The sequence below is a fragment of the Gossypium raimondii genome, chromosome 3 (genome assembly GCF_025698545.1).
Source record: "Gossypium raimondii isolate GPD5lz chromosome 3, ASM2569854v1, whole genome shotgun sequence".
NCBI classification, from domain to species: domain Eukaryota; kingdom Viridiplantae; phylum Streptophyta; class Magnoliopsida; order Malvales; family Malvaceae; genus Gossypium; species Gossypium raimondii.
The window spans coordinates 24,659,949-24,732,037 of record NC_068567.1 but is presented as its reverse complement, the minus strand read 5'-3'; the positions used below and the strand labels follow the sequence as shown (position 1 = coordinate 24,732,037).

The window sequence follows — 72,089 nt, the reverse complement described above, 5'->3', positions numbered from 1 at the left end:
CTCATACACTCATTATCTACCTGATTTCATTTGATGTTCATAAATCTTTCTCTTGTTTAATTTAAAAATTGCTTCCATTTTCAATCAGTAGTAATTAAGTATTAGGAGCATGCACATAAATTATCTAATTATATATATTAACCTATCATTTAAATATATATTAAAATTAATATAGCATGATTTCACCAAAAATAAAATGTTAATATAGCATGTCAAATTTTCTACAAATTGTTATTGGTGACGAAAACTTATCAAATGTTTAGACGTAATCTTTGCAAAAGTATTCTTCGTGCATATGTGATACATCTCTTTCACAATTATGGCCAAATGCAAATAAGGAAAATTACAGTCAAAATTTCCCTTATTTTACATTAGTTATATAATTCAGCTGCTAAATTATCTATATATGTTGAAAATAAAATTTATTGACTAAATAAGTTGTTTTTGGAGAGAGAATGAAAATGCGCATCCAACTAACTGGGCAGGAAAACACGCTCAATTAGACACAATTTCCCTTTTAATTGCATTTTCTGAATTTCTTTTAATATAATTAGTTTATTTAGTTAGATAGTTAAATATTAGTAGTTTTGTCTTTAAGTCTCTTAGGTTCAATTCCTCTCCCACTCACATTTATATATATATATATATATATATATATATATCATTTTGTTTTAAGCTTTTATATTTTTAATTAATGTTTATAACAAATCAGCTTCTTTGATTGAATGGTTATATAATAATAATTCTATCCTTGAGACCCAAGTTTAGTTTCCTCTTCTAAATGCATTTGTAATTTTATTTCAAGCTTTTTTAATTAATAAATATATTGTTTTAATTTTTATTTTTAATTCATCTTTTAATTAATAAATATTTTATTCATAAAATCAAATAATTATTAAAAATATGATTATTTTAATAAACATAATTTTATATGTGTAATATTTATTTTCAATCCATATGATGAGTGTAGTAAATTTTAGTATTATATATTTTTGCACGTGTATTTAAAATATTTCACATATAAACATAATGATATTTGAAATAATTAATTGAAATATTTCACATATAAGAATATTTGAAATATCATACCCATAATGTAGATGAAAAACAATGATATTTGAAATATTTTACATATAAAATAATAATTATATTTGAAATAATTATTTCATTTTATAATATTAGAAATCACCATACCCACAATATATGTGGAGAAAATAAATATTTGACATATAAATATTGTATATAAAGAAAAATATATAAAAAAGTAGTTATGTTTATATTATATATAAAGAAGGTATTAATTTCAAATATTTTTAACATAATGATATATGTAAAATATATGTTTAGTATATAACTACATATTTATTATTTGATTTTATGAATAAAAGAGTTATTAATTAAAAGATGAATTAAAAATAAAAAAATTAAAAATAATATATTTATTAATTAAAAATAAAAAAGAACTTGAAACAACATGAAATAAAAATGTGTTTAGAAGAGAGGAATTGAACCTAGGTTTAAAGGATAAAATCATTATTATTTAACCATTTAACCAAATAAGCTAATATGTTAAAAATATTAATTAAAAATACAAAAGTTTGAAACAAAATGAAATAAAAAATATAAATATAAGTAAGAGATGAATCAAACCAGAGACTTAAGGATAAAACTACTAACATTTAATAATCTGACCAAAAAAATTGATTATTTAAAAAAGTCAGAAAATGCAACTTAAATGGATGCGCTTTCTCACACCCTCTCCAAAAACGGTTTATTTCTTTAAAATTTCAAAAATCAACTTATTTAGCCAATAAACTTTTTTAACATATATATATAGCTAATTTAGCCTAATTCAATATTTACCATTCCAATAATACAATTGCATTTTAGATATAAATAGCTATATATTCATTTTACCAAATTAAACAAATCAAACCCGATATAAGAGAATAGTAAAAGAGTAGTAATACACCACTCTACCACTCTCTTATTTTCAATTTTTTTTGTTATGTTTTCAATATTTAAATATATCGGATTTACCTTTTATTTTTGTCATCAACAACTTTCCTCTTCACTATATTTGTATTTGGTGCCAAATAAGTAAAATTCTTTTAAAAATCCAACAGTAGAGAAGAGTAAAGCTCGATTTAATTTAAAAAATAAAAAATATAATTTCAAATTATTTAAATTATTTGATTTTTGAGTCAATTTGAATAAGTAATTGAGTTTTGAATTAAGTCGATTTGAATTTTACAATTGAATAACTCGAATAATTCAAATAATGATTGATGTAAATTCCTTTGGTCCCCGTTAATTTTAAAATGAACAAATTGGTTTCTTTCCCAACAAAATATATAAAAGAATTCAAAATAATTTTTAAACTTAAAATATTTATAAAAATTTCAAAATTTATATTTTCTAAAAATTATAAAAGTTTAAAAAATTCTAAAATAATAATTTTGGGACTAAAGTAAATTAATTTGTGATTCAAGATTATCTTATTAAATTATTTTATTTTGAAATTTTTTAATATATATATGGTTTCAAATTTAAATACTTTAACATGGAATTAGTTATCTTGTAACAAAATTTTAATTTAACATGTTTAATTTTTTAATTTAACTCGAATAATTTTACTCGATTGAGCTCTATTTGAATTTCATTTCATTCCACTCAATTCGAGAAAAATTTAAATCAAAATTAGAATCATAAAATAGGATTTTCAATTCGAGTTTCACTCGATTCGATCGAACACTCGCCCGTACCTAACAAGATATAGATTTTCAATATTTATTTAATGTACTTTTTGGAAAACTTTCATAGCCAAAATTTTAATCGCTTTGTTGATTAAGGTTTAGACGAAAGTCGTAATTTTTTTTCACAATTTACAGAATATACTAATTTAGTGTTTAAAATCTAGATAGAAAAAGTATATCAAAAGATTTATGAACTTTTTTTTTCCAAAATACAGATACGTTTTTTTTTTTAAAGATGGAAAAGATGACAAAAGAATCAAAACTTCAAAAGAGAAAAGAAAATCAACATGCCGTGGTCGTTTGCGGCTTTCAAGACTTCATCCGATGAACCAGAATGGTAGAAAGCAATCGGTGATCAGAAAGAGACTATAATATGATGGCTTTGGCTTGATGAGAAGATCTTTGTTTTGAACTTGATCCCTAGATTTTAAGGTTTTGGTTCAATTTTGGGAAGCACCATCAGGAAACCAGAAAACAGAAGAGAATGTAGTGGAGAATCAAAGACGTTTCGGGCCGAAGATGACTCAGGGGGCGGCAATTCACGGTAATAGTTGGTTTTTGTGAAAGGAAAAATGGAAAGAAAAATCCAACGGAATAGAGAAACTTGAGGGGCGCAGATTGCAGCGCATACTAAAGGTTGAGTTGTCTATTTTTAAGGTAAAAAGGAAAGAAACAGAAACTAATTAATAGTGACAAAATTAAGCATATATGCCATATTTAAAACAAAATTATGGATTTAGGTAATTTTTTTTGTCAAAAATTAGGAAAAATAGGTCATTTTTGGAGAGAGAAGAAAAAAACACGCTTTCAAGTAATGTGGCACTGGGAAGGGCAAAAACATGCCTAGTAAGATGTGCTTTCAGGTAACGTAGAGGAGAGACTGAAAACATGTCCTATAGAGTGCGTTTTCGCCTCGTAGCGCTGTCTGTCCCAAGATCAGATTTAAAAAAAAAAAACTTATATGAACTGTTAGGACAAACGACTAGTTCACCAACAACCATTTTTTTCTCCAACGATCATTTTCTTTTTTTTCTTTTTTTTATATATAACCCTATCTATTTTTATCTTTTTCATTCAATCCTATTATTTTAATCCTCTCAATTATTTTAATTTTTTTATTCTCAAATTCTCTCAATTTTCTATTTTATAATTTCATTGATTTTATTTGATTTTCATGATTTTAAAATTTTAAAAATTTAAAAATTTTAAAATGTCAATGTCTCTAATTTGTTTGGATCACAAATATATTTCGGTGTCCAATTATAAATGGTAAGAAATTATTACTATATATATAATGTTTTAATTAATATAATTATTAAGTTGTTAATATATATTTTTTTAATTTTTATGTTTATATAATGAGGATGAATATCGAATTATTGAAACATATATACACAATTTAAGTGCAAGAGCATCATGTGTTATTGAACAACACTTGGAAGAGGCGGAATTCTTGCACGTGTCTCGTATGCTCGACAGGACCAAATTAGAGCCTGCACTTATCGAGCTTTTTTGGAAAGATGAAGACCCAAGACACAAACATTCTATCTTCCATGCGGTGAGTGTACGATTACATTCGAGGATGTGGCATTACAACTCGGTTTACTAGTTGATGGACTAGTCGTTACAGGGGTAGTGCGCATTGGTGATTTGAGTGCAATTTGCACCAACTATAAGGCAAGGTGCCGAACAAGTTTTGTGGTAGTCAGATAGAAATGAAATGACTAGAAGATAATTTCTCACATCTCGACAACTCTTCTAGTGCGGTTGAAAGACAACAATTCGCTTGAACATTCATACTAAGGTTGACCTGGGGGTTTCTAATGCCAAATAAATCTCGAAATCTGGTACATTTAAGGTGACTCCTACAACTAATTGACTTAAAAGAAGTCGGGTGACTCAGTTAGGGATCAGCTGTCTTGGCTACATTGTACATAGAGATGTGTCGAAGAACTAAAGCACAAAAAAATTAAATCAATGGTTGTATACTCCTTCTTCAGTCATGGGCATGGTATCACTTAACATTTTTATGACCCTGAGTGAACTTTCCTTATCAATTCCCACTTGTAATAATGTAAGATTCATTTAATAATATATTTATGATATATTATTATGTTTTTGGAATAACATATTATTTGAACAAGTGGAATAATGATATGAGTCATGTGGGTACTCCAAACGAGCTTGAAGATATTTGGTTATTGTTAAATCAACGGCTTGAAGTTGATGTTAGTTTTTGAAAATTTCAATTATATAATAATTATGAAAGGATTTGAAATTTAATATTAGGTACGTAATAACATTTATAATTTTGTACTGTAGTTTGAATGGATGTCATACTCTGATTCGAGAATTCAAGAATGTAACACCTCTAACCCGTTTCTGTCGTCAGAATAGGGTTATAGATCATTACCAAAAACTTTTAACTTAAAACATTCGATTACAACCATTTATAAAACACATTATATTCCATTCAAACACATGCATAACATCCCTTTTTCGAGCCTTCGAGGCTTTAGAAACACTTTAGAAATGATTCGGAACTAAATCAAAAACATTTAAAACTTCATGGAAAAATGGAAAAAATCATACTACAGGGGTCACACGATCGTGTGACTCACACGGCTGGGACACACACCTGTGTCTTAGACCGTATGGGCATTCGAAGTAGGGACATACAGCCGTGTCCCATCCCATGTCTGTGCCCGTGTAACTCTCTGACTAGGGTTACACGGCCAAGTCACACGCCTGTGTGTCAGACAGTGTAACTATTGAAATGAAACATTTAAAAGCCATAGGGGACACACAACCGTGTCGCGTGGTCGTGTGTCACACACAGCTGAGACACACGCCCGTGACTTAGGTCGTGTGGACAAGAAATAGGCCAAATTCAAGCTATTCCTTTCACCCAATTCAAGCATACCCTTACAAGTCATTTGCACCTATATTCAAATGTTCAAAATGTACCTAACACATGCATATTCAAGCTAGATCATCATAGTATTTAATCATTCAACCAATATGCCCAAAAGACACCTCAATCACAACAATCAAACATGATTACACAATTGCTAAGTTTAACTGCAAATCAACTAACCTTTATAACTAATTTTATGCCAACATTTACCACAATGTTCACATACCAATATCATACTCAAAAACACCAATTTGACTATTCAACACCTATCGTCACTACCTTAACAAACTTGACCATATGTTAGCACATCCAAACACACCAAACTAGCCATTTATTAACTCAATGTTCACTATCAATTTCCATACCTCAATGATCACATTCAAGCATATCAAAACAACATTTAATAGCATGCATTTTATATACCATTCCAACTCCCAACCTTTAAGTACTAACATGCCAATATATCAACCTTTAAACATCAAAGTGCCAAAAGCACACCAACCATTAAGGCATTAAATATCATGAGTTTCACAAATTCAAAGCAACATTACATGCTGATATCATTAACTAAACATTAGACAAAAGTCCACCTATACATGCCATTATAACCACGACCAAAGCATCAAAATCTACCAATAAAATCAATGGATAGTGTGATGGATCTTTGACTAGCTTCCAACCCAATCGAGCTTCCGATAATCTATAAAGTAAGAGAAAAATAACCACATAAGCAATGAATGCTTAGTAAGCTCGTATAAACTTTAAGCATAATATTTCATCTTAATAATAAACTTTATTGAATAAACATAAACCTATACCAATGTCATAATGTTCATAAATCTATATAATCATCAACCTTTTATACGATTATATACCTTTCAATTTACTTACTTTCCATTTTGTTCTCAATGCTTATCATAACCCTAAACAGCATTATCAATTTCTAATTCAGTGTATTTATCCATGAAATAGGTAGATTCATCCATAGCATAAATAGTTTGCTCACATATAAATACACCATTTAACTTATCAATTCTTTATTATCATCATACTATATCCCAGTATTACCAAGCATAGGCATAAAATCAACCATGAATACAAGCTTAGTACAAGCCTAAATATCATCAATGCACGAGTTAGTGCACAGATACATATATCACTTGAATTAAACATATGATGATCCATTTCCATGTGCACATATTTCATTTGAATCATTTAACCTTTCTATAAACATATGCATAAGGTCAAGTGAAAGCTTACCTTTTCAATGCATAAACTCAAAATAAAACATCATACAATCCAACCAACATCTTGGCACATCAATAACACATGTTAGTTCATTTAAGCATAATTCATATGAATTTAACATGAATAAGCATTATACTTGAGCATAATTCAATTGGATTTATCATCCATCTCAACATAACATATTTTCCATGTAACTCACCATTTCAAAGTCTTTCATACATACAAGTCTTGGTTCATATAGAACACTTACCATATCCTTGTAAAATTCATGCCTGTTGAATCAAATGAAATAACATCGAATAATGGAAATAATATTTTCAATACAACTTACCTGATACAATACAACTTACCTGATAGAATACATTGGCACAAAAACTGCCAGGCTCGAAGCCTGATATAACACACCAGCATAAAGCCTACTAGGCACAGAACTCGAATATCACCGGCACAAAGCCTACTAGGCAAAGAGCCCGAATATCACCGGCACAAAGCCTGCTAGGCACAGAACCCGAATATCACCGGCACAAAGTCTGCTATGAACAGAGCCCGAATATCATTGGCACAAAGCCTACTAGGCACATAGCCTGAATATCACCAGCACAAAGCCTGCTAGGCATAGAGCCCGAATAACATTACGTTTCTATTTCTTAAAACATAACTAATGACAATCAAGATTTAAACAATAACAAAATAGTATGAAATATTCAATACAATTAATAATAATTGTTTAACGAACTTACTTGGAAAAATTGTAGAAATGTCAAAGTATAGGGGCATTTTGGTAATTTTCTATTCTCCTCGATTTTTCACCCGATCTTGATCTAAATTAATAATTTCATTCAATCTATTAATTTAGACAGTAAAACAATGTACTTTATGCAATTTAGTCTTTTTGACATTTTTACAAAGTTGCCCCTAAAGTTTTACTTTTATTCAATTTAGTCCCTGAGCCTAAAACATGCAAGTTAACCATTTTTATTGAAATTTCACACTAGAAGAATATTCATAGCCTCCATTTCAGCTCATTTTTGCAACAATTTCATATCAAAACCTTGTACTTTTACTATTTCAACAATTTAGTCCCTAATTAAAAAATTTATCAAAATCACTTAACAAAATACTTTTAAATATCAACCAACATTTTAAATTCATCATTTAACATCTAAAATCACATAGATTTATCAACGGAAAAATTCACAATCTTTAACAGTTTTAAAAACGAAGATACGAGCTAGCTGGACTTAGTTGTAACGATATTAAAAACATAAAAATTACGAGAAACGAAATCAAAATGGGCGTACATGCAAGAATTAAAAATGGCTGAACCTCCCAAGTTGAGTTCTCATGGTGTTTCAGCATGGTGAAATGAAAAGATGAAGAAGAAATGACTTTTTCTTTTTTTAATTTTGTTTTAATTTCATAAAATCTACCATTTTGCCATTAAATCATATAATATTTTATAATTTTAATACATAGTGCTGTCCAATGTCAATACTAAGGACTATTTATTACATTGTTCCTTTCTAATTTATTAATCAAGCCATTAAATCACTAAAATGTTATATTTACTACATTTTGCTCAATTTACAAGTTAGTCCTTTTAATTTATTAACTATTGAAACGCTAAAATTTTTCAACGAAACTTTAATACCACCTTAATGACACTCTGTAAATATTTTTATAAATATTTATAGCTTGATTTATAGAAACTAGGTCCCGATACCTTATTTTCTAAAACCACTTGACCTTAAGATTTTACCACTTAAACTTAATAAATAGTTTAAATAAATAGTCGAGTTCTCATCATCAACTCTTACCTCAAATTCTATACTGATAGGTGTACCACCTCTTGGTTAGTATGGTTCATCATTTTCTGGTGCATTTACTAACCCCATATTTTTCACACAAGCACCACATTATCAACACCTTCTCTAGGAATATTTTGTGTACCACCTCCATCCGCATGAGCATATTACATGTCACTGCCATCAACAACACCAAGTATCCGCCATTGCCTATAATTTCAGCATTCTATGCATAATTGGGTTATTCAACACCATATACTTCTCCGTCGATAGTGTCACAAATACCCCCAAATCACTGTTTTCAAGTGGGTCATCTTTGCAACCACTTATTAATACAATTGAAGATATACGATGACAACCTAGGATGCAAATGCAGTTTAGCATGGAAGAAAAAGATAAAGATGAAGATAATGTTGGATATGAAGATCAAGATCAAAATCAAGATGGAAGTGGAGGCGGATGTGGCGGTGGAGATGAAGAGAGATTGTGATGAATATGAAGATGATGAGTCAGAACTCCAACCATGACAAAATCCTCATAATCAACACCCACTGAGTTGTGGCATACATTCGGGCCGACAATAGATATTTTTTTATTTTAAATTTTTGTCATGTACATCATCATTTAGTTTGTCAACTTTTAATTTGTATTGTATTGAATTTTTACATCCATAATCTACTTATTCACATTTTATCCAAAAATTATTTATTTTTTTATTTTATATGTTTATAAAAAATGAACAAATTGTCTTGTATTTTTACATCAATAATCTATTTATTTACAATTTACCAAAACAAATGAATAAAGATAAGGATTTCCAAAAATAATTTTAAAAGGTTTTGCATGTTTTTGAAAATCCTGAGTTTAATCCATGATTTGGTTGTCACGCTTGGTTTCCAGGAGAATGAAAGCTCTAGCATTGGGAAAGGCTAATATGATGAGGCCAGGAAGCATAAGGTGAGTTTCTGGACTCTAACCTTGATATGCTAAATATGTTGAAAGTTTGCATGGGTCTATGAGTACCCGCCATTTTAGTTCAGTAGGCATGATCCATGATGCTTCATCTATAAAATGCATATATTACATGATTATAATAGTATCGAATGAATGAGATTTATTGACGGGTTAGATGAAGTTAGGAATGGAGAAAAGAGAGTGATTTTGTTAGATACTGCCATACAGTATTGTTGAATGCAAATTGTGATGGTGAAGCTTTGGGCCTTATGAAGGGGGACACTACGATGTTTGAGCATCAAGATATAGGACGGTGAATTGAGAATGGATGGAATGCAATGAGAAAAAGTAAATAAAATATCATGGATAGGCCATGAGATCAATCGGAGGCTATACGCTTAAAATGAGTAAGACCATAGCTAAAAGACGTTGTGGCATCATGTGAAAGCATGTCAGAATGACTAAATAGGACTAAGGCCATGGCTGAAAGATGCTATTGCATCCTTTGATAGTTTGACGGGATATAAAACATGAGATAGTCTGACATGACATTAAACATGGGATATCCCGACGGGACATTAAACACTGAATAGTCCATATGGACAGTAAACACGGGGTTATATTGTGTAAGACCATAGCTGAAAGATGCTAGTTATCATAGATAGTCCAATGAGACAATAAACATGGGATAGTCCACCAGGACATTAAACTCAGAGCAACCCGCTGGGATAACAAACACTAGATCACGAGGCGTAAGATCATAGCTTGACTATGGTAACTAATGGAGTCTGCCAAGACATCAACATGGGACTAGGTAAGTAAAACCATAGCACGACTATTACAACTTGTGGAGTCCGTTTGGACACTAAAAATAGAGAAGAATGAAATATGGATAACAAATATGTCTGTCAATATTATTCCTCTTTAAGGGGAAACCATTGAGGAAGTATCAGCCAAAGGACGAGTTATGTGGGGATGTAGTAGGAAAGAGAAATTGTTAACTCAGATGGCCACACAATGACATTTGGCTAAGTACTGAAGACCATTGTGGTCTGTAGCAAAAGGGCGAGCTACACTTAAGGGTATGGTGATGCGACTAAAGCAGATTACAAAGAAGTTATCTGACCACTATTTAAACTAAGTAGGATTTTGTCCGCTAGGGTGGCATGGTACCTTGTTAAGTCATACCAATGGATGGAAGGTGAGCAAGTCATACAGGATTAAGTTAAGAAAAGAGTCCACCACAGACTAGATAGATTGGGAATGCCCACCTAGGGCCTTCAGAAGGGTAAGTCGGAAGGTCTCATTAATAAAGTATAATGGAGGGAAGAAAAAAATCCATATTGGAGATAAGTGGAAAATAATATAAGTAATATAAATGACAGAATCCACGGAGTCAGCGAGACATTCAGAGGAATTGTCAAGGCTGATCGAATGTTGGTAGAATGGCCGGAAGGAAATCACTCAATGATCTATCCGTCAAAGGATAGGACCGGGAATAGGATCAAGTCCATTATGACAAGTTTAAGAAATTTACTCTCACCAGTAGGGATTTATTTATATCTAATTATTTTCTATTTAACCTCTAGGAGACGGGGTCTATTATTGAGTAATGTAGAGAATCACTAAGTGCAATACGAACTTACAAGGGTTTAACATGTGATTGTAGGAATTAAGGGATAAGGAGCTCGAGGAAGGGACTATGCCAGATTGTGTCGTATCAAAGATGACTATCGGTTGGGAGTCATGCACACAGGGAAGGGGGTACATTTAAGAACTTCACCAAAGGGGCGATTATGTTGTATTTATTTAGATTCCTCAAAGTCTATAGTACAAATAGTAAACCTTGTTATAAAAAATTAGACTCTGTTGTAAGATTTTGTTAATAGGTAATTTAGTATGTTTTAACGTAGTGGGATCTTAGGATGAACAATAACCCGATTATGTTTTGAAGCTTGCACCCAAATCTCGTGAACGAGTCAAGTGGGGGTGTTACAAAAAAACCATTAGATAAAGAAATATTTTGGACACTTAGGAGAAAGTTAGATATTACCACCTATAACATCCCGTTTACAATGATATCAGAACAGTGGTTTTGGGACCACAATTTTGATAAGTAAATTATTATTTCATTATTATTTTAGTGTCTATGAGATTTTATTTAGGTCATATTAAAATTTCATTAATAAATTTTAATGTTAGGTAGTTAATTAAGTAAAAAGGACAAAATTATAAAATGGGTAAAAGTTGAGTTCTATTAGTGAAAGGGATCAAATGGCCTTGAAATTGTAAACTAAGGGGCTTGAATGGAAATTATTAAAATAAATAGGTTAATGGATGTTTATGGATTTGGTTTAAGTGAAATTTTGATAAATTTTTAAGGTTAAAATGGTAAATGGGTAAATAAAATGAAATTAAGTAAAGGAAATAGAAACAAAGTTGTCATCTTCCTATTTTCTTTCTTTGTTTTGCCGAAACCACTATTTTTGAAGGGAAGGGAGCTTTTTTTTGAATTCTACCTTGCATGGTACAATTTTGTGTTTCATTTTTAATGATTTTTATGTTTTCGAGATCAATTTAGCTTAGTTTAGCTAGCTCGAGGATTAATTTGTAAAACTGTTAAAAGTAGTAGGACTTTCCATGAATTTTCTTGCATGATTTTTGAATTTAAATGAAATATTATGAGTCATTGTTGTTAAATAAACAAGTTTTGTAAAGTAATTTTGATGAAAATGTCATTTAGGGACTTATCTGTAAAAGTAGTAAAAGTTCACGGTAAATTTGTGAAATGTTGATTTGTATGGATTGATATAGGTCCCTAGAGAAATTTACTAGTTTTAGAAAAGGATGAAAATGCTTAGATTTCAATTTATGAGTTTAAGGACTAAATTGTGAATAGTTAAAATGTTAGGGGCAAAATGATAATTTTATATAAATGAATTATGGATTAAATTAATGTTTAGAAGTACTCAATTGAATGAAATTATTGTTTTAGATCACGAACGAGTTGAATATCATGGAAAAGGGAAGATTTCAGAGTAATTCCTATGTTTCAAAATTTTCTATAATTTAGTCCTGTAAGTTTGTTATATGCTTATTTTTAGTTGCATTGAATATTTCATAATATTTCATTATTGAATAATCTTTGAATTTCCAATTAACTATTTTAAAGAAATAGAAACATGATGCTATTCGGGCTCTATGCCTAGCAGGCTTTGTGCCGGTGTTATTCGGGCTCTATGTCGGTGTTATTCAGGCTTTGTGCCTACCAGCCTTATGCTGGTGTATTGAAAGTTAACATCAAATTGAACATTTGTAGTCGATAACAAATGAATCTAGTATTGAACTTAATATGCTCTCTTGTGTTTGTTAGTTTGATTTATTTTTGTAGGACTCTTGGAATCGTTGCTTGGATTGGATCGACTCGGAAGCTCACACACTATCATTATCATCTCAGTAGTCATTTTGGTTCTTTCTATAGTTGGTTAAAGTGGCATGTATTAGGAATGGTCTTTAGTGTAATGTTATTTTTGTGAAGAGTAAATATTAAAGGTTGATATGTTTATGCTTGTTGCTAGTGAATGACATTTGAACTTATGTGCATAAATAGGTAAACCTTTTGGACCACATATATGTAGTTGATGTACAAATATTTTTGGTGTAAAGTGTTGGTGCTTTAATACTTCAAATAAGTGGTGTATAATAGCTTAGTATATGATGAAACATGATGCTTGATTGTGATAAGTTTTTGACATGTTTAGGTCATATTTGGTTGAATGAAATTGAGGTGCCTTGTAGGCATATTGGTTGAATGAATTTATGCTCTATTGAATTGATTGTTTCATGCATAAATTGAAATTTTTTGAGGTCTTGAATGAGGGAATAAAATGCTTGTAGGTACATATATGAGTTGGAGATGGAAATGGCTTGAATTTGGCCAATTTCATGTCTACACGGCCTAAGACATAGGCGTGTGTCTCAGCCGTGAGTGACACACGGCCATGTGACATGGTTATGTGTCCCCCGTAGGTTTTAAAGGCATTCAAGTTAGACAGTTATACGACCTGACAAAGAGCCCGGTATACAGAAGTGTGAGGCTATTTCGAAAGTTACACGGCCTGGCACACGGGCGTTTGGCATAGCCGTGTGACCCAGGTCAGTGATTTACACAGGCACAAACATGGGCTAGGACACGTCCGTGTGTCCTTATGTCAATTGTTACACGGCTTGAAACATGAGTGTGTGTCTCAGCCATGTGATTCGGACGACCTAGCCACATGGCAGTGTGACCCTTGCAGCTCAATTTTTCTAACTTTTTCCTCAATGTTCCTATTATTTTTTATTTGGTCTCGAATCATTCCTAAAAGTGTTTCTAAGGCCTTGAGGGATCGATTAAGGGACAATGTGTATGATTATCATTATATTATGCTATGATTATTGAAATATTTGGAAACGAATATTTTTACGTTATGTTTTTACAGTAACACTGCATAACCCTAATTCGATGATGGATACAGGTTAGGAGTGTTACATTTAGTGGTATCAAAGCTATGGTTTAGTCGGTTCTCGAATTGAACGTAGAATGTATAGAGTCTAGAAATACATGCCACTTGACTAACCGGTGATAGTGTGATAACTTTTGATTATTTTTGAAATGTTCTTTTATAGATAAAATATGTTGTCAGGATCCAATCGAGCAGGTTCTGATGAGGTAGAAAGTTTTATTCCACATACTGATGTGGAAAGTACGCGGAATGAACCTGGACTGCAAGGATCTAGAGAAGTAGCATCTGATGCATTTTTTCGTATGATGCATGACATGTACGGTGCGTACTTAAAGGTAAAATCTGCAATTCCACAACCTCAATCTTCTCATCCTCAAGGTTCGAGTAAGCAACGTGTTCATAGAGTGACCATAGATAAAGTTAGAAAGTGTGGAGCTGTTGAATTTTCTGGTAACGTCAGTGATGACCCAACCAAGGCTGAGTATTGGTTAGAACATAGTCAAAGGGTGCTTGACGAGATGTTGTGTTCCCCTGAAGATTGTTTATGCTGTACGGTATCGTTGTTAAAGGAGGAAGCATTCCAATGGTGGTCCACATTAACGATAGTTGTACAAAAAGAAAGAATCAACTAGGACTTCTTTAAGTCTAAATTTCGAAAGAAGTATATTAGCAAGCACTATCTGGAACGAAAAAAGAAGGAATTTCTTGAGTTGAAGCAAGGAAGTAGAACAATAGCAGAATATGAGAGATAGTTTGTTCAACTTAGCAAATATGCTCGTGAGATAGTGCCCACTAAGGAAGATATATGTGTACGTTTCGAGGATGGATTGAAATATGAGATCAGAATTTCAGTTGGAGCTTTGGAAATCCGTGAATTTATGGTTTTGTCTGATCGAGCCCAGAAAATGGAAGAGATCTAAAAAAGTAAAAGATGAAATGAAGAAAAAAAACGTGAATTCGAAAAATGCGGTGGGTCTATAGCTTTCTCGAGCTCTCCACAAAAGAAGATGAATGAATCTAGTAATAAAGTCTCTGCTCCGTCAGGGTTTTTTGGAAGGGATCAACTGAGACAGAGTAGCAAGAAAACTCCAGCTCCTTCAGTAGATAGTGTGGGTAATATGAAGAATACAAATAGAACATAGTGCAAGCAATGTGGACGGTTTCAACTTGGTGTTTGTAGAATTAACGAAGGGACGTGCTTTAATTGTAAATCTCCAAACCATTTTAAAAGAGAGTGTCCAAGTCAAAAAAAGCCTATTAAAGAGCATAATAAGAAATCGGTGAACACTCCTAATCGAAGTAGAAGACCTGGAAATAGCACATCGACTTGTGTCAATAGAGGTGGGGTTAAAGAGTTAGTGATCAAATCTAAAGCGAGGGATCCTACAAGAACATATGCCATTCGTGAGCGAGAGGAAGCCTCGGCTCCTGACGTTATTGCGTGTACATTTTCTATCTTTAATGTTAGTGTGTACGCATTAATTGACTTGGGGTCAACGCATTCATATATATATATGCACTACGTTAGTGATGAAAAAGAACTTACCTGTAGAGTCAACTGATTATGTTGTTAAAGTCACGAATCCTTTAGGCCATAGTGTTATAGTTGATATGGTCTGCAAGCAATGCCCATTGAAAATTCAGGGCTATAATTTTCCTGCGGACTTGATGTTGTTACCCTTCAATGAGTTTGATGTCATCTTGGGTATAGATTGGTTAAACATGCATGATGCTGTGGTTTGTTGTGGTCAGAAAAGAGTTGAGTTGAAAGGTTCCAATAGTGAAGTAATTTTTATTCAGTCTGCGAGATCAAATGGTATTTCAAATATTATTTTAGCAAAGAAAGCACATAAGTTAATGCGAAAAGGCTGTGAAGCGTTTTTAGCTTACATTTTGGATTCCAAGGTGTTAAAGAGGAGAGTGGATCAAGTGCCGATAGTTTGTGAATTCCTAGATGTTTTCCCTGAAAAACTACCGAGCTTACCACCGGAGCAAGAGGTCGAATTTGTCATTGAGTTAGTGCCCAGTAGTGCACCAATTTCAATTATGCCGTATCAAATGGCTCTAAATGAACTTAAAGAACTTAAAGCATAGTTTCAAGAACTGATAGATAGAGGTTTTATTAGACCAAGTGTATCGCCCTGGGGTGCACCTGTGTTATTTGTTAAAAAAAAGATGGGTCATTAAGGTTGTGCATTGATTATCGGCAATTGAACAAGATGACTATAAAGAATAAATATCTGTTACCTGGTATTGATGATCTTTTTTATTAATTTAAAGGAGCTTCGATATTTTCAAAGATTGACCTTTGATCGGGATATTATCAGCTACGAGTGAAAGATGTAGATGTACCAAAGGTAGCATTCAGAACTCGCTATGGACATTATGAGTTTCTGGTCATGCCGTTTGGATTGACAAATGCTCCGGCAACATTTATGGATTTAATGAACCAAGTTTTTCAGCCCCATCTTGATCATTTTCTTGTTGTCTTTATTGATGACATTTTAATTTATTCTAAAAGTGAAGACGAGCATGCTCTGAAGATTGTATTGCAGACTTTGCGAGAAAAGAAATTGTATGCTAAATTTAGTAAATGTGACTTTTGGCTTACTGAAGTCGGATTCCTCGGTCATATGATCTCGAGAGATTGTATAGGAGTTGATCCGAGCAAAATTTTGGCTATTTTTAATTGAAAAAACCTATGAAACGTATCTGAAGTACGAAGCTTTCTAGGGTTGGTTGGGTACTATCATCATTTTGTAAATAATTTTTTTATTATAGCTTCACCTTTGACGAAACTGTTGCAAAAAGATGTCTGCTTCGTTTGGTTAGATAACTGTCAGAAAAGTTCTGAAAGATTAAAGAGTTTATTGACAGAAGCTCCAATGTTGATGCAACCTGAATCGGGGAAGAAATTTATTATTTATAGTGATGCTTTTCTGAATGGCTTGGGGTGTGTTTTAATGCAAGAAGGAAAGGTCATCGCCTACGCCTCTCGACAATTGAAAGTTCATGAAAAGAATTATCCAATACACGATCTAAAATTAGCGGCGATTGTGTTTGCTTTAAAAATGTGGCGTCATTACTTGTATGGCGAAAAGTGTCATGTGTATACTGACCACAAGAGCTTGAAATATTTGATGACCCAAAAAGAATTGAATCTAAGACAGCGTAGATGGTTAGAATTGTTAAAGGACTACGAACTTGTGATTGATTATCATCTTGGCAAAGCAAATGTGGTTGCTGACGCTTTGAGCTGTAAATCTCTATTTTAGCTGAGCTCAAGGTTAAACCTTTGTTTTTACAAAATATACGAGAATTACAGCTTGTTGATCCGAAGTTGGTAGCCAAATGGAAGATTGTTGAGACTAGTCAGAATACTTAATTTAGCATTCACGATGATGGTAATTTGTACTTTCGAAAAAGGTTATGTGTACGTGATGATCTGAAACTTAGACAAAATTTATTAAAAGAAGCTCATAGTAGTGTGTACTCTATTCATCTAAGAAGTTCGAAGATGCATGCTGATTTGAAATATTTTTATTGATGGCCGGAAATGAAATGAGAAATTTCTAATTTTGTATCGAAATGTCTAGAGTGTCAGCAAGTAAAAGCTGAGCATCAAGTTCATTCTAGGTTATTACAATCGGTCATGATTCTAGAGTGGAAATGGGATCAAGCTACAATGGATTTTGTCACTGGATTGCTGTTAACATCGAGAAAGAAAGATGCAATTTCCGTTATTGTGGATCGACTAACAAAATCTGCACATTTCATACCGGTGCGAATGGATTCGTTGGAAAAATTAGTCGAACTCTATGTTAATGAGATTGTTAGATTACATGGTATTCCGTTATCTATCATTTTAGATATTGATCTGAGATTTACCTCAAGATTTTTGGGTAAGTTACATGAGGCGTTGAGTGCAAAATTGAAGTTTAGTACGTTTTTTCATCCTTAAACAGACGATCAAACTGAACGAGTGATTCAAATTCTAGAAGACATGTTTCAGTGTTGCATTATTGAGTTTGAAGGTAGTTGGGAGAAATATTTGTCATTAGTCGAGTTTGCTTACAATAATAATGATCAAGTGAGCATGAAAATGGCATCGTATAAAGCTTTATATGAGCATCAATGTAGAATTCCGTTATGTTGGTCGGAGTTGAGTTAACAGAAGTTGGAAGGGGTTGATTTAATTAGAGATACTGAAGACAAAGTCAGATTAATTCGGGATAACTTGAAAGCCGTGACGGATAGTCAAAAATCTTACGCAAATTTGAAGCATAAGGATATTGAGTTTGTTGTGGGCGATTGAGTGTTTTTAAAGGTTTCTCCGTGGAAAAAAATTCTATGTTTTGACAGAAAAGAGAAGTTGAGTCCAAGGTTTGTTGGGCCGTTTGAAATCATCGAAAGAGTTGGTCATGTAGCTTAAAGATTAGTCTACCCCTAAAGCTTGAAAAGATTCACAATATTTTTCATGTTTCACTGCTGAGGCGATATAGGTCTAATCCATCACATATAATTTCTCCCTTGGATGTAGAACTTCAGCCTGATCTGCCATATTCTGAAGAGCCAATAAGGATTTTAACACATGAGGTAAAGGAACTCAAGAATAAAAGAGTACCATTGGTTAAAGTTTTATGTAATCGTCATGGGGTTGAAGAGGTTACATGGGAAATAGAAGAATTGATGAAATCACAGTACCCAAATCTAGTTTCAGGTAAGATTTTCGGGGACGAAAATTCCTTTAGGGAGAGAGTTGTAACATCTCGTTTATAGTGATATTGGAACAGTGGTTTCGGGACCACAATTCTGATGAGTAAATTATTATTTCATTATTATTTCAGTGTTTATGGGATTTTATTCAGGTCATATTAAAATTTCATTAAGAAATTTTCATGTTAGGTAGTTAATTAAGTAAAAATGACTAAATCATAAAAAGAGCAAAAGTTGAGTTCTATTAGTTAAAAGGATCAAATGGCCATGAAATCGTAAACTAAGGGACTTGAATGGAAATTATTTCGATAAATAGGTTAGTGGATGTTTATGGATTTGGCTTAAGTGAAATTTTGATAAATTTTTAAGGTTAAAATGGTAAATGGGTAATTGAAATGAAATTAAGTAAAGGAAATAGAAACAAAGTTGTCATCTTCCTATTTTCTTTCTTTGTTTGGCCAAAACCACTATTGTTGAAGGGGAGGGAGCTTTGTTTTGATTTCTTCCTTGCATGATAAAATTTTTTGTTCCATTTTTAATGATTTTTATGTTTTCGATATCGTTTTAGCTTAGTTTAGCTAGCCTGGGGGTTAATTTGTAAAACTGTTAAAAGTAGTGGGACTTTCCATGAATGTTCTTGCATGAGTTTTGAAGTTTAATGTCATTTAGGGACTTGTTTGTAAAAGTAGTAAAATTTCATGGTAAATTTGTGAAAGGATGATTTGTATGGATTCATATAGGTCCCTAGAGAGATTGACTAGTTTTAGAAAAGAATGAAAATGCTTAGATTTCAATTTATGAGTTTAAGGACTAAATTGTGAATAGTTAAAATGTTAGGGGAAAAATGGTAATTTTTCATATAAATGAATTATGGATTAAATTAATGTTTAGAAGTACTCAATTGAATGAAATTATTGTTTTGGATCACGAACGAGTTGAAGATCGCGGAAAAAGGGAAGATTTCGGAGTAATTCTTGTGTTTCGTAAATTTCTATAATCTAGTCTTGTAAGTTTGTTATATGCTTACTTTTAGTTGCATTGAATATTTCATAATATTTCATTATTGAATAATCTTTTAATTTCGATTTAACTATTTTTAAAGAAATAGAAACATGATGCTATTCGGGCTATGCGCCTAGCAGGCTCTGTGCCGGTGTTATTCAGGCTTTGTGCCTAGCAAGCTTGTGCAGGTGTATTGAAAGTTAACATCAAATTGAACATTTGTAGTCGATAACAAATGAATCTATTATCAAACTTACAAAGCCCTCTTGTGCTTATTAGTTTGATTTAGTTTTGTTGGACTCTTGGAATCTTTTCTTGGATTGGATCGACTCGAAATCTCACACACTATCATCATCATCTCGGTAGTCATTTTGTAGGTCTTTAGTGCTATGTTATTTTTGTGAAGATGTAAATATTAAAATTTGATATGTTTATGCTTGTTGCTAGTGAATGGCATTTAAACTTATGTGCATAACTAGGTAAACCTTTTGGACAACATATATGTAGTTGATGTACAAATCTTTTTGGTGCAAAGTATTGGTGCTTGAATACTTCAAATATGTGGTGTATAATCGCTTAGTATATGATGAATTATGATGCTTGATTGTGATAAGTTTTTGACATGTTTAGGTAATATTTGGTTGAATGAAACTGAAGTGTCTTGTGGGCATATTGGTTGAATGAATTTATGCTCTATTGAATTGATTGTTTCATGTATAAATTGATATGTTTTGAGGTCTTGAATGAGGGAACAAAATGCTTGTAGATACATATTTGAGTTGGAGATGGAAATGGCTTGAATTTGGCCAATTTCATGTCTACATGGCTTGAGACACGGGCTTGTGTCTCATCCGTGTGTGACACACGGCCATGCGATACGGCCATGTGTCCCCTGTAGGTTTTTAAGGCATTCAAGTTAGGCAGTTATACGGCTTGGCACACGGGCATGTGAGGCCATTTCGAAAGTTACACGGCCTAGCACACAGGCGTGTGGCTTGGCCGTGTGACCCGAGTCAATAAGTTACACGAGCACGGACATGGACTGGGTCACAGCTGTGTGTCCCTATTTTGATTGTTACACGGCCTGAGACACGATCGTGTGTCTTAGCCGTGTGACCCCTACAGCTCAATTTTTCTAACTTTTTCCTCAATGTTCCTATTGTTTCCGATTTGGTCCCGAATCATTTCTAAAAGTCTTTCTAAGGCCTTGAGGGCTCGATTAAGGTACAATGTGCATGTGAATCATTTTATGCAAGGATTCAACAAGTTTTCTTTCAATTTTCATAATTTCGAAGCAATTTCGAGGTAAAATTCATTTTTTCATTTTGAATTTTTGTTGAATTTTTGTCAAATTTTTGCTTGAAAACTGTGTTTTTGGGTTTATTTGGAACATATATCTTGTATTTTCTTGCAGGAGGTTGCCTAGCCTAGCCTTAGCTAAAATCTTGAAAGTTTTCTTTAAACTCTTTGCCTACAAGGTGTTTGATAAAATTCCCCAACTAAAATTTTAAGTACAAATAATGTCTTCTCTAGTCTAGTTTGTTATAATGCCTATGAAGAAATTGTTGGGAAATGTGTCTATATTGTAGTAAACATGTAATTATTTTCTAGTTATTTGAACGATGAACAAATAAAGTTAATTCCACATTTCACTATTATGTGTTTTGTATTTCTGTCTTTCATATATTGCATGCATAGCGAAATTGTGACAAGCAAATATTAGCTCATTGATTGTCTAAGTTCAAACTGATGGTAAGTGACATTGTAAGAATATTTACTTTGCGAGAAAGACAAATTACTTTAGTAGATAATCTAAACGGTTCCGTAATCTCGTAAAAAAATCAAAGTGAGCATTTGATTCAAATACTAAGAAGGATTATTATATCGTCTACAATTCCAATTGAGGAGATGACTAGTCTTGGCAACCGGAGCAGTTGACTCCACGAGTAGAGATATAAATGTATTCAGTGGCAGAATTATACATTGGAATGAAACCAAGATGAAATAATTCTAAATCCGTTTTCAAATTAATTCACTTGTGACATCCATGGTGTGATTTACCTAAATCCTGAGTCAGTCACTGACCATGTGTATGTAACTCATGTGCTTTAATATAAGTGGAGGCTTATGCTTTAAAGATGATCGAGACGATAGCCTGTATGTGTTTGGAAATGTGTCCATATTGTAGTAAACATGTAACTGTTTTCTATTTATTTGAACAATGAATAAATAAATAAAGTTAATTTCACATTTCACTATTATGTCTTTTATATTTTTTCTTTTATATTTTGCATGCATAGCAAAATTGTGACAAGTAAATACTAGCTCATTAATTGTCTAAAGTTCAAACTGAAGATAGGTGGCATTGTAAGAACGTTTACAGTACGAGAATGATAACTTACTTCATTAGATAATCTAAATGAGTCTGTAATCCCATAAAAGAATCAAAGTGAACATTTAATTCAAATACTGAGAAGGATTATTGTATCGTCTACAATTCCAATTAGGGAGATGTCTAGTCTTGGCTATCGGAGTAGTTGACTCAACGAGTAGAGACATAGATGTATTCATTGGTAGAATGATACATTGGGCTGACCCAAGATGAATTAATTCTGAATCTATTTTTGAATTAATTCACTTGTGACATTCATGGTGTGATTTACCTAAGTCATGAGTTAGTCAATGACCATGCGTATGCAACTCATGTGCTTTGATATAAGTGGAGGCTTATACTTATGTATGGCATGGCTTTACTAGCAATAGTGGAATTCAAAGCTTAATTAAAGAGTTAATGATATCCTCTCATTGGCATTGTGTGGATTGATAAATATGGAATGTGGCCAGGGGTTGCTTGTTCTCGAACGAGCAATTTATCACAATCATTTGTTGACAGTGATCATATTAATCATTAAGAAGACACAATGGTGACAATGAGATAATTACAGTTGGATGAATTGCTTTCGTAAATATGAGGGTAACACAAACATGACGAGGTCATTGGACAAAACAGTTGGATGAATTGCTTTCGTAAATAGTATACAATAAGGAATTTTCAGTCATTGTACTTCTTGTGGACTAACCCTATGATTAAGTAATTGCGAATTATCTGAACGATGCTTCTGGATATAATTGCAATCACTAAAGCCTAATTGTATATGTTCGATTGGTCCCTCCATTAGCTTAACAAAAGATATATCGGATTGCATTTGAATCAGAAAAAAATTTCGCGACTTTGAAAATATTTAATTGAATCGATTTATTCGACATGGAGTTAAATTAGGTGGTCATGAGAATTGTTCAACTAGAGAATTTAATTAAGTAATTTTCTTAAAAATTTAATTTGTAAAGTCTAAGTGATTTTTGGAAAAATTAATTTTGATTAAGTAAAATTAAATTAATCAAATCAATTAAAATTAATATGATATTTTTGGGAGTTAATTTTCAAGTCAGACAATTGGCCCAATGAGTAATTGAACTTGAAACTTGGACCTGAGTTCGTAAATTGGGCTCGGGAGCCCAAAATTGAAACAAAGACCCAAAAAGTGGTTGAACTGGGCCCAATATGTGAAACTAGGCCGACGATCCAAGAAGTGGCTAGACCGGACAGGTAGGTCTTCATTGACCCAGACTGAACTGGATCGGGGTGTCGTAAGGGTGTTGCACCTGCATCACCAGACATAGCGGTGCTGTTGGGTGCGACGACGGCGTCCCAGTGGCTGGCGCCGATTGTCGTCGTGGTTGAGCAATGGAAGAGTTACACTCCTACTGGAACTCTACCAGAGAATTTGAATTCATATTAATTATTTCAAAAATAATAATAGTTTAATAGTTTAATATTAAACTAAATTAAATACTTATGTTAATAGTATTTTATTAACTTAATATTAAAGTGATTATCTCAAATTTAATTTAATGTTTATCTTGTAGATAGACAGTCTATTATTTTAATAAGATTTAATATTATATTTAATCTAATATTTATCTTAATAAATTTTATATTAATTTAACATTAAAGTGATTAAGTTTAATCATAGTTGAACTCTCTAAACTCTTCCTATATAAAGAAATCCTTGGGTCATTATTTACACACACCTAAATTCAAGGGAAAGTTGTAGAGAGAAAATTCTCTAAAGAGATTATTCTAGAAAATTTCTAGAGATATTTTTTTGATTTACAACTTGACCCAAAAGTTTACAGAAATTACAAAATTACCCCACTGGTAATTTTTTGAAAAATTTGGTTATTCAAAGTGAGCCCACACTTAGTAGACGTAAGCTTGAAAATAGCGGAGAAGACTACTCGGTTGAATCGCTCATCCTAGACGAATCGAAAAGGTACAATTTTGATTAAGTGTTTATTACCTTAGATATCACAACCAAAATCTTGTTTTGAAAATTTTTTTTAAAACTCTGGTTTTTCTCTAAATTTATTTTCCACTGCATTTTTCAAACTCGTTTTTTCCAACAGTATGTTACGTACATGACTTGTGTATGGAAATGAGTTAATGATATCCTCTCATTGGCATTGTATGGATTGATAAATATGGAACGTGACTACGAGTTGCTTTTTCTCGAGTGAGCAATATATCATAGCCATTTGTTGACTGTAATAGCCCGTTTTTTAGTGGTGTCGAAAACAGTTGTTTCGGGGCCACCAAATCTGACGAGAAGTTTGTAAATATTATTATTTAATATTTATGACTCAAACATGGTTTTAAAAAGGCTTTTAATATAGTGATTTTTGTTATATAAGCGATTTATTAAGTTCAAGTGGTTTGACCCTAATGTCAAGTGGTTTTAAAAAATAAGGTATCAGGACCTCGTTTCTATAAATCATGTCGTAAATATTTTTATAAATATTTACAGTGTGTCATTAAGGTGGTATTAAAGTTTCGTTAAAAAATTCAATGTTTCGATAGTTAATTAATTAAAAAGGACTAGATCGTAAAAGATGAAAAATTTGATCGCTATTTGATTTGAGTGATTAAATGGCTTAATGAATGAAAGTATATGGACTAATATGGTAAATATACCATATTATATATGAGTGGGTGGTTTGCTTTGCTCATTTTTAAAATATGTATGTTCATTAATTAAATAAAACAAATTAAAAAGGTACTAAAATAAAGTTAAAGATATCATTTTTTCCTTTTATTGTTTTGTAAAATTTGAGAAAGAAGAAAGCTGAAAGCCATTGATCATGTAAGTTCGTTTTAGCCCCGTTTCTAGTAACTTTTATGTTTTTGAGATCGTTGCAATTAGGTCTAGCTAGCCCGTACCTTTAATTTTGAAATTGTTAAAGATTTTGAATGTTTCCATTGATGAATCTTGTGATTTTTTATGTTACATGATGAATTTGGAATGTTGATTGATAATTAAAAGTATTTTGTTAAGTGATTTTTGATGAATTTATCGATTAGGGACTAATTTCTTACAATAATAAAAGTTCAAGGATTTGATGTGAAGTTGTTGCAAATGTGAGCTGATATGGGTGCCATGAATATTCTGTTGTTCAAATTTGGCATTAAAAATGGTTAATTTGCATGTTTTGGGCTCAATGATTAAATTGAATAAAAGTAAAAGTTTAGGGGCATTTTGTAAAAATTGTCAAAATGTACTAAATTGCATAAAATACATTATTTTATTGTCTAAACTAATATATTGAATGAAATTATTAATTTAGATCAAGATTGGGTGGAAAATTAACAAAATGCCCATGTAATTTGACATTTTAACAATTTAGCCTGGTAAGTTCGTATGAACTATAAACACTTAAATGTGAGTTAAATTGACTGTTTAATGTAGTATTCTATTGTACATGAATTAATATACAGATGTTATTATGCAATTTATTATGTCATGAAATGATAGAAATTCAATGACGTACGGCGACTACCGAGCCCTGTTTGAACCTTAGGAATTTGTAGGATACAAATGACATGTCATTAGGGTTTACATGATTTAGGTGCTGGTCTTGAACATCCTATCGATGGTTGAGGTCCGGCATGTGTTGCAGATACTCCATAGCATGTGTGAGAAGCATCATGTAGCTACGTTCCGACCCACAGCTCGTGTAAGCAGGACCATTTTCACAGCTCGTGTGAGAATATTTATTCATAGCTCGTGTGAGCATATATGCACAGGAATTGACAGATTATATTTATATGAGTTAGCACGGTTTGTGTTAGCTATTCTGAGTATCCCTCAGTATTCTAAACAGTTCAACGGGCATGAATTGGAAAGGAAATGGTAAATGTTCAATACTAACAAATACATGTATATATGAAATACATTGAGATGATGAGATATATGGAAAGCGTATTATGTTATGAAAGATGTTATATCCAGTTGAATCATATTCAAGTATAATGGTTATCCATGTTGAATTCATATGAAATATGTTCAAGTATGCTAACATGTGTTGTTGTTTGATGCTTAGGCATGTGCCAAGCTAATGGTTGGATTGTATTATGTTTATTTATAAGGTTATGCATTGAAATGATAAATGCCCAAATGGAGATATGCTTGTGTTCATGAAATAGTGGTAAGGTTTAAATTATGTAATTTCTTATGAAACGGTTTATCATGTGGTTAATTATAAAAGAGTTATATTTAAATGAAGTAGCTTGTGGCTATGGTTGATGATATGCTTATGACTTGTGTGTTATGCATATGAAACAGGTGTGGAAAGGTAATGAAATAGTATGTTCATACTTGAAGTGTAAAATGATGAAAAAGGGAATGATGAGTTGAATTGATGTTGTTATTTAAGTTCAAGAAAGTAAATGCAATGGAAAGTAATAAAAAGCAAATGAAAGTAAGAAGATTTGGAAAGGGTTTAAAGTTTTATAAAATCCCATAACGCTAGGGATGATATGTATATGTGATGCTATTGATTTACTCACTTTGTGAGCTGCTGAATATGGTTTCATGAATCTTGTGGTATTGGTATAAGATTATTCTTGATATGTATAAATTTCATATTTGAAATGAATTTATATGACTAAATTTTATATGAGCTTACTAAGCATTATTGCTTACGTAGTTGTTTGTCCTTTACTTTTTAGATTATCGGAAGCTCGATCGGGTCGGAAGCTCGTCAAAGATCTATCACACTATACAACAATTATATCGATAGATTTTGATGTCTTAGTTTAGGTTATAATGGCATGTATAGGTGGACTATGTCTAATGTTTAATTGATGAGCTTGGTATATATATGTCATCTTGGTTGATGATTATGGCATGAAATGTTGCCTTGGATTTGAGGTACTTAAGGTACAATTGATATCTTGTTGGTTGTGGTTAATATGGTTAAATTGGTGTATGTTTTGTAATTGCCAAAATTGGTATGGTTGTTATGTATCAATTATGTTATGTTTTGGCATGAAAAAATTTAAGTGAAAATTGTTTAAATATGCACATGTATAGGTGTTTTGGTATATATTATAGCCATTATGTTTTGGCTTGTAATTATGGTATTCTGAGTGATTGAAATGGTTGTTAGGTTGATATATGTATGTGGCCTTATGATGGTTGATTTTGTAGTCTTTATGATGCTTAAATGATGGAAGTTGAAATGGTATTTAAAATCTATGTAAGGGTATGTTCTTTGACATGGTTAAATGTGGTCATTTTGGTATATGGAATGTAGTTGACATATATGGCTAACGGTGCTAAATGTTAAATGGTCAATTTGGTAGTATGAGTGTGGATTTGATATGTGAACAAAATGGTAAGTTTTGGCTAAATTATGCATATGATTATACATGTTTAATTGTTGTGATTGAGGTGCCTCATTGGGCATATTGGTTGTATGAACATATACCTTATTGATTTAGCTTGTTGATACATTTTTTGGTGGATTTGGAATGCTTGTTTACATGTGGAAAATTTGTTGTAGGTTTGTGCATGTTTGGGTGAGAAAAATGGCTTGGAAATGACCTATTTTTCGTTCACACGGCCAGAGACACGGGCACGTGTCTCAGCCGTGTGTGACACACGACCATGCGACACGGCCGTGTGTCCCCTGTAGTTTATTAAAGGTTGCATTTCAAGAGTTAGATAGCCTGGCACACGAGCGTGTGGCTTGACTGTGTGACCCAAGTCAGAGAGTTACACAGGCACGGACACGGACACTCACAAATCAAATTACTTTACATAACACATATATTATTTCAATTATCTCATACATACTCACAAATCGATCTTTAGCACCTCGATAAAATTTTCAACCGATAACCTTTTCATCGATAACCTTTTCATCCATTTTATTATTTCGGGAGTGCCATGGTATCTTTCAACGATGGTCTTTTCCTTTTCGAGTATAATGCCATGATATATTTCAATCATAGTCTTTTCCTTTTCTCAAATTAAGAAAATCCAAACACCATTTCATAGATACATATTTAAATATATCAATTTACATCATAATTCAAACGAAATACTTTAAATGAAATACGAACTTACCTCGACTAACAAGGATGCAAAAGTAGAGCCGACGACTAATTCGAAACCTTAGCTTTACCGCGATTCAAGTCTGGCTGATTTGTTTGTTGATCTAAATAATAATTTCATTCAATTAAATTATACAAATAACTTAAAATAAGTAATTTGAGCCTATAACCCATTTTATTGTCAAATTACTAAATTACACCTAACATTTTAACTTTTGTGCAATTTTGTCCCTAAACCCGAAACTTGCAAATCACCATTTTTAAGGAAAAACTCTACTAACTGAATTTCTTAGGGGTTCATTATAGCCCATATTTTCCACCATTTCACACTATTATCACTGAATTTTACCATTTTCTCGAATAGGTCCTAAAACACAAAATCATCAAAAATTACTTAACAAAATACTTATATTTAACTACCAATTTTAACAATCTATCAACTAAATTCAAAAAAACTTAAAATATTCATGGAAAGTTCCTAAAATTTTAACATATTTAGAAATTGACCCCCGAGCTACCTAGATTAAGCTAATACGAACTCAAAAACATAAAAATCACTAAAAACAGGCATCAAACACATACCATGCATGAGACACTAAGCTTGACTGAAGCTTCGTAACCCTCAAATTGTGATTTCAATAAAAGGAAATTATGAGGGAAGAAGATGATAGCTTAGTTCTTTTGTTTAAATTAATTATTTTATCTAATTACCATTTTGCCCTTATGACTATTAACTTAATAACTAATAAAACATGTCCATAATTGTCCACTAGCCGCCTTTGTGGTTTATTTTCCATATAAGTCCATTAATTTACCTTTTCAAAGCTATTTGACCCTTTTAACTAATAGAAATTAACTTTTGTGTCTTTTACAATTTAGTCATTTTACTCAATTAACTATTTAAACAATAAAATTTCTTAACCAAATTTTAAAACGACCTAATAAATACTCATAAACATGAAATAAATATGAAAATACTTGATGCGCTCATCGAATCATAGTCTTGAAACCACTATTTTGACATCATTGAAAATAAGTTGTTACAACAAATGGGAGATTGTTGAGAAATGTGTCCATATTATAGCAAACATATAATTGTTTTCTATTTATTTTAATGAGGAATAAATAAATAATTCTAATTTTCACATTTCACTATTATATCTTTTGTATTTTTGTCTTTTAGATTTTGCATGCATAAAGAAATTGTGACAAACAAATATTAGCCCATTGATTGTCTAAGTTCAAACTGATGATATGTGGCATTGTAAGAATATTTACACTACAAGAAAGATAACTTACTTCAGTAGGTAATCTAAACGAGCCCGTAATCCCATAAAAGAATCAAAGTTAGTATTTGATTCAAATACTTGGAAGAATTATTATTTCATCTACAATTCCAATTGAGGAGATGACTAGTCTTGGCTATCGAAGTAGTTGACTCCACGGGTAGAGACATAGATGTATTCATTGGACTGGACCCAAGATGAATTAAGTCAAAATCCATTTGTGAATTAATTCATTTGTGACATTCATGGTGTGATTTACCTAAATCCTGAGTTAGTCACTGACCATGTGTATGTAACTCATGTGATTTGATATAAGTGGAGGCTGATGCTCTGAAGATAATCAAGTTGATAGCCAATATGTTGGATACATGAATTGTGTATGAAATGGTTTTACTAGCAATAGTAGAATTCATAACTCAATTAAAGAGTTAATGATATCCTCTCAATGGCATTGTGTGGATTGATAAATATGGAATGTGGTCACGGGTTGCTCGTTCTTAAACGAGCAATTTATCATTGTCATTGGTTGACAGCGATCATATTAATCATTAAGAAGACACAACAATACAATGAGATAAAATGTGATTGTATTGAGTAAACGGATTTAACTGAAAGGAATCAATGATATCTTATAAGGGTAACACACACATGACGAGGTTGTTGGACAAAGTAGTTGGATAAGTTTCTTTCGTAAAGAGTATACAATAAGAAGTTTTCAGTCATGGTACTTCTTGTAGACTAGCTACATGATTAAGTAATTTCAAATTATCGGAACAATGCTTCTAGACGTAATTGCAATTACTAAAGCCTAATTGTATATGTCTGATTAGTCCCTCCACTAGCTCAATAAAAGCTCGATTGAATTACTTTTGAATTAGAAGAAAATTCTACGACTTTGGAAATAACTTGATTGAGTCGATTTATTCAATTTGGAATTAAATTGGGCGATCGTAAGTATTGTTCAACTAAAGAATTTAATTAAAGAATTCTATTGAAAAATTAATTTGGAAAATCTAAATGTTTTTTGGGAAAATTAATTTTGATCAAGTAAAATTAAATTAACCAAATTAATTAAAATTAATATGATATTTTTGGAAATTAATTTTCGAGTCAGACAATTGGCCAAATGGGTAATTAAACTTGAAAATTGGACTTGAGATCATAAATTGGGCCTGAGAGCCCAAAACTGAGATCAAGACCCAAAAAATGATCAAATCGAGCCTAGTATGTGAAACTAGTCCGACAGTCCAACCGGTGGCTAATCAGACCGGTCGGGCCTTTACTAGCTCAAACTGAACCGACAGCAACTGAACCAGCTCGGATTGTCTGTGACTGCGATGGCAACATTCTGGTGGCCGACAAATGGTTGGCTACCTGGATCTTCGGTGGTTGAGCAGTGGAAGAATTACACTCCTACTTGGACTCTACTAGAGAATTTGATTTCATATTAACTATTCAAAAAATAATACTATTTTAATATATTTAATATTAAATTTAATCTAATATTTATCTTGATAAGTATTATATTAATTTAATATTAAAGTGATTAAGTTTAATAATAGTTGAACTCTCTAAACTTTCCTTATATAAAGAGAGCCTTGGGTAATTATTTTTCACATACTTGAATTCAAAAGAAAGTTGTAGAGAGAAAACTCTCTTAAGAAATTAGTTCAAAAAATTTCTAAAAATATTTTCTTTATTTACAACTTGGCCCAAAAGTTTAGAGAAATTATGAAATTACCCCACTGGTAATTTTTGTGAAAAATTTTTCTGATTTGAAGCGAGCCCACACTTGGCAGACGTGAGCTTGAGAATAGCAGAGTAGACTACTCGGTTGAAGCATTCATCCTAGACGAATCAAAAAGGTACAATTTTGATTAAGTGTTTATTGCTTTAGATATCACAACCAAGTTCTAGTTTTGAAAAAAAAATTAGAACTCTGGTTTTTCCTTAAAATTATTTTCTGTTGCATTTTCCAAACCCAATTTTCCAACAGAAACGTCCCCATTCTGGTCATTCGTATTCAAATATGTCTAGTGGTCAAACCATTTATTTCAACGATTCCTTTAGAAATGCAAATGATTCTTACCATTTTGACCATTATTTTTCTAAACACAAGGTTAACATTTCACTGACACTTGATTTTGATTTCTTATCCAAAATTAATTTTTGATTTCTTGAAACTTTGGCTGAATGACATTGGATTAACTTTTTTAAAATTAGGTCACCTCTCTATGCTAATCTTATTCGAGTATTTTATTTGAATGCTAGACTTGAACATTATGAAACAGGGGAGATTGTGGTTGCCATTAACTCTTTTCTTATGGAAACACCTATATGTCTCACCTTGGAAAATTTTGGAGAATTTTTAAAACTTCCTCCCAGTGGTGAATCGAATGAGAAAAACCATTACAATCCGACCTCTAATGTTCGATGCTTGTACGCATTCGAGCTAAATGTCCATGATCTTGTTTTGCACCTTATTATCACATGCATATTACGTCTGGTTTCAAAACATATCATTCTTCGATCCAGTGATTATTGGTGGATTGATTGTTTTCATAGTAATAGGCATCCTGATCTTGCTCTGATTTTGTTTTATGACATAACCAAGATCATTGGAAAGGAGTTCTCTAGCAATCTCTTCTTGCTTTTTAGAACCTACTTGTCTTATATCTTTACCCGCATAAATATCCCTACCCATGTCGATCCTCCCTTATTCATTAAACTTCAACCTATTAGTTTTGTTGGTCTTCATCATGTTGGCTTCAAATTGGATCCTTTTACTGGCAATTGCGTTAAAGATGACCAACCCAATCCCCAAGAGGTTGATGATGAAAACAATGAAGATGAGCATGACAAAATTCCTCCACCTGAGCCAGCTCCTAACCATGCCACTTCTTCTACTCCAACTCAAGAACAAACTTTTTTTAGTTGACATGCTAGCCATTCTTAGAGTGATTGGATCATTACCAGATGATTTTAGAGGCTTAGACATCAGGGTGTCTAGGATGGAAGAAATATGATGTATCTTATGTCTCAATTCCCTTCTCCACCTCCACCTCAAGAAAACTGGAGTGCATATCATTCTTTGTCATGCATTATAATAATTTTCATTGCATTTACCCATCTTTATGTGTTAGAACATTAATGCTTATTTTGGTATTTTGTTTGTAGATACTTTAAGGTTTAGTGTTACTTCTTTGCTTTCAATTTTTCAATTTCTATTCTTCGACTAACAAAGTCTCTCTCTTACGCTTTATTTGTTGAATTTTGATATAACAAAAAGGGGGAGAAGAGAAAGGTAAATTTAATTGGTATTTGGTTGATTTTTTTTTACTAATCTTTTAATGCCAACACCTAAGTGACCAAATTTTCACTCTGAAGTCTTTGTTTGTTTCAAATTAATAAAATCAAGCCATTGGTTCAAATTGAACTTTAACAAAGGGGGCAACAAATTCAAAAACATATTTACCAAAATATTTTTTTATATCGAAAAGGGGGAGATTGTTAAACTAGCTTTATTTGATAAATTGTTTTGATGTAACAAACAAAAATGTTTTTGAATAAATTTTGTTTTTGAACAAAGAAATTATAATGTTGGAAGCATAAAAATCATTTCAAGACTTCCAAACATCTTAGAAAATGTTTTGAATACTTAGAAAATTTGGACAATGTTCAAAAACGGTTTTAAACTCTTTAACTCGATTAAAACATTTTTAAATCAATTGAAAAAGTGCTTCCTACAAGAAGTATAGATCTTTTTCAAAAAGTATCGATACCCATACAATTTTTATCGATACCCTTTTCTATATCGATACCAAACTTACTTACTGACTTGAAGCAAAAATTGAACAAAATAAAAAAGTATCGACGCTTTTCAAAATATCTCGATACCTATTGTATTTCTATCGATACCATCTTTTGATATCGATATCATTTTGTATTTTGACTTGATGATTTTCAAAAATCATAAAAATATCAAAACCCTTTAAAAATATTGATGCCTTTTACCAAGTATCAACAAAATGTCTATGGTATCATTGTAAACTAACTTTAACAATCACTAAATCATACAATAAATGCGAATAGTATCGATACTCGTAAAAATGTATTGATACATTTTATTGCAGGTGAATTTAATGATCTGATATTTTTATCCTTATATTTAATTCCTCAACAACCACAATAGTTGGGAATCAATTAGAGGGTATAAATATCAACTTCCAAAGGTCCTACAACAATAAGAAAGATAATTGAAGAAAAAAGATCAATCAAATAACCTTTGCGATCAATTTTCATACTTTTCTTACATACAATTGTGAGCTTCAATGTTATTCTATCAGCTCAAGTGTTCTTCTTTGTAATTGTGCTTAATTGGCAAACTCTTTGATCTTGTAAGGATTATTTATATGTTTGCTTATTTATATTTCTTTGAAAGGGTTTTTTCCTTAAGGGAGTTTGTAAGGTTAAAACTTGTCTTCAAAGTTTGTCAAATTAGTGAATTTGGGAAAATCCTTAGTAGTGGAAAGCTAAGGTAGTAGAGTAGGCAATTGGGGCCGAACCACTCTAAATTATTGTGTTTAATTTTTCTATCTTTATTCTCTAGCATCCACAAATTTTTTAAAAAGTGAATTCACCCTCCTCCGGGCAAATTTAATTTAATCATTTGAGCTAACAATTTTGATCAAAATTTTTATATTACGGACGGAAGTTCTAGTTTCAAAAATTTTAGAATGGAACTTGATTACCAATTCGAAATAATGAGATATAAATACAAATGTGACTGTTGGGCAGTGGATTGCACTGTTTTAAATTGTTAACCTTTAAGATTTATAAACTAAATTGTAAATAAAACAAAATTAGGCTAAAATATGAAAATCGTGAAATAAATACTAGTATGAATAAGGACCATGGTTAGTCATGAAATGGAATAATGCTTTTGAAAATATTCGAAAGTTTGTGTAATATTAAATAGTGGACTAGAATGAAAGAAGTGTAAAAGTGTAATGAAATCGTGAAAATTTTGAAATAAATTATTCAAGATATTGTTGTAAATCCAGTACCGTGGAATGCCAATATATACTAGCATTAAACTCCATTGATATATTTGGCATGCTATAGGAACCCAAGCACTCCCATGTTAAATGTGATATTATCGTGACATTCATTATATGAGCACTTCAGTGGTAGTGATTTGCACTTTGGTGCATCTCATGTTTATAGTGATATCGTTCCGTGTATCTATCTAGCTCAATCGAGTCTAGCATGGGCTAAACAATCGTGGTCAGTGAATTTCATTAATAATACATGTTAAATAATGAAGTGGTAGAGTAGTGAATTGGAAATCTTCTAAATTTGTTTAAATTCTTGTGTAATATGTTATATTCATGAATTTATGATAATAATAATATTGATAATGCTAATGTATTTAAAGTAATGGCAAGAATTGAATTCTAGGGTACTTGCTAAGCTATATTGATGCTTAACACGTTGTTTAATACGTAGGTGAAAGATTGGATTGACACTTTTGATTGAAGTCACAACCTTAAGACATCTCATCACATCACTAAGGCTTGAAAGAGGGTATAAAATTGAACTTTTGGTATAGATTATGGCATGTAAATAGGTCTATTTAAGGTGTATATGTATAGAAATGCTAGCAAAGTACTTAGTGAAGCTTAATTGTTAAAATGGTATAGTGATTTTGGTGGAGCTATACATGAGACATATGATAGAATACATGAAAATTTTGAGCTGAAATATGGTTTCAAATGATTGGAATATGTTTAGGAATATATGGTTTTGATCTTGGCACAAATGAGAGTGTTTTGATTTGTTTTGGCAGATATGATGGCATTGTCACAACAACACAACTTGTGGTTTTGACAATGATGGTACTACACCACTTCTCCCAAACAGTGAGGTCGTGGTAATGACACAGCCTTTTAGTGGTCGCGACAAGGACCCTTCTAGTACTGCCTTTATTCATTTTTACTTCCAATCGTAGCCAAGTAGTACTGGATGCCCGAAAATGGTTTAAAATACCTTAAATGAGTTTAATATGATTGAAAAGAAGTGCAAATAATAAAATTAAAGATTTAGTGATTGAGTGCCCAAATGTGACCTCCATTGCTCGGTTATCGGTTTAATCTATATAAGGTGTATTACACTTACTTCTCCTATAATAATATGTTTAACTAATGAAATTGTATAATAAATGTGAGAATGTGTAACAACCCATTTTTTAGTGGTTTCGATACCGCAATTTTGACAAGAGAGTCCATAGATATTTTTAATTAATATTTATGAGTTAAATATAGTATAGTAGAGAATCATGATTTAATAAATTTTATTAATTGGTCACTTAGTCAAGGTACAAGTGGTGCGTACCGAAAGTCAATGGTTTTAAAAAATTAGGTATTGAGACCTCATTTTCATAACCCGAGCTAAAAAATATTGTTATTGAATATTTTTGGAGCTATTATATAGCTGAATTGACGTTTGGTCTGATAATTTTGAGGAATTGTTAGTTAATTAAAAAAATGGCTAAATCATAAAAGATGTAAAACTTTATCACTATTGATTATTATTAGCCAAAATGCATGATTAATGTTTTTTTAAGGATATAAATGGTAATTAGACCCTATTGTATAGTAGTGGACGAGAAGTTCTTTATTTTAAGTGATAATATGTTAAAATAATTATAACTAGTTTATAATATAATAGAATTAAAATAAAACAAAAACCATTATCATTTTATTTTCTTCATCTTCCACCAAAAGTTCAATGGAAAAGAATCAAAGCACCATTGTTAAAGCTTTGAGGATTGACAAAACTTTGGTGCTTGCATATCAAGGATTGAATCGTACAGAGAAAAAATTGGGGAAAAAAGAAAAATTATAGAATAGTCCCTATGAACAAATTTGTTTGCTGGTTGCATTAGGTAAGTTCATACAATATAAATATGTTTAAATTACTGTTGAGTTTCAACTGTATGTTCATTAATGTTTTATTGGAATCTTGAATTGGCTATGACTTAGTACCTAAATTGATAATTGAATTAGATTGAAACTGATTGTTGCGGTATGGTATAATGTGAGATTAAACCCCGATGAAATTAATAAAAGTATGTATACAAGTTTATGGGTTATTGCTCGCAGGTTTCGAGCTTCAGCATGTGTTGCGAATTCGAGAATACAGGTATACTAAGCCCTGGCCAGGCTATTTGTTATGTAGGTTCAACCCTAACGGGTGACCAGGCACTATTATCCTATTCGTGTAGGTTCAACCCTAACGAGTGACTAGGCATTATTATCTGATTCGTGTAGGTTCAACCCTAACGGATGACCATTCAGTATTATCTGATTCGTATAAGTTCAACCCTAATGGGTGACCAGGCATTGTCATTCGATTCATGTAGGTTTAACCCTAACGGGTAACCAGGCACTATGATTCATTGTTTGTGTAGGTTTAACCCAAATGGGTAACCAAACACTATTACTTTCACCTGTGTATGGAGTTCTTTTATGAAGTTTCATCGGGTAGAATTATGAAATGAAAATGTGATGATACGCCATTGGATGTTAGCTAAAGAAAGTTCATGATATAGATGGTTAATACAAGTTGGTTATGATGGATATGTGAACTATGAGATTATATGTATGAAAGAACTATGAGATTATATGTATGAAACACTCATTTTGTAAATGTAATATGTGGTGATAGAGTTGTATGTTTAAAAGAAATGGTAAATGATTGTGAATATGAATATGAATTGTCATGATCAATTGGGTTAATGTGATTCATATGTTGGATCTTTCCTATTGATTGATACAGAAGTATGTTGTACTAAATAATTGAGAGATTATACAATCACTACGTGAAATGTTCACCTTGTTGTTGTAAATGTCTTGATAGGAAATCGTATTAAATTAGTTATATCAGTTTACTTAATTGTAAACTAAGGTAAGAGTCTTGTTTATGTACTTATGAACTTACTAAGCTATATAAGCTTACTTTGTTTCACTTACTGTTTTCTGTAGTTGACGTTTCACGGAACTAGGCAGTCGGATCAACTTCAAGCTCACACTATCAAGCTTCAATCTCGGTAGATTTTGACTTATTTATTTTGGTTTTGTGGAATGTATATAGGCTATTTTGAGTTAATAGTTTAAAGTTCTAAATTGAAGTTGTAATATGTTATAATAGTTGTCATGTATAAGGTTGAATTTAATGATGTCCTATGGTATGCATTTGGTAAATGATGATAACATGTTTGGAAATGGTATGCTTGATCTTAGTTTGTGATATGATTGGGAAATGTCTAAACTTGGATGAAATGATTGGTATATGTGTTAGTTGATACTTGTAGTATATGCAATTATGGTACCAAGTTGTTTCATGGATTTGGGAAGTTGTGAATATGTACCAAAGTAATGATATGATTGACATTTGTGTATGATTTACTTTGTTAAAATTTAAGGCATGATTTAGGTTGTTAGAAAGGTAAGGTTGGAAAGTATTATGGTAAAATGCACATTGGTGTTCATATATGCTTGTATAAATGGTTAAGTTGTATGTTTGAATTGTTTGTGATGTTTTCAAATGGCATATTGGTTAGGCACTTAGGAATGATATTTTAATTGATGTTTTGGCATGTTTTGGTACATTTTAATATGGTTTAAGGATATGAAAGTTTATGGTTTGTGACTTGTCTTGTAGGATACATATAAGTGAACACAGTTTTACACACAGTCGTGTACCACACATGGGCATGTGGCAAGGGCGTGTGCTCTAAATGAATTATGTACAAGTTTTTTGACATGGCTACATTTAGTTACACGTCCTGGCGACAAGGCCATGTGACCCCTAATTTGCATTTTTACCACACTTTTCTGAAATGTTTCAAATTAGTCTCTATTTTGTTCTGAATTATTTTAGAGCTTTCAGAAGCTCGATTTAACCCCAATATTGTATGAATGACATGTTTTTGATTATATGATTGATGATTAAAGATCTTTTAGAGAAATTTGAATTAATATAGCATGATTCTGTTATGTTATGTACTGTAACATCCCGTAACCCTAATCCGGTGACGAAGACGAGTGAGGGTGTTACACAATATTTGAATTAAATTGTACATTAAATGTAGGTCCTCAAATTCCTTGTTGTCTGAATTTATAATTAAGATAATTTTGAAAGGCAGATTTGTAGCTTGGTTAAATCGTAACACTTGATACTCGGTCTCGACGATCGGGTTGGGTTAAGGTGTTACAAAATGGCTATGTAATGGATGTATGTAAGTTTCATTGCTTGAAAGTTTTTAAAATAGTAATTAACAAGTTGTGGTAATATGCTTGGTTATGAGATGCCATCTTAACTAATAGTGTGACATGAAATTTGGTCCTATTGAATGATTAATAAGTATAATTTAAAACATGTGAAAAATTATGAAATATGGAATCAATGTGGAAAATGTGTTAATATGTTACCATGGCAAACTTAATGATGAATTTGTTAATTTACAAGTTGTCCATAAAATTGTCATATTGTTGAAAATGTGAATTTAATAAGTGGGAACATGTGTATGTGATTATATATATATACTGACACATAAGTAGATTTAGCTATATGTATGCATATGATGTCATAACAACCCTTCTCGAAATTTTCTAGGAAAATTTTGTTAAATAAATAACACATTTACTATTCATGGCTCATGGAAATCAAAATATGATAAATGAATATGTATTTAAGGCCTAAACTTGCATTTTTGAAATGTGTGTATATGCAAGGTATTCATTGTGCCTATGTGTGTGATTAGACAATGAGTTGTCTAAAAATACTTTGAATTATGTAAGCTTTGTATCTGCCTCTATACGTATGATGGATATGTTGTTGGCCTTAATTGATAGAAGATGTCTAAGAATATAATGTGCCTAGTAAAGTTAGTGAAATAGTTATGATACAATTTCCATGCCAATAGTGATTAGATGTGCATTTTTGTTGTGATGTTGAGTTCTATGTGATATGAAATTTTGTGGAGATATAAAGTTTCATTGCCTTTGGGCCTTACACTTATGTGCACTCTTGGAGTCCTATTGCCTTCCGGCCTTACACTTATTATGTGCACTCTCTCTTGCCTTGGTGTTATGCACTCACATGCATTCTCTGATGCCTTTAGGCTTAGCACTTCGGTTCTCTCTGGTGTATTTTGGAGGGTAAGCACTTATGTGCTTTCTTGTGTGTTTTAGAGAGATGTAATATGATGCCTTATAACTAAAAACTTATGTGCTCTCTAGTTGTGTCTGGATGTGCCTCGAGTATCCGAGTCACATTTCGTTAAAATTTACTAAGGTCCATGAACTAAATAAGTTCAAAAGTAATTGAATCAAAGAGTATGCTAATAAAGAAATGTGTTACGATATCATGCTCTAACCTTTGTAATATAAATGGGCATGTGTAAAATGATTAATCTAAATGATTATGTGATCATCAATAAAGTAAAATTGTGGATCAACTCATAATTTTTTTATATTTAAACTCTATTTCTATATGCTAATGAGATATTATAGTTGGATATATGTCTATGGATAAAAAGGCTATAAGTGAAGATTATGTGTAATGTGTAGCTTTTAAATGGAACAATTGACAATTGACTATAAAAGAAATGAACTATGTGAGACTAAGTTAAGCGAACTCTGTTGAAAAGGGGTTATATGTTCGATTAAATATTCATTAAGAGTCATACAATTTGAATTAAGAAACATGAACATCTAATGAATCAACAATGTGTAAGTTAGACCTTATAATTTGGTACTAAAAATTAATCTGTTAAAAAAAGCTAAATTGTGGCATAAATAAACTCTGGATATTCTAAGGGGCTTATCATTAATAATGAAATAGGATAAGTAGGTTTATCATTGAGTACTTACTAAGCTCTTCGAGCTCACGCGTTAGTTATTTAAACGTGTAAATTTTAATTTTCCCGAGTAATCGTGATTCTAACTTGGGAGCATCGCATCACCATTTAAGACTTAAGAATGTAAAGTATTTATATTTGTTTGTCATTGGTTTAAGGACCTTGTTATGTAGATAAAGTATTTATCTTTGTTGGTAGGTGGTTAGGGATGTAGAATGTATTTGAAATAAATTTTTTATTTGAAATAATTTTTTTACTCCAAGGGTCCAAGTATCAATACACGGCTTAGTTGTTTTGGAACAAATTGAGGATAGTGAGCAAAATGCTACAATACTAGTCCCCAGAAGTACCTACACTTCTTTAGAGGTACTTGTATTCTGCTTCAAGGCCAGTTCTTCATTGCTTTTGAAAGTGCTTTTGAAAAGTGCTGTGGAAAAGTGCTTTTGAGAAGTGCTTTTGAAAAGTTTGGTTTAAAATTTGAGTGTTTAGCGTTGCTGTCAAAAAGTGCTTTTGAGAAATAAAATGTTCATTTTAGACATGTTATTATCAAGTAACAAATGTGCATTTAAATAATATTTAAATTAGTTAATATTATTATATTTTAGTAATAATATAAAAAATTATTATAACTTCTTGTTAAAATTTTAATATATGAAATATAAATTGTAAATATTTTAAGCAATAAATATTAATTATTTATAAAATTTAATTAGAATATATAAATTATATTTTAAATATTTAAATATAACCATTAAATATTTGTAATTAGTATTTTAAAAATATTTTTTATTTTTAATTAATGATTTTAACACAATTGTAATTAAGCACCAAGAAAAAAAGAAAAATACTATGTTATTGAAGGGTGAAAAGTAATTAAGCACCAAAAGTGCTTTTGGGAGAGGAAAACTAAAATTTTAGCTTCTCCTTTTAGCTCCTTTTCGAAGTGCTTTTGAAAAGCACTTAAAAAGTTAAAATTCAATAAAAAGCGACTTATTCGCTTCACGGCTTTTCTTTCAAAAGTACTTTTGGAGTCAGAAGTGTTTTTTTTAAGCAATGAAGAACTGGCACTCAGTCTTAGCCAGCTGCACTGTTTTGGCCCGTTCCAACTTTCGGAGGTCCATATAAGTCCCAAAACACCTCCTATCTATCACCCCTACACAACATCTAAATGATTTTAAGATGTCTTTGAAGCTTCAAAATTTTTGTAAACTTGATTATATGATTTTATAAAAATATTTTAAAATTTTTATTCAATTTGTGTTAAAAAAAATCAATTTCTACCGTAAACTGGGACAAATAAGGGATTTTACAAACTCTGACCTTATCCACTGAAACCTACCAAGCTAGTAGCCAAGGAAACAATTGTGCTATCACAAAGTAAAACATAATCACATTAAGGGTCTGTTTGATTGACGGAATTTATTTTCCGGAAAATCGTTTCCAACTTTTCCAGCGTTTGATTGGCGGAAAACAATTTCCATTTGGAAAATGAACTCCAAAACACGGGAAAATGGGTTACATTTTAGGGAAAATGTCTTACCGATTTCTAATGGGTAAGACATTTTCCACAGCTCATCTCTTCACTCTTTTCACCTTTTCCACAGCTCCTCTTTTCACTCTCTTCACCCTAACGATTGCAGCCTCATCATCTCTGCCTCATCTTCTCTGCTAGTTCACCTCTTCTCTTTGCTTGCCTCGTTAGCTTGCTGGTTCACCTCTGCTGGTTTATCGAAGGTAAAATTGCAAGCTCTAGGTTAGGGGTTTCAATACCCTTTTTGCTCTTGATAAGTTTTTCTTGAGTAATTTCTGAAATTTCAAGAGTAATGTGAATTAGGGTTTTTTTCCATTTTTTTCTCCCTCTTTTTTTTTTGGGTTTTGAAACTTCTTGTCAGTGATCGGATTTCATCGAAATTTCCAGGTAGCGAAAGAATCGGGTTGGATTTTTTATTCAGTGAAGGTGACGACTGACGATGACTTTGGTTTTTTTTTAAAAAGCTAAATTTTGTTGCATGTTAAGATTTGCTCTTTTTTGAAGCTTCAATTGTTGAATTAATTTAATTTTGCTTTAAATTATTGTTTCCTTTTTTTTCATTTTATTTGAGAATTTCCTCGGCTCTGTTTGTTTGTTTCTATTTTTGTTTCATTTTCTAGAATCAAATTACGAAAAGATATTAGATATCATCGGTTTGTTGTAATTGCAATTGCATGTTGGATTATTTGACAAATCAAGTTAAAAATTAACTTTGTATTTTGCTAATTTTTGTTGTAAAACTATTCTTTTTGCTAGTATTAAATATAATATTAGGAATTTTAACATTGCGGTATCACTTTTCTTTCAATTTTTTTGCATATAGAAATGTAGCCCTGACTATTTTTCTTTCATCTCTTTCTTTTTTTTGTTGAAAAATTGCTTAAGGGGCTGGGAAATTTGCAGTTTTAAACAGTTTAATTGGACACCCTATTCTGGTAAGTCTGCTTGCTCAAGTTTCTGCCAGTTAGTATCTATGTTCAAGGCTCATAATTTTACAATTACATACATACACGGACCCATAAGTATTTTATTTGAATTCTAGTAAATATTATGGCTCATATTAGAAACATCTTCCTAGGACCCTCATGATATCACTAACCTACCCTGATGCTTAATAAAAGCTACTGAAGAAGTTGAGTTTTGAAGAAGTAGATCTTGGAAGTGTTTATTGATGTTTGAGATGCATTAGGTAGATGTATCTGAAACCAATTTGCTAGTGGAAAATAGGCTAGAACATGAATCTAGAGAATTCAAATTTTCTGGGAATTTGCAAGAGGAGACCAAATTTGATGTCCTTTTGCTTTTGCTATATTTCCTTAGTTCTCTATGAATTTTTTCTGGGAATTTGCTTGAGGGAAAACAATTTTGATTCCCTTTTGCTCTTGCTGGGAATTTGATGTCTACTCAGCTTTTTTTATGAAGCCATGTATTGTTAAAAGTTCTACATCTACAATGAGTTTAAATTCCCAGCTCAAGTCCTATTAGATTAGCATGTAAGTGCTTTTTTGTAACATCAAATACATGTAAGTGATTTATTTCCTGAAGATGTGTTTCTAAGAAGCTGAAGATGTGTTTATTTGCTGAAGTCCTATACGATAAAACACTTGCTTTATTTGTTGAAGTCCTATATGAAGTCCTTAATTAAAGTCCTATATGATTTTTGTTTTCCAGTTGATATCTTTGCACTTTTGATTTTGCATTTTCTTGTATATACGTCATCATGCTGTAACAAATAAAAAAAATATCCCACAACATTTATTTGCTGAAAAGTGACCTTCTGAAATATGTATATAGTGAAATCTGAAATCTGAAATCTGTATTTGCTAAAGGTTGCCATGGAATTATTAGACTTTGAATTTATAATAAGGAACTTACTGCATCATAGCTGCATATAACTTTCTAGTTTTTTATTTGGCTGTTGAATGCTTGTTAATGAAAAGACAATTGAATAAGTTTGTAGCTGCTTCCTATGTTTCAATTTCTGCATTTTCTTTACTATGCATTAGTAAACCAGAAGATTGAAGAGTTGATCTTCTGTTTGGGTTGTGATCTATCTTTGCAACTATTGAGTGCTTTCATTTGTTAGTGTAATATATATATATACATATTTATATATATGTTTGCATTTGCCAAGATGTTTGCATTCATTAGCTAAATCGAGTGAATAAAATTTTAGAAAAATCAATTTAAAAATATAAAATTACTAATTTATAAAATAATAAATCTTATATATAAATTTCAAGTAATACACCACTTGATTGGTAATTTAAAATCTTATATATAAATCTTATATTTAAAAGAAACCTTAAATAAAAAATAATGCTATTATAAAATTCACATAACATTTCCTTTTCAACTTGATTGGTAATCAATTAGAATAATTTGTATATAGTGAAATTTAAGTCAAATATATATATATATATTTAAATAAAACCCACACATGATTTAAGTAAAGTGAAACTTAAAATGATTAAAATAATATATTTGAAAACTAATATTTGTGTGGCATTATTTTGTGTAGATGGATCGTAATCAACATCAAAATGCAATTGTCGGAGTCGTGGCTTCAGTTTTAGCTTTTGGGACTCTTTGGATTAAAAAATTAGAAACTAGGAAGGAAATTGCTTCTCGCCGTCGTGTGAATCGAGATTATGAAAGAGAAAATTATATTAATAGTATTTTATATAGTGGTGACCAGCATTGTATTGATGTGATAAGGATGAGACCGATCGCTTTTTTTAATTTATGTGATATTCTTAGTAGGAATAATTTGTTACAATCACCTAAATCTGTAAATATTAGGGAGCAAGTAGTTATATTTTTACATATAATTGGTCATAATGTAAGGTTTTGAGTGATTGGATCTAGATATTATAGATCAACTCAGACAGTTCACCATTACTTTAGGATTGTATTGAGAGCTATTTTGAAATTGTATAGACTAGTTATTAGATTACCTGATGAGTCAACTCCTAGTGAAATTAGAAACAATCCAAGGTTTTATCCTTATTTTAAAGATTGTATTGGAGCATTAGATGGAACTCATATTCGTGCATCCGTTCCACTTAGCATGCAAGGAAGATTTCGTAGCCGTAAAGGGGGGACGACACAAAATGTATTGGCTGCCATTACATTTGATTTGAAATTTTCCTATGTTCTAGCTGGTTGGGAAGGTAGTGCACATGATTCTCGTATTTTAAGTGATGCACTTTCACGCCCAAGAGGATTAAGAATTTCGGAGGGTAATATTTATCACAAATAGTTCTAGTAAGCTCATAGTTTATTAGTATTAATTATGTATTGTAAAATTGTAGGTAAATATTATCTTGCTGATGCTGGATATGGCATCCGAATTGGATGTATTACCCCATATCGTGGTGTCCGATATCATTTAAAAGAGTTTGGTGCTGAAGGGTCTGAAAATGCAAAGGAACTCTTTAATCTTCGCCATTCATCATTACGGATCACTGTTGAACATGTTTTTGAGATTTTGAAGAAACGGTTTCGTGTATTAGATGTTGAACCATTTTGGAATTTTCAAACTCAAGTAGATATAGTTTTGGCTTGTTGTATCATTCATAATCATATAATGGGAGTTGATCCTAGTGATTTACTTAATCAAGGATTATACGAGGCGTCTGAGTCTGATTCGATAATACAAACTCTCACGGAGCGAGAAGAAAGACAAGAAGCAAGAGAATGGTCTGCTAAGAGAGATGAAATTGCACAAACTATGTGGACTAATTATATGGCTAGAAATATTAGGTAGATTTAGGGCTTAGGGTTATTGTTTTTTTTTTTTTTTTGTAAATGTTGGTTGGATAATGATATTGAAATTTTAGTTTGTTGGATTTTGATATATGTCTTGAATTTGTTAGATATTGATTATGTTTTAACCTTGTTGGATATTGAATTTATTATTATGTTTTAAGCTTGTTGGATATTGAAATGATTGACAATGATAATTATTTAATGTAGAATGGGTAAGGGCAACAAAGAAGGGACCTCCAAGCAATTCAAGTGGACAAAACTGATGGAACATGTTTTCCTTGAAATTCTAGCAGAGGAGGCTCGAAAAAGAAATAAGCCTTTTAATACTTTCAAAGCAGTTTCTATTAATCGAGTTGTCGACGCCATTTTTGAAAGATTCCAAGTCCAATGCGATGCGAAGCATGTGGAAAATCATTTGAGGACAGTAAAAAACCAGTGGCAGATTATATGCAAAATTTGAGGTGAAAGTGGTTTTGGATGGGATGATAACATGAAAATGATCACATGTGATAGAGCGACATATGATGCAACAGTGATGGTAATATATGTATATATATGTTAAGTATATTTCAATTGTTTTTTACTTGTTATTCTAATTGTATATAATATCCAACAGGCACATAAGAAGTATAAACCATTTTTGAACAAAAACATTGATCATTATGATGAAATGGCTTTGGTTTTGGCAAAGATATGGCAACAGGGAGTTTTGCCAGAACATTTGCTGGCATAGATTTGGATGATGGTAATGAAGAATCAATGCCTGTAGACTGCGACAATGAAGAGGCTGAAGAGGTAAGAACAAATGTATCTTCATCTGGCACATCCAAACGTAAAAGAAAAAGTGTTTAAGAAAGTCTCGTTGATGAACAAATTAAATTTGTGGGTGAACAACTTGGCAAATTTGCTAATGCTTTGGAACAATTTTCTGCCGATAAGACACCACAGCTTTACGAACAAGTGATGTCGATGGAGGAAGAAGGATTTGATGATGACTTCTTGTGTTCTGTGTTTGATTATCTAGTGAGTCATGAATCCGAGGCCAAAACTTTTTTAGTTAAAAGTAAGAAGCATAAAAAAATTTGACTTCAAAAATTTTCTCAAGGTTGAAGATATTGATACTTTTATGTGGTGTAATATTATGCACTTGGACAATGTTGTTACTATGTGGTGTATTACTAATTATGTATTTGGATAATATTATTAATTCCTAGTACTCATTGTGGTTTTGAAGCAATTTATAATTATTCAATACTTATTTTTTAACACAATTATAAATAATTTATTTGATATTAGTTTTTTCAATTTATAATAATTAATATTGTAGCTTAATAATTGAGTATTATTATAAATAAATCATTACAATATATGTAAAAATAATTTAAAATATAAAAATTTATTAATATATATTAATATATGTAAAAACAATTTTTCCGAAAAATATTTTCAAGCAACAGAAAATATTTTACACAGATTCAATCAAACACCAGAAAATATTTTCCAGTAAATCATTTTACAGAAAAGTAAAACATTTTCCAAAAATCATTTTACGGAAAACATTTTACTGGCAATCAAACGGACCCTAACATTTAGATTGGATGCTAGCGTGCAAGGTCGGTGCAAGTCTAGTTAACGTACATTGCTTCCACTGTGCAATATGTTCCTAAACAAGTTGCCGCATCTTTAGATTGTGTACGACCGTAGAAGAAGCTACACCTTGGATCCTAGAGCTAACTCATAAAAAATTATAAAGATTAGAAGCTTTCTATTAATGATGCTAGAATTTAAGTATCCCTATTTGGCCTTTTCTCATTGTCTTTTGTGACCATGGGATCTGCGTTTTACATGATGTTTCCCCTCACGATCATCGGAAGAATCAATCTCCTCATACCTGTGCCTTGAGTGCCTACCCCTTTTTAGGTCTCGTTTATCTTTTAACTTTGCTTGATGAACTGGAGCATCTAAGAGTTCAGAACATTCAACCAAGTGTCGTGAATGCTTACTCTGATGATCATGATGTCTGCCCTTATCCCTCTCAGACCCATGATCACTAGAATTACTCTCATGAGTCCTATAGTCAGCATTGCCATAATCATCAGGTCCTAAAACTTCGTCCAGGTTTCCTGAGCTTTTCTGTCTATTATGATGATGACTTTCTCTGTCACTGACAGTACTCAACTGCTTTACAAGTGAATCTGAAACATGAATTTTGTTCTTGCTAGGCCCCCAATCATTCAGGGATGATTCTCTGATATAGTGTCTTGAGCTTTTACCTTGGCTGTGGTGTATTTCACTGTCTCTGTCTCTATCCAACTGATCTCCATCATCTTCATGAATGCGGACACCACTGCCTCCATGATCATCTCGGTATTCCCCTTTACTTTGATGCCTTCTCCTTTTCTTGGTCTGACATTCTGTGTCTTCATAGACCCTGTTCGTATCAGCCAAGTATTCTGATGAATCACTCTGCCATTTTGAGTTTCTCTTAGCATGAAAATGGCTTCTAATTTTATCAGTATCTCTGGAGCCATCTATGTCACTTTCTGAATAACCTCCATCAGAACAGGTATCAAGGATTCTCTCACTGTTTTGTTCCCGTTTTAAAATTGTCTTCTGTCGATCACATCTTCCATCTAAATCTTTTCTTTGTTTTCTATCATTATTCTTGCCCCTCTCCCTGGATCTTGATCTTCTAGAGCGGTGCCTATCGTGAATCAGAAAATAATGAGAAATAGAACAAATCTTAACAGATGTATGGAAATGGATTTCAAATTTAAACCAGAAGAATAAAATAAACCTAAGCTGACAAGCAGAAAATTTACAATCCAGACATTTTTACTATGGTTGACATGTAAGAATTTTTATTAGTAATAGACCAGACCAACAGAAAACATAAGACATAACATACAAAACCAAGTTATGACTTATTGCTACAATTAAAAATACGCACCTATCATCATCTGATTTTACCAGATGGTTAGGGTTCCTCAAATGCCCAGAATTGTCTTGCTCTATCTGTCTCTCAAACTCAGCCTCATCACCATATCCAAATAAAGCAGCCATCTTTTTCGCCCAATACCTAGGGGGTGGTTTGTCCCAATCTGCCCATTCGTAGTCTCCACCAGGGTTCCGGAAACAGTGGATAAAATTGCAGGCAGTTCCACGAGAACATGTCTGTTAACACGAGACAAACAGATCATAAATTGCAGATAGAACTCTTGCAGAACAAGCATCAGGCATGACAAATTTAACAAAAGCCAGTGAAGAAAATAGTCTAACTAGTTTTACATGAAATTAGGATGCTGGAAGTACCTTCAATCTTGACTTCATAAATTCCCCACAAATGGCAACCTTCCATCTGGTAATGTTGACAAACTCACATTTTACCTATCATGAACCCATCACCCAGAACAGATAGCTAATAAGTTAAGCATATAAAAGAGTAATAATTTAAGGGGAAAAAGAACCATGGATATGGTAATTGGTTTTATATCCTTAACAGCTGGCCGTGCATATCTACATCTCAGGACAAGAATGCAGTGGCCAAGCATAATAGATCCCACAAACAAATATCATTGCAGGCAAATATGATGCCCAAATGCAGTTTATAAAATATGATGCCCATAACAACGGTGTTCCATGTTCCATGAATGCAAGAAAAAGTCAATAAAATTTTCTAATAGAATGAATTATCCAATGCCAGCAATTAATTCAACCAACAAAAAACCCTTGTACTTAATTTATCATCTAGGCCTTAATTCTTTCATTGCAACCTATTGAGCCCCTTAACTATTATCTATTTCCAGTTAAGCTCTTATTTGGATGGAAATGTCATGTGGATTAACACCCTAAACCTTTTTGCCAACTGAAATAAAATTGCCATGTGACAATGACAGAAAAAAAATTATCATGGAACTAATATATAAAAGAAATTTCTTAGTACTTTCTCATGGATGCCCTTATGGCCAAAGGTATTTCACCTTCCTTATGGCACATGACAATTTATTCCACCTAGCCTATGTCATGTGCCAACCTTTTTCTCAACTGGAAAAGAGAGCCAATGGTGTTAATCTACACAGAATTTTTCATCCAAACAATAAGAGGATAGAGGCTTTAGTAGAGAAATTTCACTAAGGACTGGTTTTATATTTTAGCCAAAAATAACTTCTATTCAAAATTTATTTACCAATTAAAAATGAAAGCCATAAATGCCCACTAATCCAAGAGAAAGTAATTTCACCTTTAACATTTAATCATCATTGTAAAATAAGAAATATTGCAATAACATCGAATCCATTTCTAGTAAATGATCCAGCTTATAAGTTTCTACCTTTCATATCTAAAACCTACTTGTTGCTTGTTGGAAAGAAATACCCTCAAATCTCCTACCTAGCTGCTGCATTGGCAATAGTTCTGTCATCTATCTTATCTAATTTAAGTCCGAACCATATATAATGAGTATGACATTTTCCTGAGATGGAAGTTCTTGCCTGGTAGAAGAAGTTGCCCTCAAATATCCAGCCTGGTTGCTAAATTCAGTACTGTTTGTGTCCAATCTTAGTTGTTATCTGCTATCTATAAAGAACATTACTAGAGACACCAATTATGCTGCTAAATTCCTTCAACATGTGTGAATTTTAGGTTTTGAACTCCGGGAAAACTGGCTATGCTAGGATGTGTGCGGGCATCTACCTTCTCAGAGTTGAAGTCCCGAAAAGTCAATCTAAAAATCAGCTTGTTTGGCTTCATAATCCAGTATCAATAAGGATAGGACAATCATGTTGTGATATTGCTGATTAGGTCACCTGAATTTCCAGTATATAGAAAAACTCTTCCTTTGTTCAACAAAAACTCAACAAATTTTCAGTGCAAGGTTTGCTAGATATCCAAACACATTTTAAATACCAATCTAAATCAACCATACCCACCATCCCATCCTTTCTCAATGGTTCACAGTGATATTTTGGGACCATCTTGAATCAACAATATTTCTTAGTCTAGGCGGTTTGTCACATTTATAGAAAAATCGCAGAAGGATTACTTGGGTATTCCTCATGGAGGAAAAAATCATAAGTGGGCCAAATATTTCAATATTTCATCAATATGATTCGAAACCAATTTCTAGCCAAAATACAAGTGTTCGAGACAAATAATTAGAGGGAATACTTTAACTCGATCCTTAGAGCTTATCTCATGGAGCAAGGAATAATTGATCAAAGCTCGAGTAAACGCACTACACCAAAACGGAATTGCCAAAAGGAAAATCAACACATTTTGGAGCGTGCTAGATCAATAATGCTCTCAACGCATGAGCCAAGCGCTTTTGGGTGGAAGTCATACTTATAGCAATTTGATAAACAAAATGTCTTCTAGAATGTTGAAGTTCAAAACACCATGTCAAGAATTCCTTGCTCTATATCCACACTCAATAAAGTCCTTGGATGCACAACATTTGTTTACATCAACCAACAATGGAGCAAGTTGATCTCATAAATGCATATTCCTAGGATATGCTCCAAAATCAGAAAGGCTTGTTTTATTCCCCAAAAACAAAAATTTCTACAACTCCATGGATATCACCTTTGAAAATCAGCCATGTAACGACAAAATTGATATTCAAGGATGAATTCTATTAATCATATCAAAAGGGAATATCAATTCTGAGATCTATCAATCAACTCAAGAGTCTTATCACCAAAACACAAACCGAAGTCCAATCTAAACCACTTGAGCCTAAAATATCAAATACCATGAGCGACCAAGCTAATCCCTCTAACCCGAAGTCCACATAGGTGAAGGGAAAAGGACTAATGGTCTATTCTCAGAGACAAAACACAAGAGAACTTAGAGGGACGTATCACATCACAGTAAATCCAAGATCTGAACCAAGTCAAGAGAATCTAAATATGCACACAACAGTCCTACTGAACAAAATCTTACTATCATGGAAAATGATCTTCACGAACCTATAGCCTTAAGAAAAGGTGTAAGGTCTTTTAAACACCATACACCATCATATTCATAATTATATCCCTTACAAAAGGTTGTCCCCTATTTTCGAAGCCTTTGTTCTTGCTCTAACTGATGAATAGATTTCAAACAACATTCAAGAAACCTTTTTGCAACCCGAGTGGAAAATTACTCTTTGGAAGAAATCCAAGCTTTAAAAAAGAATAACACATCAAAGATCATTGACTGCCAAGAGGAAAACATCCGGTTGGATGCAAATAGATCTTCTCAATCAAATATAACACAAATGGTATGCATTAACAGCTACAAAGCTTGTCTCATTACAAAAAGGTTCATCCAATCCTATGGGGTCAACTATGAGGAGACTTTTGCCTCACTAGCCAAGTTAAATTTTGCGGAGTACTCTTATCATTTGGCGACAAATTTGAACTGGGCTCTTCACCAGGGATTTGAAACCCAAGGGAACATCAGCAAGGTATGCAAGCTTCGCAAGTCACTATATGGCCTGAAGTAGTCTCCATGAGCTTGGTTTGGGAGACCAACAAAGGTAGTAAATAAATATGGTTTCTTACAATGCCAAACAAACCATACTATGTTCAAGTCTTCTATTGAACGGCCAAAGACAACAGTTATCATCTATGTAGATGATAACATACTGACAAAAGACCGCAAAGAAGAAATAAACAATCTAAAGAAACTCCTTAGAGCAAAACTTGAGATCAAAGACTTGAGACAACTCAGATACTTCCTTGGTATGGAACTAGCACGATCAAGAAAGGATATCTCAGTCATTCCATGAAAATATGTTCTTGATCTATAGAAAGAAACTGGGAGGCTTATGTGCAAACCAGCAAACTCTTATGAAGCCTACTAACAAGATGGAAATCCTTTAGTAGACAAAGGTATCAAATACTTAAATTTAGAGTGTTTGACAACCCATTGAAAATTTTCATAATGAAAATTTTTATAATTTAATATTTTAATTGTGCTTGATAATCGTTTTAATTTTTTACTTAATATAAAGTTTTGAACAAAAAGTGTAGAATAAGATAAGAAGGTAAATAGTTATCAATTAATGTTGAAAATGTTGAGTTGATTTTTTATAATATTTGAAATAAATTAGTAAAAAATCCAAAATAATATAATATATATCAATAAGATTAAAATTAAGGGATAAATCACTTTTAAAAATCAAGATTTACTTTTAGCAAGCAACATATTTATGTTTAATACTTAATTTTACTAATTTACAAAATAATTTTCTAATAGAAATTCAGTATTTGAAATATTAAACCCTTTATTTTTCAGCATTTAATTTTTCAATTTATCAAATAACACATTACTTAAGCTTAAACTAGACCAGACATCAATTTTGTTGTAGGTATGGTAAGTCAATTCGTGAACAGTCCAACTGAGAAGCATTTAGAAAATATGTATCCCTCGATATCTGAAAGAAAGTCCAGAAAGTCTGGCAAAGGATTATACGACAGGGACGTCAAAATGTACACAACTACTGATTGGGCTAGTTTCAAGACAAATAGAAGATCAACTACGGGTTATTGTACTTTCTTAAGGGAACCTGGCCACATGGCTAAGTAAGAAGCAATTTGTTGTAGCTAGGAGCAGCTCAGAAGTTGAATTTAGAGCAATGTCTCATGGCATTGGTGAAGGAATGATACAAAAGTATCTAATTTAGTTTAATTATTTAAAGTTTGTATCTTATGTTATTTAATTTGAGTTTAGGTCTTGTGTTTTACGCTATTTTATTAGCATAGGCCTCTTAGTAAGAGTTATAGAAAATCTACTATATTGTTAATAGTAAGAGTTCTAGTATAAATGCTCCACTAGAAGGTTAATAGGACCGTAAGACTTTTAGGATAAATACCCTACTAGAGGGTTAATAGAATAAGGTTTTTTTTTTCCCAATAAGAGAATTTTAATAACCATAGTTTGCTGGAAAAAAGAAACTAGAACCCCATTCTTTCAATTACGTTAATCATCTTCTTTCAATATTCTTAGCTATTTAGATTTTCCACTCAACCTAAAAATTTACCACATCAGGGAATCTGGCTAGAAAAATTAAAGATATCTAAAGGAAATTCCGTGAAAATTTTCCGTGATAATAAAACAGCTATAACCATTGCGAAAAAAAAAATCCCTATCACCATGATCAAACCAAACATGTGGAGATTGATAGCCACTTCATCAAGGAAACGATAGAGGAAGGAATCATTAGGCTAATCTACACACCTACATGTCAGCAAACTGCAGACATTCTTACAAAGGCATTACTAAAAATATTTTGGAGAATTTGAAGTCCAAGATGGACATGATGAATATCCATTGCCCAGCTTGAGCGGGAGAGTGGAAATTAAGGGATGTTGACAAATATTTGGGAGAAAAGTTTTAGGAGTAATTGTTTATTGAGATTTGATAGGGCTATTTTACTGATAAATTATTGACTAGTTGTTGGGAAAGATAACTTATGAGTAATTGCTGCATTTTGTAATAATGCCCATTACTAAGGCCTATTTTTTAGCATTTTAGCATGTATAAATGGAAGCTACTGTAACTGACAAGAAGCATGGAAAAGCATAAAGATTTTTTCTCTCAACAATTTTGCTTCGTTCTCTGTCTCAACACAGACTAAAATCAACACTAAACCGTATAATTATTCTACAAAGAAGTAAACACAAATTTACTCTTCAAAATTTACATTTATAAAATGAATTCTTGATTCTTCAAATAATATGCTTGCTTTTTCATCCAAAACCCCTTTTTTCCCTTTTCACTTCTATAAGTGAAAGCCATGGGGCAGAAGCAATCAAAAGTGGTACCTGAATTACATTTGTTCATACCAATTCAATTTTCTAAAACAAAACCCAACACTAAACTAAATTCAGTTTTCTTTGTAAAACCCTAGTGGCAATGGCACATAATTAAACCTTAAGAGAATAAATTACCTGTTTGCCAGCAAAGTATCGCCCATTTATTGAATCATAAGCAAGGACAGCAGATTCTAGTGATTTATAATGCACGTAAACATTTCCCCTCAAGTGGAATGAACCGTTCTTACACACCTGACAAATACTCACAATCAGAATCTGAAAAGAAAGAGAAGTAACAAGCCTACACCCTCATCTTGAGAACCGACTAAAGGTTGTTAACTCCAAAAAGACAAAAGAAATGGAAAACATTTTTATCAGCTTTTGGATTAATTTTGATAATAGTTATTAAACAAAATCCTAGGGAAAATACCTAACAAAATAATGTTAGAAAAATAAAAATAAAAAATTGCAGAATGCTTCATTTTATAGGTCAGCTTGAGAGTAAGTTATAAGCATCATTAATATGGCAGGAAGAGCAGTTTGCAACCTTAAAATTAACAATTTCCCCAAATTTTAAGAACTCTGTGTGCACATCCTCGTAAAATTCTTCATAACACTGTTCAACCTCTTCATCTGTATACTGAAAATTAAAAACAACAATCAACCAAGAAATTTTAGCAGATGGTATCTTCAAATAATAAGATCAAAAGAATATATTTAACATGCAAATCATATATCTGTAGCTGCATTAGTTTACAAGTCATTCTTCTAGAATGATCACAATGAGACCAACTATAATTTAAGATAAATAAATAGAATAACACGATAAGATAACACAAATTTATGGGTGTCTGCTTGGCAACATATAGACAGCACAAATTATTGTCAGTGGCTCCAATGTTCCAGGCATTTCCTATATACAAATAATTGAGCCATCTGTATTGAAATTTAACAAGACAGAAATTTAGCCTGTGCACAAAAGGCCCAACCAAATATATACTAAAAATATCTTTAATCTTTTAGACCAAATTCATCAAAAATAACAATTACTCATTCTCCCTTCTTTGAAATAATTTTCCTGTACAAACAAGATATAGAACCAAACCCCTTATCGTGCTCCCATCTAAACCTAATAGCTCTAGTTGCAATCTCAAGTCCCCCCAAAGGACAATAAAGCCATATTTGATAACCAACATAACTTATCACTTAATTTTTTCCATACCAATATCAGCACTGAGGTTAGCTTGGAACAACTAATGTCTTCATCACATAAGCCATCTGATATATCATCAGATGACATTAGATAAATTATCAATTGCAAGACAAACAAAGCACTCTACAACATAGTCTGGAATAGAAGAATCCACAAGACTATTAGAAAATAGCAAATTATGAAGCCTGACACTGATTGTGATAATCACTGCCAAGAAGAATAGCTGTAAATTACACAGAACACTGCAAGTTGAATTAACTAGTTTTCAAGGAGCAATAACCAATAAGTGGACCAAAAGATTGCATTTGTGTAGCCATGAGAATTTATTTCCGCATAACAACTGGAATTATATAATATTTACAGATTACCACAAGACTAGACAATAGATGAAATGTCAATAAAAATAACTATATTTACCTGACAATTAATGCAGCATGAGTTCAAATTATGGGCACAATGATTGTTAAGAGTATGGTAGATAGAAGGCAAAAATGGACAGTGGAAACAAGAAAGTAGAAATGGCACAAATAAAAAAAAGGGAAAAAAGTATAAATGCTGTAGTTGAATATGGTAAACAGATAAAAATTAAAAGCAAAAAAGTACAAGATAATCACTCTCATCTACAAAAAGTAGGATACATATTAGCTAACAGTTTCAACTCCAACCAATCAACCAACGCCAAAACCAAGAACCAGCACTGAGGTGACTCCATGCATCTCTGATTTAAGTTAAAGAAACTAAATAGATATTAAACATAAATCTGAGTTAAAATGCAGTTTCAAACTATGACACGTCAGTAATAGAATTTTAAGCATGTCAAAAATTGGCAAAGACAAATACCTAAAACAATGAAGATTCTATAAATCCGAAACATTAACCAATGGCATAAAAAATTATGACCATACGTGATTTTAAAAGGATAATTTGAAGGCTTTTTTATGTACCTTAAGATCTTTGCAGTAGTTGTAATAGTATTGCAAATAATTCAGACTTCATTGGGCAAAGAACACAAGATTTAAATTGATAACACAGTATAGCAGTAGATTCATAATGACAGAATTATTATCAGGATACAAATCACAAGGATCGGTTGAGGGCAGCATTTACAGACCTCAAGCCCCTCATCTTGCTCCAATGCAAGGCCAGGACCATTGTACATGTTCCTCATGAGCAGCGTGCATGATTTATCAGGGTAAAAATGAACTCTACTGCAACGCTGACCAAATCGACAGGCTCCGGTCTTTAAGTGGAAAGGACAATGAGCTTTATCCTATCAAAATTAAAACCATGAGGCTGGAATGATGATATCTAACTAACTCAATACTGACCCCCACGACAAAAGAAAGAGAGTACCAAGAGAACATAAGGTATGGTAGCAATCAACATGGGAAGAAAGCTTTACGCAAGTATATATATATAGCATTTAAAAGAGATGAATGTTGAACCTGTTCAGTTCCAAAGTTAGGTACTTCTTTAGCAACACTCTCTAACACCTCTTGTGCTGATGATGTGTTCAGGTAGTCTGAAAAAGCTTCAGATTGTGGAGGAAGAGGATTTGATGTAGGCCTATCAGCGTCCTGTGTGCAAAATCCTTCAAGATCCCGAACCGTTGCCAAAAAGAGAAAAGAAAACATAGCATGAAAAATATAAATCATGAGCGACTGTGATAATTTTACCTCTTCTTTACACTTTTGAATTGCTTCTCCTTTTGGAGCCCTAACTTTCTTTTTCCTAACAATGATCTCATTTCCTTGCCAGATAATTTCAGCAGGGCCGTCTTCTACGTATTCCCAATCATCACCCCTATCTTCCTGGCAAGCATATAAGAATGTAAGACAATCCATTCATAATTAATAAACAAAACCAATTGCAGGTTCTTTCAGTTCCAGATTTCAGAAGAATCGAACAGAATTCACCCCAAAGAATCTGTAAGAATATGAATATAACTCACTCGAACTGGAAGTCTGCTTTATTAAAGAACAAAACAAAGAAAATTAAACAACCAAAAGGGAAATACATATATCGACTCCTCTTTTCACACAGTTTTGTTATTCGCTAGAAAACAGAGCCATAAAACAAAACAACAGGTAGAATTACCCACCAAATGAAAAAAGAATAATAAGAATCCATGTCTAACCGAAAATTTATACGATTCTGTTGTTTTTCTTTTGCTTTCTTATCCTTTCCTGCCCTATTCTTAGAGAAACCAAACACCACAAAAAATTAACCAAGAATAATAAAATTTTTAGAAAGAAGCTGAATAAACAAACCTGTTGCCGTTGTTCTCCGTTTGCATCCTCGGAATCATCCCTTCTCTTCTCCACTTCTTCCTCATCTTCTTGAGCTTTTCTCTTAATATCCATAGCCTCGATCCACGCTCTCTCCCTCTCTTCGAACTCCCTCAAAGCTAACTCTCTCCTCTTTCGCTCCTCCTCCTCCTCTCTAGCAATCCTCTTTTGCTCCTCGGGGTCGTTGAGCCAGGCCTCTTCCGCCTCCCTCTCCTTCTCCGCTGCCTCCTTCCTCAACTGCTTCCTCTTCATCTTCTTAATTTCTTTCCTCTTCTCCTTTCTGCCTTTCGTCATGGGATGATTGTCTCTTTGCCCTCCTTCCTCTTGTTTCGAAATTGCTGCTTCAGCTTCAGCCATTGCTGCTACTTCTTCGCTGCTGTTTGTTTCAATTGCTGTGCCTTAGTTCTTTGGAAAGTCTAGGTAAGCTATAAAAATAAAATAAATAAGTTACTTATGTTCAGTTATGTTTACATTTTCGTGCTGTTTTTTTTTAAAGAAAATAAATAATGTATTTATATAGGTTAAATTAAATGGAAAAAATTTTGGTTTATTTAAGGAATCATTTATATTAGACATAAAAATGTCAAATTTTGTGTATATATATGCTAAAAAAAACATTTGACTAATTATGTTGATTTTCTAAAATTTATCCATCTACATTCTTTTTGGAGAAAGAAAGGAAAATGCGTCTTACAATGCGCATTTTCATTGTCTGCCACATCAGTGGAAACACACCATGTAGGATGCGTTTTCACTTAGTTAAAGATTGGTTTTTTTTATTGTAGTTGTAAATTAAAAGTTTGTAGAGTTATTTTCATCCGTGTTTGAGATAGACATAGTTATAATTTTAAGGAATGTTTGAATTTACGATAGTATTGTAGAGCTAGGTGACCTACAAATTGCAGCTGCCATGTGAGTATGGAGCCATCACCCAGAAAGCCGGATCGCTTTGCAACTTAAGGTCTCAATTGGAGGTGATTATACAATCTAGGGTTGAAGTGTAACTAAGGCTTCAAGTTTACACAGGTTATGTTGTCAAATGATGGAGTATAAATGGGGCCTACTTGACAGTGGTTATGTAGGCACGACAATCAGTTTTTTCTCGTCAGTGGAGGATGCTTTATAAAACCCAAATAGATGTACAAAGAAGAAAAATGCAGTGGCCTTTTAGTATAATCAATTATTTTGTTTTATTCATGTCCACCAAAGGCAGTGACCCCTGTTATTATAACCTATGACATAATAGGGGTGTAATAGGTTTTACTAAAAAGGTCACTACCTTTGGTAGAGATGAACAACACAAATTACTTGATTATACTGGAAGGCCCTTATGTTTTTCTTCCTCGCACTTCCGTATGGATTTCATAAAGCATGCTCCTCTAATGAAGAGAACTAATTGTTGTGCCCGCATAACCACCAACTAAGGCCCCAATCATGCTCCATCCTTTGACAGTATAACCTTTGTAACCTTGAAGCCCTATTTACACTTCAACCCGAGACGGTATAATCACTGCCAAGTTGGACCTCGAGTTGCAAAACAGTCTCAGTTTCTTAGGTAATGGCGCCATACTCAAACTGCAGCTGAAATTTGTAAGTTACCGAGCTCCATGACATCATCGTGAACCCAAACACAACTTAAAACTATGATTATGTCTCCCTCGAAACAAGAGAGAGATAAATCTTTAAATCCGAAAATTTCAACACACAAGAAAAAAACAATTCAGAAAAAGTCTAAGATATGGGTAAGTATGGAATGAAGAAGGAGCATTTATATAGGGGATGGGGTGGGGTATAAAGGGAAAAAAATTATCCCGAGAATCCCGAGTTTCAGGGGCTTAGAAGTAACTGAGTTGGGTTAGTAGAAATGGCCAGAAAGAAAAGGCTCCCTACAGGGGGCGTTTTCATCTAACATGGCAGTGAAAACACCCCTACAACTAGCCCAACTTGATTGGAAAACGCATCATGTAGGAAGTGTTTCCACTATCATGTCAGATGAAAACACCCCCTGCCGGGTGCATTTTCTCTCTAGCCATTTCAACTAGCCCAACTTGATTGCTTCTAAGCCCCTACAACTCGGATTCTCAAGATAAACTTGATTGGGGAAAATATAGAAATTTCAAACTCAATGACTTCAGTGTGTCTACACAACCCGGGAGCATCGATGAGAATAACTAATAACTATATGGTAAATCATGCAGTGAAAACACTAACTTATTTGTTTATTCATTAATTTTTTCTGTAAATTATAAGTAAATATTAATTATTAAAGTAAGATATATTGCAATACATAAGCCAAAGTTTTAATCTTTTCCCAAACCTTTTGAGTCATTATTTGCTTTCTGAAAGTATTGTACTTAACAAATGGACGGTGAAAAACTTAAATGAAAAAGTAACATAAATAATTGTAAATTTTAAACTCACAATATGATTGTGTATAGATCAAACCAATTTAATAAATTTGTTTCTTATATTGTAAATAAGTGTACATTTAGGATGTAAATCAAAGTATACAAAAAATTACAAAATTACAAAATTACAAAATAACATAATCATCAGCGTCCCGAATGTATGCCACAATCGGGTGGGCATCGGGCACGCTTAGAGTTCCATCGCACTATTTCGGTTGGTGGCTCGTCATCGACTTCGTTTTCGTCTTCATGTACAAGTTGGGGTTGATTTCCAAAATCATCTCCTTTGTCTGTCATTAGCTGTGACCGTGTCCTTGATGCCCATTATACATCCCCCCGTTTGAGCTGGCGATTGCGAGGCTATAGTTGGATGACTATATGGTGTCATTGTTGGATCTGGTGCCCTAAGTGTAGTATTTTCATCTAAATACACTTGTGATCTTTTCAAACAGATTGATTAATAAAATTATTCATAAATTACATTAATACTTTGTATTATTTTCCTCAAATGATTTTTGCATGCAAAGTAAAATTGAAGCAAATGTTACTCACTGGTTGTCTAATATTTAACTAATACTATGCAGTATTATGTGGTCAAATCTAATACAAAAAGATAACTTATATTAGTAGATGAACCTAAACATGTCATTAGTTTAATTGGAAATGAGCAAACCAAATAAAAGATTAATATGTTGTCTATCAAGTCCAATTGGGGAGATGCTTTGTCTTGGGTATTGAAGCGGATGAATCCTAAAAGATATAGACATAAATGTGACTAACTGTAATAGATCTTAAATCCGTTTATGGATTTATTCACTTATGCATAGTGTGGCATACCTAAATCCTGGGTGAATGGTGGACTATGTATGTATGACTCGTACACTTTGATGTAAGTAAAAGCCTGAGTTTAAATAGATAAGGAACCGAAAGCTAGTGCGTTGGGTGTACGACTTTTGTAGTATGTAGAGTCATTCACAACAGTGGAATTCATAGCCTAAAACATGGGTAAATGATATCCTCTCACTAGCATTACATGATTGATGAAAAGTAAACGTAACCATGGGTCGTCCATCTTTACGATGGATGATTGATCACTATTTGATAGTGATTGACTTTTCATGAAAGAATATGTAATAATTACCATGGGATAAAATATGATCATATTGGGAGAACGAATATTATCCCAAAGAGATCAATGATATCCCATGAGGGTAACACACTTATGACAAGGTCATTGGACGAGCAATGAGTAGTTGCTTTCATAATGGTATGTTGTTGGGGAGAGCTCAATCATGATACTATAGTGGAATGACTTTGTGATTAAATGAGTTTATAACTAATAGGTGAAAAGCCAAAACTTAATTATAAATCATTTGAGCCTTAACCATATATGTCCAATCGATCCCTCTACTAGCTCTTTGAAACTAGAAATGAATTGCGTGTTTGAATAGAAATGAACAGAATGAATAGAAAAAGAGAAATGAGAAAAATTCAGGAATAATTATGGTTTTCTCTAAAATGGAGAAATGGAATCATTTGAAAATGAATATAGGTTTCCAAAAATGGAAATTTGCAATCCTATATAGGATTACTTAAAAAATGATGGAAGAATGAGTTTATATTTTTAGACTGTTTTGAAGCCCGAAAATGAAACTAAACCATTTGGTCATAGCAAACATGTTGAGTTGTGACATTGAACGAATTTTTTCGAAATTTTACCAAGGGTAAAATCATCAAAATTTTGCCAAGGTAAAATCATAAAAAATTTACTGGAGTAAAATTGAGATGAGAAAATTATTTAATATGTAAATATTAAATTTTATCTTGAGAAATAGAAAAATTGAATCAAGTTGGATCACAATACAGAGTACTAGGTCAAAAAGGCTCAAAAAGTACTCGTAATTGGACCAGATGTGTGAGAGGCCCAAAACCCCTCATATAACATGAAGGGGGAGACAACCCTAGTAGAAATACAAGGATTAGTCACTCACCCCTCTCCTAGTCTAAATAGGATATTGTTTTTCTATTTAAAATAAACCCCTACAACTCTACAAGGGTTCCTTCTCTTCCTATAAATAGATGGCACCAATAGAGTTATTAACACAACTTTTGAGAGATTGTTATTCTGCTGAAAAATAGAGAAATTTTATTCTCAATTTATAAACATATTTTCCAGAATAAAAATTTTACTGTTTCTATTTATAACATCTCGATTTTCCGTGGTGTTAGAACAGTGGTTCCAAGACAATAAATTTCCATCGTGTCATCTCGTAAATATTTTTTATAGAATATTTACGGAGTCATTAGGGTTGTATTAAAATTTGGTTAAGAAATATTAACGTTTAGATAGTTAATTAAGGAAAAAAGACTAAATTGTAAAAGGTGCAAAACTTAGTAATTATTACATTTAGATGATTTAATTACTTAATTAATAACTGAAGAAGGACTTACGCTGCAATTATACCCTAGTTATTATAGTGGGACGGCAACTTGGTTGAAATTGATAAAATATTATGTGATCAATGGCAATTTTGTAATTTAAACAAAATTAAAACAAAATTAAAGAATGAATAAAATAATTTCACTTTCATTTTCTTCTTCAAATGGCCAAAATCCAAAGCTAGGGAGAAGAGAAGCTTCGATTTTCTTGATTCCTTTCCATATCAAGACCTTGTTGATATACGTGGAAAAGGAAAAATCGCAGATTAGTCCCTAAACTTCTGCAACTACTACAATTCAATTTAGGTAAGTTGTACGATTTATAATTTAATATCTATATGAAATGTGTGATGATATAATATGATATAATATTTATAATTGTTTTATCGTTGATGTAAAGTTGTTTGAGAAATAGTGATGAATTTCTGTACTTGAATTGGATGAACCTGAGATAGAGTACAATCGAATTAGGACGTGTTATGAGGAGATTGGAGTGGAGATCTTTGTGGAGTGATATATATTTTCCCGAGTAGGAAGAGGTTCAGCATTTGTTGTGAACTCTCATGTTATACTCCTTGTTGTGGCGTGTTATCGGGTGGATTAGCTCTTGTGAGCATCTGGCATATTATCAGGTAGATTAGCTCTTATGAGCATATGACATGTTATCGGGTGGATTAGCTCTTACGAGCGATTGACATGTCTTAGTTGGAATATCTATGTACTCATATCCATAAGTCATTCATCAAATCGTAAACCTCTGAATCGTAAATTGTTTAGTGATTTTGATAGTTATAACATGTACTTGAGCTTTGAATTGAATTATGCAATTCACCGGGTTGAGATTTTGGATGACAAGGAACACATATAATTGAGTTATTACTGAATGATTTATTGTATTACTTTGGTAAGATTTATCATTTTTGTACGTCAACTTACTAAGCTTCAATGAGCTTATTTGTGTTATTTTTTGTTCTTGTAGATTCTTTGAAGGTTGGACGATCGGATCGACACTCAAGTCACACTATCCTCCTATTTTCAATAGTTTTTGGAACGTTTATTTTGGATTATATGACATGTAATAGGCTTGTTGGTTATTGGTATTATTTTTTATATGTAAAACTTTAAAGTATGATATTAAATGTTAGTAGTTAACTTAATATGATATATGGGAATTAAGAAAGATGTTTTAGTGCAAGTTTCTGGTATGTGTTATTGGAATGTTGTGATTGAGGTGCCTATGATAGGCATATTGGTTGAATGTTAAATTATGTGAATTAACAATCACAGTTGTTAGATCTGAAGCTATTGCGCCTGATGTTATTTCTAGTACATTCTATCTCTTTGATATTGCTATGTATGCGCTGATTGACCCTGGGTCAACTCATTCGTATATTGCACTGCATTAGTAACTTAATAAGTCGTAAATGTCTACTTAGAATACAAGGTTATGACTTTCTTGCTAATTTGATGTTGTTACCTTTTCACGAATTTGATATTATTCTAGGAATAGATTGTTTGACATTACGATGTTGTGATGAACTGTAGATTGAAACGGATTGATCTAAAATGTCATACTTGTGAAATGATTACCACTGAAACCAATAGATTAGATAGTCCTACTAGAATTTTCTTAGTTATCTCTACACAGAAATTGATTCGAAAATGTTGTGAAGCGTATCTGGAGTATATACTTGATACTCGAGAATCAAGATTAAAGGTTAACTGGGTTTTGGTTGTTAATCGGCTTACAGATTTGTTTCCTGAAGAATTGTCGGGATTACCAGCTGAACGTAAAATTGAGTTTGTGATTGACTTGATGCCCGAAACTACTCCTATATCAATCGCATTGTATTAAATAACACCAGCTAAGCTAAAATAACTTAAAGCATAGTAGCAAGAGTTGTTTGATAGAGGTCTTATTCGGCTGAGGGTATCTTTCTAGAATGCACCTGTGTTGTTTGTGAAAAAGAAAGATGGGTCGATGAGATTGTGCATTAATTACAGGAAATTGTATAAAGTCATGATAAAGAATAAGTATCTGTTGCCCCATATCGATGACTTGTTTGTTCAGTTGAAAGGTGCTATAGCATTTTCAAAAATAGATCTTAGATCCGGTTATTATTAGTTGCAAGTTAAAGATATTGACGTGCCAAAAATTACATTTCGAACTTGTTACGACATTATGAATTTCTGGTAATGCTATTCAGATTAATTAATGCCCTGCTGCTCTATGGATTTGATGAACCGGGTTTTTAAGTCTCATTAGATACATTAGTAGTAATATTTATTGATGATATACTGATCTATTCTAAAACAAAATCCGAACATGCTCCGCATTAGGAAATTGTGTTACAGACTTTGCACGAGAAACAATTGTACGTATAAAAATTAGTAAATGTGAATTCTGGCTCAAAGAGTTAGATTTCTTGGTCACGTGATTTCTACAGATGATATACGAGTTGATCCAAGTAAGATTTCAGCAATTCTTAATTGGAAAACTCTGAAAAATGTTCAAAGGTGCATAGTTTTTTGGGTTTAGTCAGTTATTCTCGTTAATTTGCTAAAATTTTCTCGATAATTACTTTATTGATAACTAAGCTATTATAGAAAAATGTTGAGTTTGTTTGGTCAAATAGGTGCTAATAGAGTTTTGACCAACTGAAAGCTTTATTGACGGAAACTTTTGTATTGACTTAGCCTGAATCCAGGAAGGAATATGTTGTTTATAGTGATGCGTTGCTCCATGGGTTAGGTTGTGTATTGATACATGATTGAAAGGTTATAGCTTATGCTTCTCGACAACTAAAACCACACGAGAGGACTTACCTAACTTAATCTAGAATTGGTCGCGATTGTATTCGCCTTGAAGATTTGGGAACATTATCTATACGACGAGAAATGTCATGTTTATACCGATTATTAAAGCTTGAAATATTTAATGATTCAAAAAAGAATTGAACCTAAGATAGCGATGATGGCTCGAGTTATTGAAAGATTATGATCTGGTAATTGATTACCATCCGGGAAAAGTTAATGTAGTTGCTGACGTGTTAAGTCAAAAATCACTATTTACCCTAAGAGCGTTGAATGCTCAATTGACTTTGAATTGTGACGATTCTGTGTTAGCAAAAATGAAAGCTAGAGCATTGTTTGTTCAGAGAATTTGAAAGTTACAAATGATGACTCGAAGTTGCTAGTTAATCAAATACAGATTCAGAATGATCTGTCTACAGAGTTCAGTGTTTGTGTCGATGTTATGTTGTATTTCCCCAATGGATTGTGTGTTCTAAATGATTTAGAATTGAAATGAGATATACTATCAAAGGCTCATAGTAGTACTTAACCCATTCATCCAAGTAGTACTAAAATGTTTTGTGATTTGAAATAGATGTACTGGTGGTCAGGTATGAAACATGAAGTTTTAGAATTTATGGCTAAATGTCTAGTTTGTTAGTAGGTAAAAGTCAAGCATTAAGTTCCATCTGGGTTATTACAACATGTTATGATTCCTAAATAGAAATGGAGTCACAATGGATTTTGTATCTGAATTACCTGCAACACAGAGAAGAAAGGCTCGATTTGGGTTATTGTTGACAGACTAATGAAATCGTCTCACTCTATTCCGGTCAAAACAGAGTACTTTCTTGAAAAGTTAGCTAAGTTATATATATTAGAAATTATCAGATTAAACAGAGTACCGTTGTCTATTATTTTTGATCGAGACCTAATATTCACCTCGAGATTTTGGGGTAAACTCCATGAGACTCTAGGTATTAAACTTAACTTCGATACAACATTTCATCCATAGACAAATAGACAGTCGGAACGGGTAATGTAGATTCTGAAAGATATGTTACGATGTTGTATTCTCGAGTTTGAAGGTAGCTGGGAAAAATATTTGTCGTTGGCGGAATTCGCTTATAATAACATATATTAGTCCAGAATAAAAATGGCATCGTTTGAATCTTTATACTGATAGAAATGTCAAATCCTATTATACTAGTTAAAATGGAGCGAAAACAAGATAGTTGAAACAGACTTGATTAGAGAAATTAAATATAAAGTTCACATTATTCAAGATTGTCATCAGATCGTTATCTGTCATATTGGAACGATAGAAATGTGGAAGTGTACACAATCTCAATAAGTAATAAAGTGACAAGTAAATGTCGATGTGGAGTTATCGTACCCACAGGGACTATGAAAGAAAAATATTTATGAAATATAAATCAAACACTTTGGTAATGGGAAAAATATTTTATTTTGAAGAAGTGATGTAAAAACTAAAATTAACTAAGTAATAAAAATAAAAGTAAAAATTCCAATGCACGATTTCAAAAGATAAGTTTTAATCAATATGAAATAATTGTGCTAGATTGATTACATTCCTTAACTTAGAATTACTAAACCCATGTTCATGTTGTTACGAATATTTTCACGGCAACTTGGTAATTTGTTAACTACCAAATACATACTTACTAAATTAATCAATCTCTTGAACATTTTTTAATGTTAATTCAAACAATTAATCAATCTTCATAAGCACATATAAGATTAAGTGAGGTAACAATATATTTCTATATTGAAACAGTTTAATCACAATAATCTTGCAAGTTATGCAAGGCTAATGTACCATTTAATACCATTGCTAATTTAACCTTCATTTGCCTTAGAAGATTAAACATGCACCAATTAAATACAGTGTTAATTAATTATAATTCAATATGTTTAATAATTCATTCATTCATTCATTACCTTACATTTTATAATGCAAGTATAACATAAGCATGGTTTTATTTAATTGAACAACTTACCAACGCCTACAACAACACAAACATGATTTTAAATATTCAAGTGGACAGAATATAATCAATCTAACACGAATTAATTTAAGTCATTTTAATTAGAACAAGAACAACAACAAAACAATTATTCATATTAATGATCACAACATAAACAAGAAAATTAAAGAGAAGGGAACTAGGAAGCAAATCCAGTATTTCTCTGAAGCCAGACTAGTGCGATCCTCTTCTTCTCTGCTCGTTTTATTGAACTGACGCCTCCACAAACAATTGAATGATGCTGTTCCAAGATGGAAGATGACTCTTTTTCAAGAGGGAAATTGACAAGGAAAATGGACATAAAAAAAGAGAAAAACAAAAGAGAGAATGTGAGTGAAACACACACACACAGAGAGAGAGAGAGAGAGAGAGAGAGAGAAAGAGAGAGAGATGTAAGAATGAAGGTGTGTTGACTTAATAGGTGAAGGGGATATTTATAGGTGGGAGTGGCTGCTAAAAATAGAAAATAATTAGCAGCCACACACTTCTCTTGGCTGGCCACACATGGAGCAAAGTTTGAATGTTTGTTTCAAAATTTGCTAAGTTTAGCTTGGGACAAATCTTTAAAGACACAAAAAGTGGAGGGGTTTGAATAGGATTTTAAAGAAACTTGAGGGCTATTTTACAATTAATTTAATCAGATAAATAAGCTGATTGGGTCAGTTTGGGCTGCAAATTTTCTTATTGGATTAGTCTTCAATGCTTAGCACACTAGACCACTTTCTCCTTCAAGCTTTATATTAATTTTCAACTCAATTTAACTTGGATAAAAATTAAATATAAAGTGACATTGGCTGGAAAAATATTTAATCTTTCCCTTGGTTCACTTGATGCAAAAATCCCTCAACGGTTCAAGCCTTTCAAGGTATCTGCCAAGCCAATTTTCACCTTTTGTGCAAAACTGTCGAAAATAAACCAAATTTGTGAAATTTTATTATAAAAATAACTAAAATTCAAAAAGTTAATAGTTCAAGTGCAAATTAATTATTTTATTATTAGAGTGTGAATTTTGACAAAATTTACTACGAAATTGCATGAATTAGAGCTCAAAAGTTGCTAAAAAAGTCTATATATTTTTGTGTTTCCACATATTCAGAGGAGCCAGTGACGATTTTAGTTCGTAAGGTAAAAGATCTTCAAAATAAATAGGTACCGCTAGTAAAATTTTTGTGGCATCTTGAAAATAATACTCGAACCTATTCTCAGGTAAAAATTTCGAGAATGAAATTTTCTAATGAGGGAAGAATTGTAACAACCTGTTTTCTAGTGGTGTCGAAAATAATGGTTTTAGGATCAAAAATTTGATGAGTGAGTCTGTAAAATATTAGTTATTTAATATTTACTCGTAAATATAGTATTATATTGAATTTTGATTTAATAATTTTGGCTAATTGAACAAATAGTTAAGTACAAGTGGTTTGTTCCTAAAGTCTAGTGGTTTTGGAAAATGAAGTATCGGGCCCTTTTTTTTGTAAATCGAGTCGTAAATATTTTTATTAAATATTTACTGAGTTACCATATTAGTGTATTGGAATTTGGTTTAGTAATTTTAATGTTTGGCTAGTTAATTCAAGAAAAATGACTAAATTGTAAAATTTGTAAAAATCAGTCACTATTGATTTAAAAGGTCTAATTGACTATAAAAGCATAGTTGAATAGATTTATATGGTAATTTAACCATACTTAAAATGTTGGACGGTATGTATATACACTTTAGTTTAAAATATATAAATTAATGGCAATTTAGTAATTTATAAAATGATAGGGTAAAATAAAATATTAAAACAAAAGAAACATGTATCATCTTTTCATTTCTTTTCATTTCCAATCGAAATATTTATATGTATTTGATTCTCGGTTACGATGCTTCGATGGTGAATTCTATAAGTGTTCATGGTTTTTGATAATATCTTGTTACTTGATAATGGTTGAAAGTGTATAAATGTGATGATTAAATGACTCATATTTACGAAACTCGTCTGATGAATTGTTGTGGTTGACAGGGTTAATATTAGCTAGTGATTTTGTTAATTACTAAAATGTGATTATGTGGTAAGTTATAATGTTTCAACCTGTGAACTTACTAAGCTCGTAAAAGCTTACTTGTGTTATTTTCCTATTTCTTTGTAAATAAAATTTTTATGGAATTGGGCGATCGGATCAACTTGAAGATCACACTATCCAGATATCTTTTGGTAAATTTTCATATGTTTACTTTTGGGTTACGTGGTATGAAATAGGTGTGTTTTGTATATGTTTTGAATACTTATTTCATGTGTTACATATTTGATTTATGTGAAGTTGTTTAAGCTTGGTAGTAGCTTGCTTGTGTATGTGCCTTTGGTTTTGGTATAAATATATTTTTGGCTATTTGGTATAAACCTTATGAAAGTTTTTGAAATATGGTAAATTTTAATGTGAATGGATTGAATGAAATGGTAATTTTGGCATGTGGTATTGTATGGGCTTGTAAACTATGAATGCAAATTAGCTTGGTAAGAAATATGGATTTAGTTTGATAATTAAAATGTGGTGCCATTGAGAGCATATTGGTTAGGCACTTAGGTTGTATGTTTTGGTATGTTTTAAGCTTGTTGGAATGTGTTTTGAAGGTATATAAATGTTTGGTTCTAATTTGGCTTGGCATATAAGAAATGGGTAGTGTTTTGGCTTGTTTTAAAAGTAAATTTAGGTGCACACAGCCTGGGACACAGGTTGTCACACGGTCGCGTGCCAGACATGGTCACACCACACGGCCGTGTGTCATATTGATTTTAGTGCAAGTTTTTGCAGAGAACATTAGGCTGTTACACGGCTTGGCAACACAGTTGTGTGACCCCTACATCGAGCTATACATAGTCTGGCACACGATCATGTGACCCCTATTTCGAGCTGTACCCGGTTTGGCCACACGGCAATGTCTCTGAGCCATACGATCAAGGCTCTGTCATACGGCCATGTGACCCCTGTTTTTAATTTTTCTACTTTTTTTTTCTTTTTTATTTCAAATTGGTCCCTGATTGTATATATATGCTACAAATGATATTTAGATTTGAATATTTGATATTCAATGAATGGTTTAATGATGTAAATTGTTTTGTTATGTGACGTAATACCCATTAACCTTAATCCGACGATGGAGACGGGTTAGGGGTGTTATAGGTAACTGTATCGAGATGAGAGACGATTGGAAGACAACTTCCAAACTATCAAGCCTTCTACAAGTGACATAGAAAAAGAACAGTTCACACATGCATTCATCTTAAGGTTGATCGGGGGTCTGCTAATGTCAGATAAATCTCGCAATTCGGTACATTTAATGTGACCACTTCTATTAACCGACTTGAAAGAAATGGGACGACTTGGTTGGGAATCAGCAGTGCTGGAAACATTGTATTAAGAAATACGTCAAGCGACGATTTCCAAAAAAGTTAAAATCGATGGTTGCATGCTCATTTTTCAATCGTGGGCATGGTATCGAATATCATTTTTACGCCCTCAAGTGGAATTCCCTTATGAATTTCCACTCATAATATGGTAAAATTCATTTGATAATATCATTACCGTTTTTATTTTTCCTTGTTGTAATTTTGAAATAACATATTATTTAAATAGGTGGAGTAACCCCCCGAGACAAAGTGGTATACCGACCGAGCTCGAGGATATCCAACTAGCTTTAGATCAACAAACTGAAGAGGAGGTTAGTTTATAAATTTCAAAGTTGTCGATTTTTTTATTCCAGCATTTGAAATTTAATATTAAGCACTTGCTAAAATTTATAAATTCGTACTGCAGTTTTTATGGATGCCATATATGGATCTGAAGATTCAAGAATGCGTCCCGGATGAATTTTTGGCCAATCTCAACACCTAGCACTTCAAAGTGCCATTGATCATTTTTCCAAAGGTCGAGATGTACGAATCTGACCGAGTGATACGACAGTTTGGGTGTACACAATGTATTCTGTCGCCACCCTAGAAACTCGATGACCTACACAAGATCGACTTGCAAGGGAAACTCAAGGAAGATTGGCCAACATTCCACAAGAAGTATATCGAGATATAGCAGTGTAGGTACGATTACTTGCCAACCTGTGAACCATTTCTCGCACCAGAGTTGGCGACATCTCCAGATTACATGGATTGGTTCAGGCATAACGGCAAGCTGTATCTACTTGCAACTTTAGAAAGGAGTAGGCAACGTCACCGTAGAAGGCCAAGACGAGGGCCCAT

The 72,089-nt window shown here is 32.3% G+C and overlaps 1 protein-coding gene across 2 annotated transcripts; it reads right to left on the bottom strand.

The window, feature by feature from the left end:
- Positions 1-47,313: 47,313 nt before the first annotated feature.
- Positions 47,314-58,596, bottom strand: LOC105793918 (zinc finger CCCH domain-containing protein 5). 2 transcript variants are annotated; one of them, XM_012622823.2, is made up of 9 exons: positions 58,152-58,595; positions 57,558-57,692; positions 57,327-57,458; positions 56,993-57,151; positions 55,216-55,308; positions 54,804-54,920; positions 49,183-49,257; positions 48,821-49,044; positions 47,314-48,574 (listed from the first exon to the last, which is right to left on the bottom strand). In XM_012622823.2, the coding sequence occupies exons 1-9, from the start codon at positions 58,524-58,526 to the stop codon at positions 47,680-47,682; spliced, it is 2,205 nt and encodes a 734-aa protein (XP_012478277.1). In that variant the 5' UTR covers positions 58,527-58,595; the 3' UTR covers positions 47,314-47,679. The 2 variants fall into 2 exon arrangements, with proteins under 2 accessions (XP_012478277.1, XP_052484181.1); XM_052628221.1 differs by having other exon boundaries at positions 57,327-57,692; positions 58,152-58,596.
- Positions 58,597-72,089: the final 13,493 nt, after the last annotated feature.

What these genes read in the sequence shown, in the direction of transcription:
- LOC105793918 (XM_052628221.1), bottom strand. Translation starts at nt 58,526, where the DNA reads ATGGCTGAAGCTGAAGCAGCAATTTCGAAACAAGAGGAAGGAGGGCAA. An exon ending in ACGGAGAACAACGGCAACAG is followed by an intron (nt 57,693 to 58,151) that starts GTTTGTTTATTC and finishes TATGCTTGCCAG; the next exon opens with GAAGATAGGGGTGATGATTG. An exon ending in GTAAAATCAGATGATGATAG is followed by an intron (nt 48,575 to 48,820) that starts GTGCGTATTTTT and finishes GATTCACGATAG; the next exon opens with GCACCGCTCTAGAAGATCAA.